The sequence below is a fragment of the Lissotriton helveticus genome, chromosome 6 (assembly GCF_964261635.1).
Source record: "Lissotriton helveticus chromosome 6, aLisHel1.1, whole genome shotgun sequence".
NCBI lineage: Eukaryota > Metazoa > Chordata > Amphibia > Caudata > Salamandridae > Lissotriton > Lissotriton helveticus.
Window position 1 is genome coordinate 2,108,973,826 of NC_136067.1, and position 72,089 is coordinate 2,109,045,914.

The 72,089-nt window shown below is 47.6% G+C and overlaps 1 protein-coding gene across 1 annotated transcript; it reads right to left on the bottom strand.

The window, feature by feature from the left end:
• Positions 1-20,475: 20,475 nt before the first annotated feature.
• Positions 20,476-31,811, bottom strand: LOC144763067 (uncharacterized). Its single transcript, XM_078648369.1, has 2 exons — positions 29,165-31,811; positions 20,476-20,507 (listed from the first exon to the last, which is right to left on the bottom strand). Exons 1-2 carry the CDS (start codon positions 31,809-31,811, stop codon positions 20,476-20,478), a joined length of 2,679 nt encoding a protein of 892 aa, XP_078504495.1.
• Positions 31,812-72,089: the final 40,278 nt, after the last annotated feature.

Below are 72,089 nucleotides of genomic sequence, written 5' to 3' on the forward strand. Positions count from 1 at the left end.
CATTGACACTGGCCACCATATAAGCTCCTAACGAGGGACAAGAGATATTTCTCCACAAAGCAATAAGTGACTTAACATCCACGCCCGATGGACAAATGCTCATTGGTGGGGATTTCAATATCATGTTCGACGGTCAGCTTGACTGCTCCGCACAGCGGCAGGGACTGACGGGGGCTCTCTCCAAAGCTCACCGTTGATGGCTGCATGACATAGGATTAATAGATCTGTGGCGCCACCTCCACTCTCATACACTTGACTACACATTTTACTCTCATGCCCGGGGGGACTTACGCACGGCTCAACCACTTCCTAACGTCCTGCTCTCTCCTCCAAAGAACGCAGTCCTCAGTCATTGAACCTCAAGCGCTCTCAGACCATGCAGCTCTCACTACGACCCTATTGTTTTCCCCATCACCAGACCACCAAACTCCTGAAAACTTAGGGATACACTCCTCCACCGCCCTGAACTAGTCACACGCCTCACAAAAATGCTGAAAGACTTCTTAGCTATCAACGACACGCATGACACTTTTATTGTCTCCCTTTGGGAAGCCCTCACATTAGTAGCCCGGGGCGATCTCATAGCCACTTCTGCTGCAGACAATAAGGCCCGTAAAGAGAAAAGAGACAAACTCTCTGAGCAAGTGCTTGAATTAGAAGGGATCCATAAAAGGACAGGAGCCCCTCGAATTTGGGAGGAAATTGAAAGCGGCTCGTTGCAGCTGCCCAGCCTTGACCTCTATAGGGCGGAATATGCTGCGCTTTGGCTGAAGCATACATTTTATACGGGGAGACAAATGCGGCCGCCTATTGGCCCATAAACTGCACACAGAGACAGGCAGTGACAGTCCCACTCATCCTAACTGATGAAGGCGTCAAACATACACGGGGCAAGGACATAGCAAACACATTCCTAGACTTTTACGCCACTCTGTACTCTGCCTGATCAGAACCCCTGTAGGTATTGTCAAGACGTGACACTCTCCAAGCTGACAGCGAACCAGGAAGCAGCCCTGGTTAGTCCTATCACACTTGAAGAAGTTATCTCAGCTATAGCTTGACTTAAACTTGTTAAATCCCCCGGCCCGACAGGTTCACCGCCCTTTTTTATAAAACATTTTGCTCCCTTGTGGCCCAATATTGACACAACTTTTTAATTCTATAGACAATACTAGGGAATTACCACCTACAATGCTGCTGACGTCAGTGGCAGTGCTGCCCAAACCCGGGAATGATAATAGATATTGTGCCTCGTACAGGTTGATATCTCTCTTGAACATCGACTTCAAGATCTTTACAGGGATCCTCGCGGGTCGACTGGGGGCCCATGATGCCGGGGTTCATAGATTCGGATCAGGCCAGATTTGTTGCGACCAGGCACTGCAGTGACAACACTAAACAGCTACTACACCTCCCAGATAAGTCCCACAGACATTCTGAGGAACACGTCTTCCTATAAATATATGCTGAGAAGGCGTTTGATAGGGTCCACTGGCCCTTCATGGAGACTGTCCTTGAAAAGTTTGGGTTTGGACGCCGCTTTCGCCGGTGGGTCTTTAGTGGCTATAGCTACCTATCTGCTACTGTTAGAGTGAACAGTTTCACCTCTGAACCTTTTAATATCACATGGGGTACACAGCAGGGCTGCCCGCTCTCCCCCTGCTGTCGCTCTTTACATGGAGCCCCTAGCTCAGAGGATACATGAGAACCGGCTGATCCAGGGAATCCTTTTTGGAGGAGAGCGTCACAAGGTTAGCCTTTATGCTGACGATGTTGGTGCCACGCTTGAGTCCCCTCACACCTCAGTCCCGGCATTTCTGGCCGAACTGGAAGAATTTGCAGCGGCTTCAGGCTTTAAAGTCAACGTAGCTAAGTCCCAAGCGTTGAACTTCTCACTGAAGCAGACCACCATCATGGTCCTAGCTCAGGCATGCCCTATCCAATGGGACCAAAAGGTTATGCCCTATCTGGGCATTACGCTGTCCCTATCCATTGCGGAGACGACATCCCTAAATTACTCTTGGCTACTGCAGCAGACGAGACAGGAGCTCCAAAAGTGGCAACCGCTTAATCTCTCTCACGGCTAGGTAGAATAGTGGCCCTCAAAATGAGCGTACTTCCCAAAATCCTATACCTCTTTCAAACCCTCCCTGTAGCCCCCGCCCCCCCCACCCCGGGTGTCTTCAAACAGCTACAATCTGAATCAGCAGGACGCAGGTCTAAGGCATTTTCTTGATTTCGAAGGCCCTCGATCCATTGAGGATTTTAAGTCTGACTTCCATGTGCCAGAACCAGAGCGCTACTATTACTTGCAAATACGACACTGGGTCCTCAACCCCAAATCCGCACTGGGAGCGGAGAGGTCCCTCTGGCTGGCTGCTTTTGAAACACTCCACAAAGCGACTTATCACAGAACTCTATCATATCTTGCGCCCCCGAAAAGTTGGTCAAGTATGCAGGCCAAAGACGGTGGGAGGTGGAGCTAGGTTGGACCCTGACCCCCAAAGAGTGGGCAGATATTTACTACTGAGCCAGAAACTCAGCACGGTAACATGAATAGCATTGAAACGGCCACCAAGATCATGACATACTGGTACTTTACGTGCTCCCGACTTCACAAGAGTGACCCTGACCGCTCGCCCACTTGCCGGAAAGGGATAGGATTCTGATGGCACGGTCTTGCACCTGCTATGAGAATGCCCGGCACTTTCTACCTATTGGACACAGATGCTGGACGAGATTGACAGCCACTTTGACACCACGCTCCTACGCTTCCCTGAGTATGTGGTCCTGGGGGTGTCTGACAGACTTACCTATCCCCTCAAGTCTCGCAAAGGTAGGCAAATGGGCACAGCCCAAGGAGCGGCATTGCAAAATATATTACCACACTGGGGCACAGATAACATACCTAATATACAGATATGGCTACACCGATTCTGCTATGTTATTGCCATGGAACGCATTACCTCTTCGCTTCAAGGGGATGTGGTCTCCTTTGCTGATGTGTGGCGCCCCTTTGTCTCCCAGTGGTGCACCAAATTTCTCAAGCTGTCCTGCCCTAGATATCTACGGTTGCTCCGCCTTACTGAACTGAGTCAAGGCGCAAACTGAACACTACTCGAATGCGCTATGGTGTGCTGGGCCTGTTTTCACCTTATTGATCAGGCATATGGAACGGGGGAGGAGACAGGAGGAGGGGGAAGGGAGATAGGGAGGGAGGCGGGGAAGTTCTTATTTTATGTTATTTTGATACTCTGCGAAGCAAAACGACAATTGCCGACCTATACCTTAGTCTCACTTCATCTTGGGCCATATGTAGGTGGCCAAATACCGATCGGTAACACCGAAAATGGGTTGTTTTCGGTGTTACCGACAAATATTTAGCCATGTGAGATGTACGTAATACCGAATACATTCGATAATAACGAATCGGTAAAAACCATAAGTTACCGACTTGAAATTACCGAAACAATGAATACCGAATCGGTATAAACGATTCGGTAAAAACCCCAAATATGCTATGTAGCAAACCCCGGTAATACCGAATTTGGCCAAAATCGGTAATAACGAATCGGTATTTAACACGTTTCAGGAGCATGTGGTAATCAGGAGGAGTCTATATAAACAGACCCAAAATGCATCAGTGTGAACACAATGGCAGGCCTCTATCTCATTGCAAGGCGGCTACGCCTGAGAGCAGCAGGAATGAGGATCTGGAGAAGTGAGGAGCGGGTGTACAGAGTACGCATCACTTTGTTACAATTGACAGACGCAGAAATACATGAGAGATACAGATTGCACCCAGACACCATCCTGGAGCTAATACGGGACCCAAGACCCTATCTGGAGAATCAGACGCCAAGGGCCCACGCAATCCCCACCCATGTCCAGGTACTCTGCTGCCTGCACCTCCTTGCATCAGGAAGTTTCCAGGGTGTGATAGCAGCAGTGGGTGGAGTGTCACAGAGCTGTCTATCCCGTTTCTTTAACACCTTCCTGGACGCCATGATGGACAGAATGGAACATTACATTTCCTTCCCCAGTACACAGGCGGAGCTGCAGAGAACCAAGCTGGAGTTGTATCAAATTGCCCATTTCCCCCACGTGATCGGCTGCATCGATGGGACCCATATTCCCATCTGCCCACCTGCAGCAAGTGAATACATTTACAGAAACCGCAAATCCACCCACTCAATCAATGTGCAGGTGATCTGCAATGCCAAACACATTATTACAGACATCGTGGCAAAATACCCCGGGAGTAGCCACGATGCTTACATCTTCAGGAACAGTGGCATACATACACGTCTGCTTGCTGGTGAATTTGCCGACGGATACATACTAGGTAAGTAAATGTCACACACCCTGATGTACACCCTGGCACAAGCTGTTGGTCACACCAATCAATGCCACTTACTTCTGTTCATAGGTGACAGCGCATATGCCCTCTGGCCGTATCTACTCACACCATATCTGAACCCAACCACCCAAAGGGAGAGGAGATACAATGTGGCACATAGGAGCACACGCAACGTGGTGGAGCGCACTTTTGGTTTGCTCAAAAGCAGATTCCGTTGCCTCCACAAAACAGGAGGTGCCCGTCTGTACAGCCCCATCAAATGTTGCAAGATAATTGCTACGTGTGCAATGCTACACAATCTGGCCACTAAAAAAGGAACAGCAGTGGAACTAACTGAGTCAGAGGACGAGGACGAGGACAACCCTCAGCCAGAGCCCAGCGCGGCTGGTGCTGCTATTGAACATGACTGGAGACAGAGAGGGGCAGAGATTACATCAAACTATTTCTGAGTGAGTAACGACACTGAGGCATTTCAAATTACATGTAGAGGTGTTTATTTGGCACACCTCCAGCATTGTGAGCATTGTCCAATTGGACATGGGTTACATCACCCATCACATGCATGTGGACAGCCAGTGTCCTTCACTTCTTGCGTCCCCGTGCTGCACGTGCACGTTCGCCATCGACACTGTCTTGTGAGTTGGACCGTTCCTGTGCTGGGACGTTTCGTCCACTACGCCTCCTGCACTCGGTGGGTGAGGGTGTAATGCTACCACGGCTGGTAGCCTCCTCACTGTCCCCCCCCCTTCCATATTTGAGGCCTTGGCATTCTGCATGAGCTCTAGCATTGAGGTCATGGACACCATCCCCCTGGCCACATCCCTGCTGCAATGCGCCATCTCCTCCTGCATGGCGATGGACCGGCGACACATCAGTGATGTCGTAGTGGCCAGCCGGTTCACCGACTTGGTATAGTCCTGGAGTCTCAGTCTCTCCCGGCGCATGCCAACACGGTCCTGCTCCAGCTGGCTGCAGAGGTTGTCCACCGAGGTTGCTACCCTCTCCATCCCTGCAGACAAATTCTCCCCCATGGCACTGATACCCTTCTCCATCTTGTGCATATGTCTGTTAATGTTTGCCACCTCCCTGTGTAATGACTTCATCTCCCTCCATTGCAGGCGCTGGACCTTCAGCATGTTGCCTTCCAGTCCAGCAAACATACTGTCACCCTGCTCAGATGCCACTGGACTGTCCGGCCTTGCCCTGCGGCGTCGTGATGAGATGTTGGCGCCCTCGGATGCAGAACCAGCCCGCTCCCTGTTGGATCTCTCTACGATAGGACTTTGTTCGCGTTGTATGCCCTCCTCCTCCGACTCCTCCATCTGCTGGAGGGTGATCACGGCATGCCTCCTGCCTGACTGTGGTGGTGGTGGTGGTGGTGTTGGTGAACGTCGCAGTGGTGACTGAGTGAGAGGGGATTGCGGCCCTCCCTGGCGCTGTGGTGATGGCTGTGGTGGAGGATTGGCTGGCTGCGATGGCGCAGAGCTGGTGTTCCCTGCAGGCATGCTGTCTTCATCCTGTTCACTCCCCTCTGGCCTGGCTGACCTGCCTCTGCTGCCCTCAGCTGCACTGCGAGATTACTCGCCTGTAATGACACAAATGTAAATATACTCAATGCTCTGTCTGCAATGCCGTTGCATTAAAGTACATGCCAACAGTGCACAGTGGTTGTCCTGACCTATCCAATTCTATTACCATGCTATAGTGTTAGCTGCCCTGACAGTCCTGATCATGATTTCACACTGACTACATCACCCAGAATGCATTGCAGGTAACCAGTAAGACATGGTGTGGAGTGGGAGCACTTTTACCACTATGGGGGTTGGGGTTGGGGAGGGGGTAGGGCAGCATGCTGGGCATGCTTCTTACCTTGTTTTCTAGCTGCTCTGGCCGAGCTGTTTGCGTCTCCTATGCCACTCACACTCTCCCGCTGGATGGTGGACTCCACCATCTGTTCCAGTGGTGTTGGTACTGGGGCTCGATTTTTTCCTCCTCCAGTTTTCCCTGCCAGCCTATGTCTCTCTGCCATCCTCTGTTTTGCTGTTTTTCTGAGGTCGTACCACCTCTTTCTGATGTCCTCTATGGTGCGCAGGGTCACACCTATGGCATTGATCTTGTCCCGAATGCCACTCCATATTTGCCTCTTCTGTGCCTCTGGCACTTGGTGGGACTGGGCTCCTTACAGCTTGTGGTACTCTTGTGTGACATCCTCGATCAGGATCTCAAGCTCCTTGTCGCTGAACTTGAGTTTTCTTTTTCTTTCACCTCCCTCCTTCTCCTTGTCCTGGCTTGCCATTTCAATGCTTGTTCAGTGGTTTTTCTTCCTTTCTTGTGGCTGTGTTGCTGCTGGCTCCTCAGCTCTCCTGCCTGCCTGCCTGCCTCACAGTGAACTCCAGGCCCTGTGCACCTGGCTGGGTGTGGCAACTTCCTGTTTGGGAAGTCATTGGGTATATCAGGATTGGCTGATTCACCAAAACGCTATTTTTTAAATTACCGAATCGGTATTTCCGATTTAGGGTGTGGATTCGGTAACACCGATTCGGTAATAGCCTTTCGGTATGTATTTTTATTACCGATCTGTTCACAATCGGTATTTAATACCGATTTGCAACGAATCGGTAATGTTTAACGAATTTTTACCTACATCGCGTTTACCTCTTTCTTAATACCGATTCGGTATGATTCGTTATTAAGGATTCGGTATTCGCAATTTACCTACATATGGCCCCTTGTTTGTTAATACTTCAATAAAAAAAAGATTTCAAACTAAAATCACTAGGTGGCTTTCTGATCCAAGACTGGGTCTGACAGCTCAGATGGTCGCAGCTGCTACATTCTATATATCCCCAGATAGCTGGCAATGCTCAAAGCCATCAGAACCGGACAATGATCGGACAGAGTCCTAGGTAAATGTGTTATAATTTCAACCCACCCCATCTCATCTCTGGATCCTAACCAGAAATCTATCCTGGAAGATATTCCATGTACTATGGAATGTATACACTCTGGAATTAGGGCATTCAACATGGTACAAGTCTAGCAGTTTGAATATCCCATGGCATAGATCTTCCTGCGCTTCGGTGTGTCACCTACCCACATTGTATGAGTAACCTTAGCAGAGCTATAGAGTCTAAACTCAGGGTGGCTAAATTGGCATCAATCACATTGATGCCCAGACTCAAGGGATGCTCCGTAGTGTTAGATATAATAGCAGTGTTAGAATACTGTCCTTTTGGCATATCGATGAGATATATAACTTGTCTTGACACTGTGAGCTTCACCCCTGAGGCGGAAGCCGGGGGTTTCTTTGCGCTCTTTGCACTTTGGAGATTGATTGATTAGTGCGACTGTTATTGATTAAATAATAACAAAGTTTTTTAATCTTGTAAATATTTTAATTGCCAGATCTTAAATTGAGCCCCTACCTTGGCGCGAGATTCGCGTCGCCCAAGGCTGCTTCCCCACCTGCCTAGCTGACATAGCGCCGCTGCTATCAGGCGCTAGTCACTGACTTCAGACACTTTAGTCGCCATCTTGGGCAGGGGAAGGCTGGCGGTCTAGATGATCGCTTCTCCCGCCCTCCCAGGATACAAAAGGGTGCATCCCTTTCTCTTCGAGGTATTTGTCAAACTTCACCCCTGAGGCGGAAGCCGGGGGTTTCTTTGCGCTCTTTGCACTTTGGAGATTGATTGATTAGTGCGACTGTTATTGATTAAATAATAACGAAGTTTTTTAATCTTGTAAATATTTTAATTGCCAGATCTTAAATTGAGCCCCTACCTTGGCGCGAGATTCGCGTCGCCCAAGGGTGCTTCCCCACCTGCCTAGCTGACATAGCGCCGCTGCTATCAGGCGCTAGTCACTGCCTTCAGATACTTTAGTCGCCATCTTGGGCAGGGGAAGGCTGGCGGTCTAGATGATCGCTTCTCCCGCCCTCCCAGGATACAAAAGGGTGCATCCCTTTCTCTTCGAGGTATTTGTCAAACTTCACCCCTGAGGCGGAAGCCGGGGGTTTCTTTGCGCTCTTTGCACCTTGGAGATTGATTGATTAGTGCGACTGTTATTGATTAAATAATAACGAAGTTTTTTAATCTTGTAAATATTTTAATTGCCAGATCTTAAATTGAGCCCCTACCTTGGCGCGAGATTCGCGTCGCCCAAGGCTGCTTCCCCACCTGCCTAGCTGACATAGCGCCGCAGCTATCAGGCGCTAGTCACTGACTTCAGACACTTTAGTCGCCATCTTGGGCAGGGGAAGGCTGGCGGTCTAGATGATCGCTTCTCCCGCCCTCCCAGGATACAAAAGGGTGCATCCCTTTCTCTTCGAGGTATTTGTCAAACTTCACCCCTGAGGCGGAAGCCGGGGGTTTCTTTGCACTCTTTGCACTTTGGAGATTGATTGATTAGTGCGACTGTTATTCATTAAATAATGACGAAGTTTTTTAATCTTGTAAATATTTTAATTGCCAGATCTTAAATTGAGCCCCTACCTTGGCGCGAGATTCGCGTCGCCCAAGGCTGCTTCCCCACCTGCCTAGCTGACATAGCGCCGCTGCTATCAGGCGCTAGTCACTGACTTCAGACACTTTAGTCGCCATCTTGGGCAGGGGAAGGCTGGCGGTCTAGATGATCGCTTTTCCCACCCTCCTCCCACCCCTCATAGTGGATAAAAACATTAGACCCGCCCGTTCGCGCAGCGGGCGCGCCGGCGGCGCGCCAAAGGCAAGCCCGTCTGCGCCCGTCCGCGACCGGACGGGACCAGGGGCCACCCCCCCTGATCAACGCAGAGCAGAATGCGGTACGCCTATACGGTATGATTCCCTCTCCTTAAAAAATCTAATGCCACCTACGAAAGATCTCTGTCGGCACTCAGTTCATCCTAGTACAACCACCGGTACCTGTTCTCATTGCAAGTTCCTACTTACTAGTTATAGGGGAAAATCGCATACTGCCAAATCTTATAAAATGTTCCTTCTAAACTGCCGCTCACTTACAAAACACGCGGTTCAAATGTCACTTCTTTTAGAAGACACCAGCCCTGACGCTATATTTCTGACAGAGACGTGGCTTAAAGACGCGTCTGACCCGGACATTACTTCCCTTATTCAACTGGGATACATACTTCAGAGGGTGGACAGACCGGAAGGTAGAGGAGGAGGCCTAGGCATTCTTTTTAAAAACCACTATCATTGCAGGACCAGCCCGGCTACAATATCTAATTGTGAGAGCATGCACTTTGCTCTGGACTTCTCACCCACAGCCTCATTCTCAGGTATCCTTATTTATCATCCCCCTAATCAAACGGGAGAGTTTCTTGACTCGCTTCAATCTAAAATTGCAGAGTTAGTGGTCATCAGACCTCACTTCTCCTTATTAGGAGACATTAACATCCATCTGGATGACCCAAACAACCCATCGGCCAAATCGCTGCTTGACAATCTGGCAGATCTCCAGATCACACAGAAGGGCTTTGAACCCACACATGAAAAAGGTCACCTCCTAGACGGGGTATTCAGTAACGACCACAGACTTGAGGTAGGGACTCCTCTGCCCCTCACATGGACAGACCACCACCTGATTCCTATACGGTGGCTGCCAGTTACATCGGCCCTGGCCCTCCCTCGTACCATTCTACAAGGGAGAGAATGGACAAAACTCTCCATGGACCGGTGGATTAAGTCTCTGTCTCCCGCCCCCTCCCAAACCGAGGTAGACCCTACGTCTCTTTATGATAATTATACCAACTGGATGCGTACAGCCCTGGATTCTATCGCACCCCAGAAAGCCCTTAAAGAGAAGACCAAATCAAGGGATTCACCCTGGTACACCCCCCAACTTAAAGAATTAAAAAGAGTTTGTAGGAAGCTTGAAAGAACTTGGAGGGAATCTCGCAGCAATTTAGATAAAACTAACCATCATGAAGCAATCAAAAAATATAAAGCAGAAATTAGATGTACAAAATCTTCTTACTTTGAAGAAACAATTACTACTGCCTTTAATTCACCTAGAGAAATTTTTAAAATAGCCAAATTTCTTACCGACACTCCCCCTATTCCCCTTGACCCAAGCAAAGCTCAGACTCGTTGTGATAATCAGGCTGAATATTTTCATAAGAAAATACAGAATATTGCTTCTGCATTTGACTCACCCAATTTGACCCATGATGAAGGAATCATCTCACCGCACACTATGCTCCACAAATTGGATGAGTTCCCTCTGCTAAAAGATGACTCTCTTGATCTCCTCATGCGGAAAGTTAAATCTGGGTCTCCCATTGATCCCGCCCCCCCTTGCCACCTAGTAAAGATTACAGACACTATTAGACCTGTCATCCTTAATATTTTAAACACCTCCATTACCACAGGATCAGTTCCCTGTGCGTGGAAATGTGCCCAAGTTAGAGCACTATTGAAAAACCCCACCTTGGACCCAGATAACATGGCCAACTATCGACCAATTTCACTACTTCCTTGGGTCAGCAAACTATTAGAAAAACATATCAATGCCTCCATTACACAATTTCTGGAAGATAATCATTTGCTCCACGACTCCCAAGCAGGTTTCCGTCCCAGGTTGGGAACTGAGGCGGCCCTTCTGACGGTGACTGAGTTGGCTAGGAAACAGATGGATCAAGGCGGCACCACAGCAATTATGTTGCTTGACCTCAGTGCCGCCTTCGACACTGTTAACACCAGCATCCTCCTCCACCGCCTACGCCAAATAGGAATTTCAGGGAAGGCCATGCACTGGCTTCAGTCCTTTCTGGAGAATCGTTCCTTTGAGGTAGTAGAGGGCACCACCCACTCAAAAATCTGGCCCCTTGACCAAGGTGTGCCTCAGGGCTCTGCCCTGAGCCCCACCCTTTTTAATATTTATATGCAACCACTTGCTGACATAGTGCATTCGTTCGGTCTAGACATAGTGACCTATGCCGACGATACACAATTGGTTGTATCCATGAACCAGTCCAACACCTCCCCCTCTAATCTCAGCAATTGCCTGGTAGCGGTCACCCAGTGGATGGCCGCCTCGCACCTGAAGCTAAACGGCGAGAAAACTGAGCTCATGATTTTGGGCAATCCAATTATTTCTAGCCCTCTGTCGGACTGGCCCCCATGCATGGGCATCCCGCCCCAACCAAAAACCCATATAAAAAGCTTGGGCATTTGGCTGGACGCAAATTTAAGCTTCACACAGCAAGCAACCATTTTGTCCGCCACCTGCTTTGGCCTTATGCGCATGCTTAGGAAAGTGTTGCCACTCCTTCCTTCTCAAGCCCGTAGAATAATGGTGCAAGCCATTATCTTGTCCCGTCTGGACTACGGGAACTCCTTATACCTCGGGGCTCCTGCCTCTATAACAAGGAAGCTTCAGGTTACTCAAAATGCTGCAGCCCGCCTTTTGCTGGGCCTTAACCGGCGGGAATCAGGCACAGCGGCCCTGAAGAAACTTCACTGGCTTCCCATCAAGGCCAGAGTATTGTTTAAATCTATGTGTATTATGCACAAGGCCATGTGGAAGACCGCACCAGCAATGATCTGTTCTTTAGCGACCCCCTACCTTCCCCACAGATCACTGCGATCTAGCACAGCATTCCTGGCCACCGTTAACAAAATCAAACGTACCAGATGGGGCGGGCGCTCCTTCTCCTGAAAGGCCGCCAAGGCTTGGAACTCCTTGCCTACTACCCTTCGCAGTGAATCCAACCTTCTGAAATTCCGGAAGGAACTGAAAACTCTTCTTTTTATCTAACCTTGTTCTTCCAGCTCACACTAGTCTGACTATACACAGCGCTACGAGGCCTCCGGGTTGATTGCGCTTAACAAAACACAATTAATAATAATAATATTATTAATAATAATAATAATAATAATAATGAGTGGTTATTTGAGGATTAGTAGCTGATGAATTGTGGGCAGGGGAGACCTTTTCTAACTCTCGCACTGGTTGAGTGCCTTCCTCTTTAAAAAATGTAAAGCACGATCGCAAGCCTCAAACATCCCTCTGCCGACCCCAGAGAACTCACAAATGACTGGCCACTCTCCCTGATACCATTCCCAGTGAAGGTACTGGGAAAGATCATCAACAATCAACTCATGGTTCACCTGGAGTAGAACCAGCTACTCAACGCCTCCCAATCCAGCTTTCACAGCTACGAAACCATCCTGATAGCAGCCACTGACGACATCCAAACCCTCCTCAACCAAGGAGAAACAGCAGCCTGGATCCTCCTTGACCACTCAGCAGCCTTTGACACCATATCCCACAGCACACTGATCGAAAGATTCCACCACATCAGCATCCAAGGAGACGCGCTCAGTTGGATCACCTCCTTCCTCACCGGAGGAATCCAGAGGACCCACCTCCCACCTTTCACCTGCAGTGTCCCACTGGGCTCATCCTTCAGCCCCACGCTCTTCAACGCATATATGACCCCGCTGGTCAACATCGTCAGATCCCAAGGTCGCAACATAATTTACTATGCAGATGACACCCAACTCATCCTCACACTCACCGATGTACCTACCACCACCAGAACCAACTTCCACAGATGTATGACCAACATTGCTGACTGGATGAAGAAAAACTGCCTGCAGCTAAACACAGACGAGATGGAAGTACTGATCTTTGGAAACAGCAGCAACACCTGAATAACTCCTGGTGGCCATCAGACATAGGACCCGCATCCACTGCTTCCGACCACGCCAGAAACTTTGGAATCATCATCAACAATCTCACCATGAAATCACAGATCAACGCCACCTCCTCTGCCTGCTTCCACACTCTACGCATATACAGAAGATGTTCAAGTGGCTACCCCTCCACGCAAGATGCACCATCATACCGGCCCTCATCTGCAGCCAAGTGGACTATGGCAACACCCACTACGTAGGAATTGTTGCACACCTCCTACAGAGACTTCAAACCAAACCGAATGCCATAGCCAGACTCATCCTCTGCCTTTCCCGACAAACCCACATCACAAACCACCTCAGGAAACTCCACTGGTTCCCTCTACGGAAGAGATGACAATTCAAGCTGCTGACTCACGCACACAAGGCTCTACAAAACCAAGGACCCATATGCATTAACTACGGCCTGAACTTCCGCCTTCAGTCGAGAAGACTATGCTCAGCCTCCCTTTCACTTACCCATACTCCCTGCATCCACCCAAGCAGAAGTGAAGGATCCTCCTCCCACATTGCAGAAAAGACCTGAACCAGCCACCCACACTCCTCCGGACCATCACCTCACTTCCCTTGTCCCTTTGCGAACATTGTTGGGCAGCATTTTGAATGGGCGCAGTATAGTTGTTGAACAGCTGACCTGACCCAACCCCCTATATAATGGGAGCCGCGATGCAGCCGCGCCAAAGGCAAGCCTGTCTGCGTCCGTCCATGGCAAGTGCCAGCCATGCTGCCCAAATTTCAACCTTGACCCGTATTTCCTGGTCTGGAGATCAGCTTCTAAGCATGGCTAAAGCGGCCTGTCAGGGTAAGGTCAAGATAGACCTGGGGACCGGCACCTCTGAGTATTGCTGCAGCACATGCATCTTTAAGCCGGTGGTTAGCGGAGGTAGGGCAACTGGCAGTATGACCATGTTGAAGCCCCCTCTGGTGCCCCCCTTGGCCAATAGCATTAATATCAAGGCCTGTTTGATCACCTGTAGATCTTCACCCAAACACCAGAGGACATTTGGCTCTCCCTGGAGTCAAACTCCTGGGATCTTATGTTTCTATCAGAAACCTGGCTGAGGGAGGGCACTGACCCTGACCTGATGCTGGCGATACCAGGCGGCTTTCGGATTACTTGGGCCAAACGTGGTGGCAACAAGATAGGAGGGGGTATGGCTGTTATCCTGAGGGGTGTTTGGGAGATCTCCAGTAGGAGAATGGAGCACATGAGGCTCTGACCTGTGTCAGAATGTCACCCTCCTCCTCCTCGCTGGCTGGAATGTTGGTATATAGACCTCCTGACAGCCCATCCTGACACCTGTTACAGCTCCGCGACATTGTCGCTTAGCTCTCTCTGAAGTATACTAATCTAACTGTGTTGGCTACTTCAACATCCATGTGGTTGCTGAAAATTTTTCCTAGACATTATGGCAAAAACTCCAGAGGGTTTAAAATCGCATGCAATGGGTCACCGCCCCTACGGGCGGGCCACATGCTTGACCTTATTTTTTGCAACGATCCTAGCCTTTAAGTGGAGGCACCAGTACGCCTGACCTGGACGGATCATTTTCTGGTATCAATCCGTTTCTGGCTTGAATCCAGTCGGACTAACTCCTGGTCGATTCCTGGCAGGAGGAGAAACTGGAGGTGGGTCACTCCAGAACTATGGAATCGACACTCCAAGATGCTCTCCCCCAGCGAACGGGTGATCCGACAGTAACGTATCCAGCCTCAATCACTGGGTCACCTCCGCCTTAGACAGTGTCGCCCCACTTAAGTCGGTGACGTCTTCAAGAAGGAAACCCTCAGCCACCTAGTTCTCCACGGAATTCCAAAGAAAAGTTTCTGCAAAAAATTAGAACGTTCCTGCAGAAAATCCTATGATCCAGTGGCTAAATGCATCTACACAAAGGCATTGAAAAAATTCCATAGGCTTAAGCGCAGTACTATGAGAGGATATTTCTCTAACCAAATCAAACAATCTGACAACTCGGTCAAAGAATTGTTTAAAATTAGCCAAAGCTTTATTACTCCCACTGCTCTGGACAGTACAGTACAGTACAGCCATCTTCTACTCTCTGTGCTGACCTGTCAGACTACTTTGAAGAAAAGATTCTTGCCTTTCCTCTGTCAACATCCTCCCATGTGCCAAGTCTAACCCAAGACCCTCCGGGCACCTAGTTTGAATTCCGCCCGAGGTGTCACTCAGGGAGTTGTACAAGTGTAAGTCTGGCTCTCCAGGAGATCCTTGCCCGGCTCAGTTCTTCAAACTACTGGCCCCTTGGCTCAGTCTGCTTCGGAACCAGATCTGGAATGCCTCCATGACAACTGGCATTTACCCAGCAATCTGGAAAAAAAGCATCCTCGCTGCCTCTACTTAAGAAACCAGATGTGGATCCTGCAGAACACAAGAACACGCAAATTTTAGGACCATCTCCCTAATGCCAGCTCCAGCGAAAATTCTGGAGAAGGAAGTCCAGAAGCAACTGGATGAATTACTTGAATTAGACACCTGCTTTCCTTTCATGATTTGCAATCGGGGTTTTAGAACGGGGTACAAACCGGAGTCCGCACTTCTTGAAGTCCCTGAAACTTTGCGTGAATCAAGGCACCTCAGCTATGCTGCTGTTGCTGGACCTGTCCACAGCTTACGACACTGTGGCCCAGCCTATACTATTGGAGAGACTGAGACAGGTGGGAGTGAGGGATACTGCTCTGTCCTGGCTCCAGTCGTTCATGGAGTATCTCTAACAACAAGTATTCCAACGCCCTTATGTCTCCTCTCAGAAACCCCAATAATTGCGGGATACCCCAGTGTTCAGCACTGAGTTCGATACTTTTCAATGTATACTAGGCCCCTTAGCGACCCTGGTTGAGCCATGGGGTGTGAGAGTAGTCTCCTATGCTGATGACACTCAGCTGGTGTTATCTTTCAAAAAACACTTGGAGACTGCCTTTCTCAACTTTAAGCAATGCCTGAAAACATCTTGGCCTGGATGATTTAGAATTGCTTAAAGCTTAATGCTGAGAAAACAGAGGTATTTTTCTTCAGTCAGGCAGCACCACCACCTTTTAATTTGTAGTGGCCCTTGGAGCTGAACCCACCACCTAACCCGGTGGATTTGGCCAGAAATCTGGGGTTTAAATTTGACAACGACCTCTCTTTCAAGACCCAGGTGTGCCATGTCTCCTCTATATGCTTCTGGAAGTTAAGTGCTTTGAGAACATTCTTACACTTCCTGCGGATGACTGCAGGAAGACTACAGTCCATGCACTGGTGACCTCCCAGCTGGATTATCGAAGTCTTTAAATGTAAATGTAGTATACTTGTAAAGCGCACAGCTGCCCCAGCAACGGGGCGTCCCGGCGCTGTATAACGCTGTGGAACCCTTCCTAGCTCTCCCTGTGAGATGCCCCTCCTGGGCACCCCCAAGGTGAAGCCAGGCATCCCAGTGTTGTTGGGGCAGTTGTGGAGATTAAGCAAGCTATTGCCCAGAGTTGAAGCGTGGGACCCATGATTAGAATAGGTACTGAGGCGAGAATTATCGAGTCCGCGGACATTGAGCCCAAGACCCTGCCGCGTCGGGACTTGAACCCTGGTCCCGGGCCTGATCTCTGCTTCAGAGTATGCCGCTCTAACCAGTGAGCCACACCTCTCCCTTTATCTTGGGCTGCCAGCTTATCTGGTCCTCAGGCTGCAGATAATTCAAAACACCGTGGCCAGACTAATTAGCAACGTGCCGCTTTGCCATCACATTTCCCCACATTAGTGGCACCTCCTTTGTCTTCCTCTTATAAGGAGGATAGAGTTCAAGGCGCTCACTTTGGCCTACAGAGCCACCAGATATAAGGGCCCTGGTTATCTGAGGCAGAGATTGCAATTATACCAGCAAGACCAGGCCCTGAGATCAAACCACCTGCGACTGCTCAGGGTTCCTCTCTTCCTTAAGGCCAGGATAGTTGGCAGAGCATTCACAGTGAAAACTGAGAAACTCTGGAAAGCTATGCCCCTTCACCTCCGCAAGATGGAGTCAGAACAGGCTTTTAGGAAGGCACTAAAAACTTGGCTCTTTAACCTGACTTAGATTGCCCCACTTGTTACCATCACCGCAAATCTGAAATCTAGCGCCAGGGCACCTCTGTTGAAGTAGCCGTGCGCTCTACAAACAAAATGTATTATCACTACTCTGGAATTCAGAATCGTCCTTGTTAGAAATGGGGGTCTCTAGTTGGCAGAGGTAGGTACCTTTGTCCAAATAGGGACCCTTACTTCTAGTCAGGGTAAGGGGATATACACTTCAGATAACCCTTGCTCACCCCCATGGTAGCTTGGCACGAGCAGACAGGCTTATCCCAAAGGCAATGTGTAAAGTATTTGTACCAACACTCACAGTAACACAGTGAGAACACCACAAATGGACATCACACCGGTTTAGTTTAGAAAAATAAAGCATCCTTATCTAAACTTTACAAGACCAAAATGACAAAAATCCAACATACAAGTATTAAGAAAAATGACTTTCAAAAGGTTTTAGCAACTGAGTCCATAGAAAACTATGGATTTGTGATTTCTTGCAAAGTACCTGTTGTTGCGACAAAATTCAACAAGCCAAACAGCCTCAGCGATGAGAAGCGTCATAAAGCAAAGAGATGCGTAGTTCCTGAGACCTTTGTGGATGGGAAACAACCTTTACAACGCAACTTTTACAACGCACTGTCATTACAACAAAACTTTTACAACGCAACATCCATTACAACGCATGCCATTACAACGCAACCATTACAACGCATGACACTACAACGCATACCACTACAACGCATGTCATTACAAATCAGTCATTACAATGCATACCATTACAACGCATAGCATTACAACACATAGTACCCTTACACTATCCAACACTTACCCTACTGTTGCACCCCCTGGAGTTAGAATAGTAATTTTTACCCCTACACTATCCAACACTAACCCTACTGTTGCACCCCCTAGAGTTAGAATAGTAATTTTTACCCCTACACTATCCAACACTTACCCTACTGTTGCACCCCCCTGGAGTTAGAATAGTAATTTTCACCCCTACACTATCCAATACTTACCTTACATGCAATGTAATGTTATGCGTTGTAATGGTATGCATTGTAAAGGTAGTATGCGATGTAATGGAATGCGTTGTAAAGGTAGTTTTTAAAAATTTGTTGTAATGGCATGCGTTGTAATGGAATGCGTTGTAATGGATGTTGCATTGTTAAAAAAATGCACTGTAAAGGTATGCGTTGTAAAATTATGCGTTGTAACGTCATACATCCTTCGTGGATGCGATGCGACAGTTCCGCTGTACACAGGGGAGCAATGCGTCGGGTCCGGTCTGTAGGGGGAAGCGATGCAGCGATTCTGAGGTGACTCCGATCTGCGGGTGATGCGTGGGGGAAGCTTGCCACACAGGGGCGATGCGTGGAAATTCGGGATGCGTTGGCGAACAATGCAGCGGCAGTGAGGCGCTGCATTGACCTTTTCAGCTGCGATCCCTCGATGCGTCGGTTTTTGCCGCGTGACAAGTGCTGCCTTGGTTTTGGCAGTGGCATGGCCATGTGGGGAGATTCTTCGCGCACCACGGCGTTGCGTTAGAAAAACTATCACAAAAAGAGCAATGCATCGATTTCCTTGTCGTAGCGCTGCTTTTCCAGCTCCCAACAGCAGAAACAACCTCCAGAAGCCCAAGACCCTCAGGCACCTCTTGGCTGGTCAGAACTCCCAGCAAGGAAGTTCAGGGGAGCTGGGGGTGAAGTCTTTGTGTTCCTGAGACTACAAAACAGGAGGCAAGCTCTACTCAAGCCCTTGGAGAATTTCCTCAAGCAGGGGATACAGCACACAGCAAATTATTTTTCCTTTCCTTGGCAGAAAACAGTAGCTGCAGGCCAGCCCACAGTAAGGGCAGTACTTCGCCCTCAGTTTCTCCAGCTCTTCTCCTTGGCAAAGGTTCCTCTTTATTCTAGAAGTAGTCTAAAGTTCAGGGGTTTTAGGTCTAATACTTATACTCCGAAATGTCTTTGTCCTCTTTGCGCAAGGGTAGTTGGCAGAGCATTCACAGTGAAAACTGAGAAACTCTGGAAAGCTATGCCCCTTCACCTCCGCAAGATGGAGTCAGAACAGGCTTTTAGGAAGGCACTAAAAACTTGGCTCTTTAACCTGACTTAGATTGCCCCACTTGTTACCATCACCGCAAATCTGAAATCTAGCGCCAGGGCACCTCTGTTGAAGTAGCCGTGCGCTCTACAAACAAAATGTATTATCACTACTCTGGAATTCAGAATCGTCCTTGTTAGAAATGGGGGTCTCTAGTTGGCAGAGGAAGTCTGAGCCCAGCCCAAACCAGTTCTGTCCTCTCTGGTGCAGCTACCCGGCAGGAGGTGGAGACAGCATTGTGTAAGGCAGACAGGTCCTTTTCAGGTGTAAGGGGAATCTTCTCCCACCACTCTAAATGTAGACCGGGCCTACTCGGGTGCTAGTGAGAACTACTCCCCCCTACTCTGAATGCAGCCCAGGTCTATTCAGCCCACCCCTGACTCATTCAGGAAAGGCAGGACACACATCAGGCCCCTCCCCCCGGTGGCCGTCTGAGAGAATGCACTTCCCCAGTCCCTGCCACGCCAAAACCAGACAGTCAATACACAATTTAAAAACCATCTTTAGTAAAAAGATGTGTTATTAAATTCTAAGTTCAGAGAGCCTAAACGTTATTTTTCCATCTTATCCTATGGGAAGACATGCTTGTAAAATGTTACAGAGCATTCCCCATTCTGTCCTAAGGAGCAAGATTGCCTTTCAATAGAGAAAAACTAAATTGGCAGTATTTCACTATCAGGATATGTTGCACACATCAGAACATGTCCTACCTTTCGCATACACTGCACCCTGCCCAGGGGGGTACTTTGGGCATACCATAAGAGTGTCCTATATGTAAGAAAAAGGAAGGTTAGGACCTGGAAAGTGGGTGCACTTGCCAAATCGACATGGCAGTTAGCAAACTGCACACAGGCTACGCAGTGGCAGGCCGAGACATCTTTTTAGGGCCACTCATGTGGGTGGCACAATCAGTGCTGCATGCCCTCTAGTAGTATTTGATTTACCAGCCCCGGCACACCCAGTGCACTTTACTAGGGACTGACGAGTAAATAAAAATATGCCAATAAGGGAGAACCAATCATAATAACAATTTACACAGCGAGCATAAGAACTTTTGCACTGATTAGCAGTGGTAAAGTGCCCACAGTCCTAAAACCAACAACAACAGGTCAGGAAAAAATAGGAGGAAGAAGCAAAAAGTTTGAGGATAACCCTGCGAAAAGGGCCAAGTCAAACAGCACTCAAGACCTGGCTGTTCGAATAAGCCTACAGGACCTGCAATCACCAGGATAACCTATTGGGCGATTAGCCGTGCTTTATAAATCCTGCTTGATTGAAGCCTTGATCGCTGTGGAATTAACAGTTAGCCTTTCATAAACAAGTAAAGCGAAGCGACCAGTTTTTTTATAGCCTCTATCCAAGTATCGATGTCTTCAGAATGGTGAAACACTGACCTATCAATTGCCCCTTCTGTCCATTCAAGGACTGAGGATTTATTTTTGTATACTTCCCAATGTGGCTCTTCGGTTACCACATGGGCCCATACAGTTCAGTAGTATTATGGTTTTTATCATTGTTACTTGGTGGTAGCCCAGTCGGAGAGGAGCGTGGTATAGAGCGATTGCCTTTGTCATGACAATATTATAGTAAACTCCGGATCAGGAAACGGGCTTTGCCAAGCTGCTTAGTGACCATGAGTCAGCTTTGTAAACAGGACACAACACTGGATGTGTTATCCCGTCACCACAACCAGCAGTGACATCGCAGACCACCTCAATCTAAGTATGCGGGCATAGAGTTGTTAACATTGATACAATGTCTCTTGCATTTTGTTGCTGGTTTAAAATTTGTATTGTGCTTATATATGTAACCAAAAGAAGCACAAATGATAGACGGAATTCGGAATAAATCAAACATTCACTCCCAGTCAAGAGATCTTGTTTAAATCCACTGTTCTTTTGCTCCCCATGCCACACCAGTTTAGACCTTGCCATATGCAAACCATTGGCCCTGCTCCTCATGGGAACAGTCCAGCTCGAACTGCAAAGCCAGGTACTCCCTGGACCTGAAACAAGCATCCTGGGACCGGTTTTGGGGTATCACCCCTCATCAGTCAGCTTGAATCCAGTGCACAGTGAGCTCGGTACCCACGTCTGGGCATACCCTTGGCCCTTTATATGGTTTCTCCCCCGGTTGGGCTTTCCTACACCACCTTCAGGACATCGATCAACCTCTACCACCTTCTCCTTAAAGAAGCGAAGAAGAGTGCTGTCACATGCTGCATAGAGCTCAGCTCAAACCACAGCAATGAGCTCTTCACCATCGTTAGGGAATTCAGCAACCATGCGTCCACTGAGAATACCATAACTCCCTTCTGGGATCTGTGCGACATGCTTGCTGATTACTTCCATTAGAAGATCGCCGTCATCTACAGGGACTTTGAACCTCAGCTCTCCGCAAGTGACAGCCTCAACCTCCTCACACCCACTGACACTAACTCCGACCTCCGGCCACTTCCTGGGACCTCCTCATCGCACAAGACACCACCTCCACAATGAAGTCAATACACTCTGGTGTACCCACTGATTCATGCCCCCACGTTATCTTTAACCTCCGGAGCAAGGCGATAAGCTTAGAGCTCACAAATCCACTGAACAGATCCATCACAATGGCCTCCTTCCCGGGAGATTGGTAACACGCAGAAGTGAAACCCCTCCTGAAAAAACCTTCAGCAGACCCAGAGCAGCTGAAGATTTCCTGACTGATACCCCTGCTCTCATTCCCAGCCAAAGTCTTCGAGGGGTTGATCAAAAGGCAGCTGACCAGACACCTGGAGCACAACAACCTCCTGAACTCCTCCCAGTTTGGCTTCCGAGCCAATCAAAGCACAGAGACCGCCCTGATAGCAGCCATAGATGACATCAGTGCCCTCCTGGACCTCAGTGAGACTGCAGCCCTCATCTTCCTTGGCCTCTCAGCGGCCTTAAACATGGTCTCGCACCAAATCCTGATCGACAAGCTCCACCACATCGGAATCCAAGGAAATGCCCTCAAATGGATCACCTCCTACCTCACTAGAAAAACTCAGACTCCCGCCCAACTCCTGAACCCAAGGACATCATTTGCAGTACCTCACTAGGATCCTTCGTTAGCCTAGCCCCCCTTCTCCTACACTTACATGACACCCCTAGCCAACATTGTCAGTTCGCATGGGCTGAAGGTGATCTATACTGACTAGATCCACCTCACTACCTCCAGAGACAACTTACATAGGTGCACGGCCAACATCACCGACTGGATAATAATAATAATAATAATAATAAAAACATTTATTAAGCGCCTGAATACACTAAAGACAGTGCGTCTCTGCGCTAGGATGCATTCCAACACGACTCCAAACAAAAATCAGACCATGAAAAGGAGAAGGGAAGAGGAGGAGAAACCCTGAATTAATACTAAACTTCAGGAAACAGGTAGGTCTTCAGTTTCTGCCGGAACCTGGTTTCCGACGGTTCCATCCGCAACTCAATAGGGAGTTCGTTCCAATGTTTGCTGGCCAAAAACCTGAAGGAACGCACACCCATCCGTGCTTTATAAATGCGGGGTATCGAAAACTGCATACTGCCCATAGATCTCAAAAGGCTGGTCACCCCCACGCTCCTGTGCCTGCTGACGCTCCCGCAGCCCCAGCCTCCCGAGGGCCGCCGAGCCCACACCAGCTTTTCCCGCCGCCCCAGCCTCCTGAGGGCCGCCGAGCCCACACCAGCTTTTCCTGCCGCCCCAGCCTCCCGAGGGCCGCCGAGCCCACACCAGCTTTTCCCGCCGCCCCAGCCCATGGCCCCGCCCCCCCGACAGCCGATTGGCTCGCGCTCCCGCGTCCCCGCAGACCCTCCCGACCGGCTCCCTTCTTATGACGTCCCCAGAGCGACCGCGCAGCGGACGCGCGCAGCGGGAGCACCGATTGAGCGCCGAAGGTGCGCCAAAGGTAAGCCCGTCTACGCCCGTCCGCACCAGGACCGCGCCCAGGGCCAGGACCCCTGGCCGTCGAGGACCCCACCCGCCGGACGTACACCGCCGCCACCCTCAACGCGCTCAACGCCGGCCGAATCCCGGGATGCTACCGAGCCACCCCGAGGCGCACCCACGGACCCTTCAGCTGCCACGCCTGCAAGTTCACCTGCATCCGGACCTGCCTCGCACCAGCACCCGCCAAGCCGAACACCAGCAGCAACCACCTCAAGTGCATCCTGCTCAACACCTGCTCCGTCCACAGACACGCCATCGAACTCTGGAACCTCCTCGACACCACAGCCCCTGACGTTGCCTTCCTCACGGAAACCTGGATAAACGACTCTTCAGCACCCGACATCGCCATCGCCATCCCAGAGGGCTACAAGATCACCCGGAGGGACCGCACCGCCAACCAGATGGGAGGAGGCATCGCCATCATCCACAGGGACACCATCCGCATCACGACCAACACCGACGACACCCTGACCACCGCCGAACACCTGCACTTCCAGATCCACACCGACCCGAAGACCACCCTCAGAGGCACCCTGATCTACCGACCCCCGGGACCACGCACACAATTCAGCGAGGACTTCGCCGACTTCGTCAGCCCGCATGCCCTCCCCTCCGCCGACTACATCCTCCTGGGGGACCTCAACTTCCACCTGGAGAACAACAGCGACCGCAACACCATCACCCTGCTCGACAACCTCGCCAACCTCGGACTCAAGCAGCTGGTGTCCACCCCCACCCACCTCGCCGGACACACACTTGACGCCGTCTTCTCATCCAGCAAAGACATCGCCTTCAGCCACGCCACAGGACTCCACTGGACGGACCACAGCTGCGTCCACTTCACCTTCAGAAGAACGACGATCCACCACCACCAGCAACAGGTTGCCCGAAGAAGCTGGAACAAGATCACAGCCGACCAGCTCGCCGCTTCCCTGAGCCAGCACCCTCCCGCCAGCTCAGCGAACCCCAGCCAGGCCGCCGACAACCTCACGAAGTGGATCAGCAACTGCGCGGACGAACTCGCCCCTCTGAGGACCCCGCCCAGCAGACCCGGCAGCAAGAAAGCCCCATGGTTCACCGACGAACTCAAGAGCTCCAAGAAGAACTGCCGAGCCCTCGAGAAAGTCTGGAGAAGGGAACCAACACCGGACAACATGACCACCCTCAAGCTTGCCACCCGGAAGCACCACCAACTGATCCGCGCCACCAAGAAAACTGCATTCAAGGACCGGCTGGACAACAACGCACACAACTGCAAGGAACTCTTCAACATCGTGAAAGAGCTCTCCAACCCCAACGCCGGAAACAACGACATCACCCCATCGCAAGACCTCTGCAACTCCCTCGCCTCCTACTTCCACAACAAGATCGCGGACATACACAACAGCTTCAGCATTCAACCAACGCACGCCACGACCGCAGCAACGCCGCCCACCACCACCCTCCGCGCCTGGACTCCGATCAGCACTGATGACACCGTCCGCATGATGAACTCCGTCCACTCCGGATCTCCGACCGACCCCTGCCCTCACCACGTCTTCAACAAGGCCGACGCTGTCATCGCACCCCACCTGCGGGACATCATCAACACCTCCTTCGACACCGCCACCTTCCCGGAGAGCTGGAAGCACGCCGAACTCAGCGCTCTACTAAAGAAACCAACAGCGGACCCCACCGAACTCAAGAATTACCGCCCCATCTCGCTCCTCCCGTTTTCAGCCAAAGTCATCGAGAAGACCGTCAACAAACAGCTGGCCACCTTCCTCAAGACGAATGGATCCCTCGACCCCTCACAGTCTGGCTTCCGAGCCAACCACAGCACCGAGACCGCCCTCATCGCTGCCACCGATGACATCCGAGCCCTGATGGACAACGGAGAAACAGCGGCCCTCATCCTCCTAGACCTCTCCGCGGCATTCGACACTGTCTGCCACCGCACCCTAGTGCAGCGCCTCAGCAACGTCGGATCCAGGAGAAGGCACTGGAATGGATCGTCTCCTTCCTCGACGGAAGAACACAGAGAGTGTGTCTACCACCGTACAAGTCAGAGGCCACCGAAGTCATCTGCGGCGTCCCTCAAGGATCCTCGCTGAGCCCCACCCTCTTCAACGTCTACATGAGCCCCCTCGCGGCCATCGCACGCCAACACAACCTGAACATCATCTCCTACGCCGATGACACCCAGCTGATCCTCTCCCTGACCAACGACCCCGCCGCCGCCAGAGCCAACCTTCACGAAGGGATGAAAGATGTAGCCGAGTGGATGACGACCAGCCGCCTGAAACTGAACTCAGACAAGACGGAAGTCCTCATCCTGGGCTCCTCGCCCTCCGCCTGGGACGATTCCTGGTGGCCCCCCGCCCTGGGCACCGCACCCAAACCGACAGACCACGCACGCAACCTGGGCTTCATCCTGGACTCCTCCCTCTCCATGACCAGACAAGTCAACGCCGTCTCCTCGTCATGCTTCAACATCCTGCGCATGCTACGGAAGATCTTCCGGTGGATCCCCACCGAGACCAGGAAGACGGTCACCCAGGCCCTCGTCACCAGCCGACTGGACTACGGCAACGCCCTCTACGCCGGAACCACCGCCAAGCTCCAGAAGAGACTCCAGCGGATCCAGAACGCCTCAGCCAGACTCATCCTCGACATCCCACAAAACAGCCACATCTCCGGACATCTGAGAGACCTGCATTGGCTCCCCGTCAACAAAAGAATCACCTTCCGTCTCCTCACCCACTCACACAAAGCCCTACACGATCAAGGCCCGAGCTACCTCAACAACCGCATCAACTTCTACGCTCCCAAACGCCACCTCCGATCAGCCAGTCACGCCCTCGCCGCCGTCCCCCGCATCCGAAGAACGACAACAGGAGGAAGGTCCTTCTCCTACCTGGCCGCCAAGACCTGGAACTCCCTCCCGACCGACCTGCGCCTGACCCAAGACCACCTCTCCTTCAGGAAGAAGCTCAAGACCTGGCTGTTCGAGCAGTAGCAGCACCCCCCCCCCCCCCCCAAGCGCCTTGAGACCCTCCGGGTAAGTAGTGCGCTCTATAAATGTCTTGATTGAAAGGCGCTTTGGACAATAAATAGTTAACATCCTATGGAGGTAGGCCGGGCACTTGCCGTGTGCAATACGATGACTAATGCACATGGCCTTGAACCGGATGCGTTCCCACATGGGGAGCCAGTGCAAGATCTGTAACGCGCGTTTTCCCGAGGACTTCCTCGTCAACTTTAGGACAAGCCTGGCCGCCGCATTTTGGACACATTGCAGCTGGTTCAGTCCCTTTTTACTGAGGCCACAAAACAGGGCATTCCCATAATCAAGATGGGACGTGACCAGGGCATGGACTAAGGTTTTCCTTTCTGTAATAGGTAAGAGATCCAAGATTTTGCGCAGGACCTTCAGTATGCCATAGCATTTCCCCGCCATCTTGCCTATGTGTTGGGAGTATGAGAGATTGGGATCCAAGAGAACACCCAAGTTCGTCACACTATCAGAAGGGGTGGGTGTAGGACCCAAGTCAATGGGCCACCAGGCTGATGTCCAGATTGAAGGGGAGGAACCAATCACAAGAAGTTCGGTCTTATTCCCGTTCAGGCGGAGGCAATTGCACTTCATCCAAGCTGCCAGTGCCACAAGACAGGCAGAAAAATTATCTGCCGTCTCAACTGGGTTGTGAGATAGAGTAACCACCAGTTGCGTATCATCCGCATATGATACGATGTCCACCCTATAAGATTCCACCATCCTGGCCAAGGGTTCCTTATACAGATTAAACAGCAATGGGCTGAGAATGGAACCCTGCGGGACCCCTTGTTTTAAAGTTCGAGGCGTGGATCTGAAGGGGGGACAGTGTATTTGGAATTTTCTATCCGCCAGGAAGGAGACCAACCATTCGTGCGCCAGCCCGGTAACTCCCATCTCGCTCAGACGGGCAAGAAGTCTAGAGTGCGATAAAGTATCAAATGCCGCACTCAAGTCCAGCAATATCAGGGCGGCGGTCTGTCCTTCATCCACTTTCTGGCGGAGCAATTCTGTGGAGAAAAGGAGGGCAGTTTCTGTAGAATGCTCCGCCCTAAAACCAGATTGGGAGGGGTGTAGAACATAGTTATCCTCCACAAATTTAACCAACTGGTTATTGACCAATTTTTCCACCACTTTGGCACAGAACGGTAGAAGGGAAATGGGCCTAAGGTTATCCAGGTGGGAGATACTCAGGTTAGCCTTCTTTTTAATCAGGACTACCTGGGCGAGTTTCCATTCCTCAGGCACCTGTCTTTCTTGGAAGGAAAGGGAAGCCAGATTGCCTATGTAGTTCCATAGGAGGTGAACATGGTTCCTAAGAATTTTAGGAGGAGCCAAGTCCGTAGGGGATCCTGACTGGATTCTCATGATGAAGCACAACTGTCTAAAACTGAACACGGACAAGACAGAAGTCCTCATCTTCAGTAACCATGCATCTCCTTGAAGCAACGCATGGTAGTGAGCAGAACCTGGCTTCTTCCCCTCCCCTACTGACCATGCCTGTGAATCCAGCACTGTCCTGGACAACAAGCTCTCTATGGAGAAGCAAATCAACATGATCTCCGCCATCTGTTTCCTCCCAATGCGCATGCTCTGCAAGATCTTTTGATGGCTCCCCGCAAGACACATGCATTCCGCCTCCCTCTTCCTAGCTTAAACTCCCAGAGTCTAAGGCACAAGGAACAGAGGTCGCTCTTACTCCCACCTGGCTGCAAAGACCTGGAATGAACCCACCCTGCGCCTGAGATTTGCCTCACCACTGAATCTGGAAAGGTCAAGACCTGGCTGTTCAATTGATCGGCCACTCAGGACAACAACTCCTCACCCAGCACCTTGAGAACTTCACTGATGATTTGCCACGCTCAATACCCATTGATTGATTGAGTCTGTAGATTCATATAGATTTTTCTCAGTGGGGACTTTCTGATGCGGTTTTAACTCTCCCTTGTCAATAAATGCCTGGCGAAATACAGTGCGGTCTTCAGGGTTGACTTTTGATGCCGAGTTAGCTCTCCATTTATGAATGCATGGTCACATTCAATACATTTATTGAGTTTCTCTCCTGTGTGAACATTCTGCTATATTACATTTTGTTTTGTAATCGATCCTGTGTCACATTCTATTCATTAATAGGGTTTCTCTCTAGTGTGGATTTGTATATGCTACATTAGCTTATTCTTCCTGTGGAAGACTTTATTAAACTCTGTACATACATTGGCTTTCTTGCCATGTAGATTTTCGGATGTCGCTTAAGTTTTCCATTTATAATGAATGCATTGTGGTATTCAGTACATACATATGTTTTCTCCCCTGTGTTAACTTCCTGATCTTGTATTACATTTTGCTTTGTAATAAATCCCTTGTTACATTCTATAAATTCATGTGGTTTTTGCCCAGTGTGGATGCTGATATTGCTTTGACTCTCCCTTTATAATAAAATACCATGTCACATGCGGTGCAGTTGAATGGTCACGCTCCATTTGAAATAAATGCTGTCACATTTTGTACAATTATATGGGTTCTTTCATGTGTGAACATACTGATGTATTTTTAAACTACGCTTTGTAATAATTGCTAAGTAACATTCAGTACAACCATATCGTTTCTCACCAGAGTGGAATTTCTGATGAAGTATTTATCTTTGCCTAGTAATACATGTCTTGTTGCAATATGCACGTTCATAGGGTTTCTCTCTTACGTGGACTATCTGATGTTGGGGATTTTCTAATGTTACTTCACCTCTCCATTGATTATAAATGCCTTGTCACATTCTGTACATTGATATGGTTTCTCCCCAGTGTGGATTTTATGATGTCGCTTTAGCTGTACAATTGTTCTAAATGCTTTTTCACATTCTGTACATCAATATGCTTTCTCCCCAGTGTGGACTTTCTGATGTTCCATTAGATGTGACTTTCTAATGAATGCTTTGTCACATTCTGTACATTTATATGGTTTCTCTCCAGTGTGGATTTTCTGATGTAACTTTAGCTCTCCATTTCTTTTAAATGATTTGTCACACTGTGTACATTGATATGGTTTCTCCCCAGTGTGGTTTTTCTGATGTACCTTTAGCTCTCCATTTGTTATAAATGATTTGTCACATTCTGTACATTGATATGATCTCTCTCCAGTGTGGATTTTCTGATGTCGTTTTAGGTGTCCATTTGTTACAAATGCTTTGTCACATTCTGTACATCTATATGGTTTCTCCCCAGTGGGGATTTTATGATGTCGCTTTAGCAATACAAGTGTTATAAATGCTTTTTCACATTCTGTACATTGATATGATCTCTCTCCAGTGTGGATTTTCTGATGTCGTTTTAGGTCTCCATTTGTTACATATGCTTTGTCACATTCTGTACATTTATATGGTTTCTCTCCAGTGTGGATTTTCTGATGTTCCATTAGATGTGACTTTCTAATGAATGCTTTGTCACATTCTGTACATTGATATGATCTCTCCCCAGTGTGGATTTTCTGATGTCGGTTTAGCTCTCCATTTGTTACATATGCTTTGTCACATTCTGTACATTTATATGGTTTCTCCCCAGTATGGACTGTCTGATGTTCCATTAGATGTGACTTTCTAATGAATGCTTTGTCACATTCTGTACATTGATATGATCTCTCCCCAGTGTGGATTTTCTGATGTCTGTTTAGCTCTCCATTTGTTACATATGCTTTGTCACATTCTGTACATTTATATGGTTTCTCTCCAGTGTGGATTTTCTGATGTAGCTTTAGCTCTCCATTTCTTTTAAATGATTTGTCACACTCTGTACATTGATATGGTTTCTCCCCAGTATGGTTTTTCTGATGTACCTTTAGCTCTCCATTTGTTATAAATGATTTGTCACATTCTGTACATTGACATGATCTCTCTCCAGTGTGGATTTTCTGATGTCGGTTTAGCTCTCCATTTGTTATAAATGCTTTGTCACATGCTGTACATTGATATGGTTTCTCCCCAGTGTGGATTTTATGATGTCGCTTTAGCTCTACAATTGTTATAAATGCTTTTTCACACTCTGTACATTGATATGATCTCTCTCCAGTGTGGATTTTCTGATGTCGTTTTAGGTCTCCATTTGTTACAAATGCTTTGTCACATTCTGTACATCTATATGGTTTCTCCCCAGTGTGGATTTTCTGATGTTGCCTTAGCTCTCCATTTGTTATAAATGCTTTTTCACATTCTGTACATTGATATGGTCTCTCTCCAGTGTGGACTTTTTGATGCCGCTTCAGCCCTCCAATTGATATAAATGCTTTGTCACATTCTGTACATTGATATGGTCTCTCTCCAGTGTGAATATTTTGATGTTGCTTCAGCTCTCCATTTGTTACATATGCTTTGTCACATTCTGTACATTTATATGGTTTCTCTCCAGTGTGGATTTTCTGATGTAGCTTTAGCTCTCCATTTCTTTTAAATGATTTGTCACACTCTGTACATTGATATGGTTTCTCCCCAGTATGGTTTTTCTGATGTAACTTTAGCTCTCCATTTGTTATAAATGATTTGTCACATTCTGTACATTGACATGATCTCTCTCCAGTGTGGATTTTCTGATGTCGGTTTAGCTCTCCATTTGTTATAAATGCTTTGTCACATGCTGTACATTGATATGGTTTCTCCCCAGTGTGGATTTTATGATGTCGCTTTAGCTCTACAATTGTTATAAATGCTTTTTCACACTCTGTACATTGATATGATCTCTCTCCAGTGTGGATTTTCTGATGTCGTTTTAGGTCTCCATTTGTTACAAATGCTTTGTCACATTCTGTACATCTATATGGTTTCTCCCCAGTGTGGATTTTATGATGTCGCTTTAGCAATACAATTGTTATAAATGCTTTTTCACATTCTGTACATTGATATGCTTTCTCCCCAGTATGGATTTTCTGATGTTCCATTAGAAGTGACTTTCTAATGAATGCTTTGTCACATTCTGTACATTTATATGGTTTCTCCCCAGTGTGGATTTTCTGATGGCACTTTAGCTCTCCATTTCCTTTAAATGATTTGTCACACTCTGTACATTTATATGGTTTCTCCCCAGTGTGGATTTTCTGGTGTAGCTTTAGCTCTCCATTTGTTTTAAATGATTTGACACATTCTGTACATTTATATGATCTCTCTCCAGTGTGGATTTTCTGATGTCGGTTTAGCTTTCCATTTGTTACAAATGCTTTGTCACATTCTGTACATCTATATGGTTTCTCCCCAGTGTGGATTTTATGATGTCGCTTTAGCTCTACAATTGTTATAAATGCTTTTTCACATTCTGTACATTGATATGCTTTCTCCCTAGTGTGGATTTTCTGATGAAGCTTTAGCTCTCCATTTCTTTTAAATGATTTGTCACACTCTGTACATTGATATGATCTCTCCCCAGTGTGGATTTTCTGATGGAGCTTTAGGTCTTCATTTCTTTTAAATGATTTGTCACACTCTGTACATTTATATGGTTTCTCCCCAGTGTGGATTATCTGATGGCGCTTTAGCTCTCCATTTCTTTTAAATGATTTGTCACACTCTGTACATTTATATGGTTTCTCCTCTACATGGACACTCTGATGCTGCATTGGGTCTTTCATTGCAAAGAAAACTTTTCCACAGTCAGTCCATCAATATGTTTCTTCTCCAGTATTATTTTCTGATGTTGCACTTGCTCTTTCTCTCCCTAATAAATGCGTTGTCACTTTCTAGATATTCATACGGTTTCTCTTCTGTGTGTTCTTTCTGATCCAGGTTAGCTCTTCTTTCGTAGTGAGAACCTTATCAGACTTGCTTCAGTATGTCAGTGTGTTATTTCGTCAATGTATATCAGGTGATCCCTAGGAGCCAAGTACAGACCACATTGGGCAGTTTGGGTTTTCTGCTGTAGAAAAAGACTTTGGCGAGGCATTAGCCTTCAAGGGAAGAAATTTCGAGGTATACAGTTTTTACATCACTTCCTACACAAGTGATGTTTAATGCTTTCACCTTTTTTGTTCATTACTTTATTTCACCTGTTGGAAAAATATATTTAAAAAAACACTGGAGAAGCTTAAATGGTAGGTCCATCACGAAAATCTATTGGCATTTAATGAGACATTTAATGGACCACATAGACAAGTGCACTGAAGAAATTCTAGATTACACTTTCAATGTAAAGATGCAATAGAGTGGTTTTGACGTGCACCAGTATCTCTTTCACTCCCAGCACTCACTCCAGACTACCAAAGTGAGTTATCATTCGTTTGTATGCGGTCAGTCTACAACACTCTGAAGGGTAAGAGTGGGCCCCTTCCTCCCCTCTGCCCAGAAAGACCCATTGGGATGCAGATATGTGCTAAATCACACCCAACCCTTGCAGTGTCTGTGGCTCTCTAGAAGGAATACACAAAAGGGTTGGTCTCCTAGCCCAGACGTGTACTAGAGTCAGGCTGTAAGGCACAAAGAGCAGTACAAGCAGAGAAAAGTAGCTTTTCTAAAATAGTAATGTTAAATCCGACTTTACCAGTAAAGAGGATTTCTCATTACCATTGCAAAGATATAAAACATGAAAAGGCTACTCCTTTCCAATCAGGAATTACAGCTTAAAGGTATTCTGAGGAATTCCCAGTTCTAGCCAATGAGAGGAGTAGGACTTACAGCAGTGAAAAAGTAATTTAGCTTTTTGTCACAACCAGAACATGTAAAACATAGTATAGCGTCCTGCCCTTTGGGTTACCAAGGCCTTCCTTAGGGGAGACATATGTAAAAAGGGGAGTTTTTGGCTTGGCAAGTAGCTTTAAATGTCAAGTTGGTGTGGCAGTAAACTTCACACACAGGCACTGCAGTGGAAGGCCTCAGACATGATTTCAGGCTGCATATGTGGGTTGCACGGTCAGTGCTGCAGCCCACTAGTAGCAATAATTAGCAGGCCCTGGGCACATGTAATGCACTTTATTAGGGACATAAGCAAATTAAATATGCCAACTGAGTATGAGCCCATGCTACCATGTTTAGGGGAGAGAGCACAAACATGTTAGCACTGATTAGCAGTGGTAACAGGTGCAGCATCCTAAGGCCAGCAAAAACTAGCACAGAAAATGGAGGGAGGCAGGAAAAAAGTTGGAGAAAGACCACCCTAAGGCTGTCAGGTTTAACAGAGCCTTTTCCAGTGAATGGACCACACAACAAAGAGCATCACAATAACAGCGGGAAATATAATCAATTGCTGCAAGGGAGTCCTTTATACTATAAGAGCCCGTGATCGGACCCAGACAATATTCTGAGCATCTTTCACATAGTGTAACTCCAGAGATCAGAGGCTCTGACCAGAGCTACACAAGAAAAAGGAGGTTTACAACCACAATAAACACACATTAGCAAAGTCAAGAAGTCTCACCTTTTAGACATAGAGGCTTTCCCAATGCTGCACAACATCAAGAAAGAACAAGCATTTGCAATGCAATGGGTATAGCATTTGTTGGAGCGATAAGTGTAAATATAAATATGTTTTACTTATGCGTTTAGTAGTGGATGGATGTGATGGCAATTGTGTGATTTACAATTAATTTACAAGCAAGCGTATTGATTGTGTTTCTGGCGTATGAGGCTTACTGGGATACATTTTAAAGCAATCCTGGATTTGTTTTAGCAAATGAATACTATGCAGTTATTAAGGACACAACAAGAATACATTATTACATAAAGGGAAATGCTGGGTATGGACATATTGAACCCAAGAGAATAAGAGTCACCTGATTATTTTATTTGTGGATATTTAATAACGTTAAGCAGTATGATGGTGCTAATTTTACCTGATTTTTAACACCCTGTTGGGTGGCTGCTATGAATCTGGTGCAATTATCCCTAGGGGTCCACAACAAGCAGAATAAAGAGAAAATTCCAGGTTGTAACTAGTAGGTTTGTGCACAGACTAATGGAACATAGCCGGAGGTTGTAATGATAGGATGAACATGGAGACAGACTGGGGACGCACAGGATGCATAGGCATGGGGAGCCGAGACACGATGAGCAGGGCTACAGTGAGACAATGTGAGCTGAAGCAGACACAGGAATTACAGGTTATGAAGGTAGAGATGCATAAACCAAAAGGGGTGCATTTGGGGGGTGGACAAACATTGGAGCATGGGGTATCACAAGGTATAATAAGAGGATGAGGTAAACCTGTCAAGGCACAGAGACTTGGGGTGCAAGCAATGGATACACAGTGGGAGCGACGAGGACTGGTGAGAGCTAGCATATTGCAGGGAGGCAGGGATACAGTGAGCACATTCAACTGTGGAAAAACCGAAGTGATGTATCTCTGTGTGAACCCATTAGGAGGTAGCAAAGAAGTGCCCCAAATTTTTACTCATCGTCCTAAATTTACACCAATGCCAGTTGGTCACCCTAGGTGATAGAGATGCATAGAGTACCGTGGTGAGCCTAGGAGAGGGGGCAAAGGCTAGTGCCTGAGAGGAGGTAAAGGCAAGGCAAGCAGAGTGCTTTAGGTGAAGGAGACAAAGAAAGTGCTCCGGGGAGAAGGGGCAGTGAGGATTGCTTCAAAGGTAGGACATTGTAAAAGAAAAACCCAGCTCTGGTGAATCGCCTTCTCAATGACATGGAGTCATCATGTAAACCTAACTGGTCAGTAAAGCCTTTGAGGGTGGAGCCATGTCAGGATTTCACAATATCCACCTGAATCTTATTTACATGCGATAATGAAAATGGGAACCAGAATGGGTGTGTAATCTGGCCCTCATCAATCTGCGTTGGGTGACCCTAATTTATAAACAATTAGAAAGCATTATCACTATGCTTCCACAAGAAGAGCAGGCATCTTTTTGATAATAATAATCATATCCAAACTTAAACTCACTCTTGTAAAAAAAATGCTCTAGCTAGGAAGGCATGTGTTATTGATATGTATTGAATGACTAGATTATTGCCTTATTAAAAATACAAGCATTTTGAGAAGGCAAGCTGCCGGCCAAGAGTGCTGGTTATTCCTTCTTCCTCAAGTGTCACACATGGCTTGCCACTAATAGAAAAGTACCCGACTCCAGGAACTGGAAGGGATTTAGCATATGACAACTCTACAGAGGGTTCATTTTACAAAGTTGAGTTTTTAACAAACCAGTGAGGCATGAGAGCCCACTTCGGAGAATGGCAAAAGACACACAATTGATGGACGGAATGCAGAACAAATCAAAACATTGCCCCCAGTCAAGAGAATTCCTCAGTCTCGGAGCACGGGCAACTTGTCAATTCAAAGTCTGAAATAGGAATTCAACTGTTTGAGAAAAACACTTAATTTACAAAGATAATTACATTCTATGCACATTATATAAAATAGATATGCGAGTAAACTCGGCATCTGTTATCTTTTAGCTAACCATAATTTACATTAGCCAAATCCACAGAAGTCCTTGCCGTAAAATAAAGATTTCATGATAATTTTTATGCTTGTGGGAGAATGTACGTTCATCATATGACTGAGAATTAAAGACGTCATGTTTGTTTTTTATTCTCAGATGGACAAATTAAGGAATGAGTAAGGGCGTAATCACACAATGAGAGCTAATGGAACATTTTTTAAAGCGTAAGAACATGCGGAAAATGGTCTGTAAATTCAAACATTTGTTGTGCTGAGGTTTTTTTCTGCAATAGAAAAAGCCACATCTGCGCGTGCATTCAAAAGGGGACAATTTTTAGAAAGTCCCCAAGGTTTTTCAAATTAAGTACAAAAAAAACACATGGATTGTGTTCCGATGCCACCCTGCATTTATTTGCGGTTCAATCTCGCCATTTCTCCCGTGCTTTTTATGCCAAGGGAAATGAAATTTTTTTGGAACAGCGCTTGGTATTTTCACACTTGACTGCCCCAGCCAGTCAGGCTTTTAACAGCTGTTCACGGCCTCCAGATAACTGCACGACTCAGGGGAGGGGATGCGAGCACATCCCAGCCTTTGATGGGCTGGGACTGGAGAGGGGACCATGCGCCTGAAGCCCTGGCCCCCTAACTGCAGCCAGACGAGCCCAGTGGTAAGTCAGTGCAGGCAGACAGAGCCCACACAGTATACTCATCTGCTGTCCATCGGTCCTGCAGGAGCAGCTGATGTCTAGACGTCTCTTCGACCTGCTGCTGCCTCACTGGGGAGTTGGAGCATGGTTCATCCCTGCCGTAGCTCTATGGCCGAGGCTCATTCAATGTTTACTCACAAGGTTCCTTCCCTGTTGTAGCTCTCTCGCCGAGACTCATTCAATGTTTACTCACAAGGTTCCTTCCCTGCCGTAGCTCTCTAGCCGAGACTCATTCAATGTTTACTCACGCTCCTCCTTGAACCTGCATGCGTAGCACTCACTGGGTTTGCACAACTCTGCTGTTATCTCAGCTGAAGCAGCGGTGCGGCTCAAATTAAATAAGCATTTGCAATGCAATGGGAAGCCGCTTTTACAACGAGGTAAATAAATTGCATGCATTTTCCCCCGAATTTTTTTTAGCATGCATTTTTTACAGCGATTATACATTTACATCGAATTCCAATACCACAAATTTAAGGTAAGTTGGGGGAGTGGGCGGTCTAAATATAAAAACAATGCGTGGTATTGGAATGAGATGAAAATGCATAATCGCGGTAAAAAAATGCATGCAATATATATACCAGCGTTGTACCATTGTACAACCCAATGCAATAGGTAACACATTTGCAAGAGTTTAAGCTATTAGCATTGTAAATGACAGTGCCTTTTATTTATCTGTTTTGATATTTAACACATAAATAAAAGGCATTGTCATTTAAAATGCCAATAGCTCAAACTCTTGTAAATGCGAGACCTATTTCATTTCAAAGCAGCGGCAGCCATTATCCCGGGCTGCTTGGAAAGTGAAAGAGCGCATGGTGCACTGAATGTTGCAGGAAAGCATGTCGTGGCTGTAGTATGAGAAACTCATTAAAGTAGTGTTTACAGACTAAATAAGCCATACCGTGTAACAACGGAAGTAAAAGTGTAAGTCCTCATGGGAGGTTACAAACGAAGACAAGGCGGTACTAAAGAGGCCCAAACAAGCCTGTTAACGAATCAGAAGTCAGCATGTACGAAGAACATTGACACAAGCCAATGACAAATATGGGCAGACAGTGGGCAGGGCTTCACGTCTATTCTCGAATACAGCATGTCTCACAGAGCAGCACATGCACTCCCCAAGTTCGACCTAAAAAGGCAGTTCTCCTTTTCTTTGTTTAAACTGTACCTGCTATGGTGCTCTTTGACCTGCCTTTTCACCTGGCTGTTGGCTCTGGCAGCAGACACCATGTCACAACTCAACTGTAATAAGTTATTAATGTCTAATTGTGGCCAACCGCAATAAGAAAACAACAGATCTACTCTACTGTAATAATGTATTAGATTCCAGCTGAGACGTCACAGTGCCCCCAGCAACATACAGTAGAGAAGGGGGCGTGGCCAAGCCAGGCAGCAAGATGGCCTCTTAATTGAGGGCTCTGCCGGCCAAGTGCAATACCCTCTCAATATCCTTTGCCTACTGCCTCAAAACGGGGTAAATTACGCAGGCACAGAAACTGCTAAGGAAGAGGAGTACAGCGATGTAAGAAGCAGCAAGATCAGGCGCATGAGAGCGGAGCAGCGCACTGCGGGCTGATTGGGGCCTTCCACGCCGCGGCAAGTCTGAGCCGGGAGATAAAGTTTGGTGCCTCCGGACATGAAGCAGGGGCTGCGCTGACTCGGAGACTCGCGGAAATCCGCCGGAAAGTGAAATCCTCGGCGGTGGACGACTGTGGTAGGAGGTGACATACCTGAGCCCTTCATTCCGTCCTGAAGTGTGGACATGTGTGTGCTGTGGTCCGGGGAATGTGATGGCGGACCCCTGGCCTTGCGAGTGAAACTGAGCGACCCTGAAATGGCGGCGGATGGCAGAAAGTGGTGAGAGGCATACAGCGAGACAAGAGTCGGCCTCTGGGCGCACCGGGCTTAAAACAGGCATAATACACCAGCTCATCGGAGACTATCTCGGGACTGGGGTGCCCCGAGACCGGACGGGACATAGCGCTGGCAGTGTTCCTGAGCCATAGCATTGTCAGACACTACATCGCGCCACCACTGCCCCGACCGAATCGGACACTGTGAAAAGTGAAGCACACTGAGATGCATGGTTGCCTGAGAACAAGCGGGAGAGCGGAACAGTGAACTTCACATTGTACAGGGCCTGCTGCAATGAGAATTGGCTGAGCCGGGAGGTTGAGTTTGGCGCTGCCATACAAGCGGCGTGACTGCGCCGGATCTGTGGACTAGAATACTCCGCTGATATGGGGAATTTGCGCTTGTAGGGGACAGTGGTGGGCGGCGTAAAGCGAGAACGATCCCCCCTGCCTGAAGTATAACCGCATGAGTGATGTGACCCTGGGATTATGAATTTTTTTTATAGAAACAAGGGGGACCCAAAAGGTAGCTAAGGACCAAGGGTATAAGTCAATTGAAGGAAACAAAGGTCCTAAGCAATTTCAAAGATATAAACAAATTAAATGTAGAACACAATAAGTTACTATATATTTTTCCATGTCCAGCCGGACCAGGAATTTATTTTTAAATTGAATCAAACGATAAGAGAATACAAAGACAGCAATTCTTAAAGTAGGGCACAGTCCTGTGCCGTACTAGTGAAGGAAACACAGTGGAAGGAAAGGAAGTAATACAGAGGGAGAATTTTCACAGTCAAAGAAAGTGAGCAAACTGGACACTTTTTAAATCAGTGTTGGGAGTGTTCTCCAGAGTAGAACATACGCAATGATACACAGTGGTTAAATGTATGTCTACTTAAAAGAGTCGACGTTTCGATCCATTGCTCTGATTAGAAAGGATCATCATCAGGACTAAACAAAGTTATATTGCCTGGTGTAAATAATACTCCTGTTTAGGGAGAGAACAGGGAAGGAAAAAGGACAATAAGGTTTTTAAAAAACAGGATTTGAGAAGTCAGTATTTCAAATGGTTTGTACACATTTACATTAATCGGAACCGCAGTGAACCAATTGGTGTTTTACCTCGTAGAATACGTGCACGGGTGAGTCAGATCGTGCATCCTACATGGATCAAAATCGCAAGGAGTAGCACATTGTGAGATGAATAGCAATCGGTGTTTAACCCCGTGAACGGCGTAAAAACGAGTCACGGCACTTAACATTGGCAGATGGGCAGCTAGTCCTGCGTGAGGGTGCGGTTCTTATTACTCCGTCAAAAGTGGTCCGAGATGAGCCGGTGGGTTGTGTGGCTAGCGGAGGAGGCTGTACGCATGCAGTGACGAGAGCTATGAAAAGATATTGTGCCCGCAGAACTATGAGAAAACCAAGGGATCATGGGCGTGAATTTATGTGCGGACGGTGATGATGGTATCAGGCGATGTGAGTTCCTTGGGGACTGTGTAGCTTACCTCGAATCAGAGGGTTCGCAGTGCTAGGGATAGCATGCGGAGCTACAATCAAATAGGAGAGCTCGGGTAACAAGGCTCAGTACACTATGCGGAGGCTTGCGCTGTTGGGGCAAAAAAGGGGTTTGTTAGCCCAGTGAGGACAATTCCTGCGGTGGTCGCCGACAATAGTGGTAAGGGAAGACCTACCAGGACGATAGGCGGTCATCAGCGTGTTGAGGTCGTGTGGCAGCTCGGTGTGAGAGTACTCGATGCTGCATGCGGTCTTGAGTTATGGGAGATACGCTGTAAAAAGAGAGAATTCCGGGGTTATGGTTACCAGAAAGGATGGCCGTGAGTGGATAAATAGCGGGAAGCCACGGTCGTGACGGAGAAGGCACTTACCGGGGATCTGAATGATGTCAGGATTTACGGGCACAGAGGGAGCGTAGATACGCTGTTCTTCTCTTGCTGCCAGGTTAGCCTAGTGATCCAAGCGCAGCCATACTGTTTAAGCCTTGGTTCTGGAATCAGGTGATCGCGGGCCCGGATCACGGGCCTAGGAGGGGTGTGTGAGGCATTACTAAGTGAGCGCACGAGTATGGCGGCCATCTTAGAATGGTGAGAGCGGACCGGGAATTTGAAAGTGAGTAAACACCAGTGTGGATTAAAAAACGGCGCAGGTGACCAACATGCCCTAGTGACATTTCATTAAAAACTTTTGAAGTATACACAAATTAGGACCAATTTTGCACATTACATTTTAAACAGTGCGGCAGTTGATGATTGTACAATTTAAATTGTCCAAATGGAGATAAGATCCTGGTCACTTATCATAGTGTCACCTCAGAGGTGTAGAGTTAAGTCTATGTTGTAAAGTTCTCTGTGGGTTGCAGACTAAAGCAAGGTAGTCCAGTCCTCGCTTCTGTTTAGCCCGGTCCGTATGGTGTCAAATTGGATTATGCTCTTAAGTTCCTCGCGGTTCAGGAGTTGAGCTATGTTGCCACCCCTTTGTGGCAATTTGACAACCTTTAGGATTGTCCAGCGAATGTCGTCCTCTGTATGATTCTTTTCAGAGAAGTGCTCGACCAGTGGTGCATTGAGAGTCCTGCACCTATGTTGACAAATACGGGTCTTGGCTTTCTGAGTTGTCTGTCCCACATACATTTTAGGGCAAGGGCAGAGTATCGTGTAAATAACATTATTAGTATTACTGTTGGAAAGAGATTTCATTTCAACAGTGACACCATTGTGACTGAAATTGCGTGCCTCAATTGTGTAACCACAAACATTACAGCCACCACACTTTACATGTCCCAGCAGTGGTGGAAGGCCCCAGTTCGATTCAATGGTTGATCTAGGTGTAGGGGCAGGTAGGGCCGCTCTGACTAGATGGTCTTTAAGGTTCTTACTCTTTCGAAAGGCAAAGAGGGGTCTCTCTAGACTAATGGGGCCTGCATTAATTGTGGGCCAGTTTTTGAGGATAGATTTTCTGATTTTGTGCGACACAGGCGAGAAAGTAGTGACACAGGATATCCTTTCTGATTTGTCACGTGCTTTAGGTGTCAATAAGGCCTCTCTCGGGCAATACCATGCCCTTTTGGATGCAGTCTTAACTAGCCTTCTCGGGTAGCCACGGTCTCTCAGCTTGTTGGTTAGGATATTGGCCTCCCTGAAGTAGTCTGTTTTGCAAGAACAGTTGCGTCTTATCCTTAAAAATTGGGAATAAGGAAGAGAATCTTTTAGTGCCCTAGGGTGGTTACTGTCATAGCTGAGGAGCGTGTTCCGCTCCGTCGGCTTTCTAAAAAGGCATGTAAGTAGTTCACCTTCATTGTGGTAAATTGTTAGGTCCAGGAAAGCAATTTGTGCTTTATCATGTGCTAGTGTGAATTTTAGATCGGAGCAATTATTATTAAGCCAATGCAGGAACTGGTGTAGCGCACTGATGTCAAGATTCCATATAAGGAAAATACCATCGATGTAACGGCGCCACAGCCCAATCCCTGATCGGAAGGGGTTACTGTCTGTCAAAATTGATCCAGTTTCAAGTTCGTCCATAAAGAGAATTGCCAGGTTGGGGGCAAAAATAGCCCCCATGGAAGTGCCCTTGATCTGTTGATAATAGATATTATCAAAGATGAAGAAGTTCCTAGTTAGGTATAACTCAAGGAGTTGAAGAATGAAGAGAGTTGGTACTTTGTGTGGGCGTGGGCGGGAGTCAAGTCTTTTCTGGATGACTAGTAGAGCCACTGTCTCAGGGATGTTTGTATATAACGACTCTACATCCATTGTACACAGTGTATTCTCTGTTGGGTCAAAGGGACAGTGTTCAACTAGGTTTATCATCGACATACTGTCCCTTACATAGCAGATGGTCCCCGGCACGAATTCTTTGATAAAGAAGTCGACAAAGGCACCCAATGGTTCAAGTACTGACCCACAGGCGGAGACGATTGGTCTGACTGGGGGATGGTCCATGTTCTTATGCACTTTAGGGAGAGTGTATATGAACGGTAGACGGGGAGTTTTTACATTAAGGAAAGTAAACTCCTTCTTTCTCAAGTAACCTTCGGCACAGGCATCGGAAGTGAGTCTGAATACAGTCTCCTGGAGGTCTTTAGTGGGGTTCCCTGGTAGTCTTTGATAATGGTCTGTATTCGCTAGTTGGCGCAAAATTTCATCTTTGTAGGAGTCAATGTCCTGAAAGACAATTCCTCCTCCCTTGTCCGCACTTTTTATTATTAGAGATGGATTGTTCTTAAGTGTGCTTATGGCATCTTTCTCTTGGTGAGAAATATTGGGTGAGGACGCGCCGTTCTAGAGGCGCCGGACCGAGCGCTCTAGCCTTGCGGCCCTCCTCCGCCCGCCCTTCTTAAGGCTGGTCATCGCCTGGCTCACCAGAACTCTTCGCTGGACATACAGTGTGGTTGAGACCCTCACGCTGCAACGCCTCGCTGCATAGCGCTTCGCGCTTTTTAAAACTTACCGCTTCTGATATTTTGGTTTCTTTCATTTGAGTTTTGTCCCCTGATTTTAATAGGGACTCCTGGCCCCCACTTGCACCATAATTGGCTCCTGCACCGCTACTTTGCGGGTCCGGGTTCTGTGGTCTCTTAGCTTGCCGGTAGCTTATTAGGCGCCATCTTGGGTGAGGACGCGCCGTTCTAGAGGCGCCGGACCGAGCGCTCTAGCCTTGCGGCCCTCCTCCGCCCGCCCTTCTTAAGGCTGGTCATCGCCTGGCTCGCCAGAACTCTTCGCTGGACATACAGTGTGGTTGAGACCCTCACGCTGCAACGCCTCGCTGCATAGCGCTTCGCGCTTTTTAAAACTTACCGCTTCTGATATTTTGGTTTCTTTCATTTGAGTTTTGTCCCCTGATTTTAATAGGGACTCCTGGCCCCCACTTGCACCATAATTGGCTCCTGCACCGCTACTTTGCGGGTCCGGGTTCTGTGGGCTCTTAGCTTGCCGGTAGCTTATTAGGCGCCATCTTGGGTGAGGATGCGCCGTTCTAGAGGCGCCGGACCGAGCGCTCTAGCCTTGCGGCCCTCCTCCGCCCGCCCTTCTTAAACTCTGCCCTAGCGCGCAGCGGTGACGCGCAGCGGTTCGCGCCTTCACTGCGCCTGAGTCGTGCCAGAGTCCTGCCCGTCTGCGCCCGTCAGCGCTGAGGTAGCGCTAGGGCAGGGCTCTGCACCTTGGCTGGTACGTCTTCTTGCCTTTAGCTTCCGTCTGGCATGTATTCTAAAATTGACCTACTCTGCCTCCGCCCGACCCTCCCCCCTTGCTCTGAGACTTCTCTCCATCCTCTATGTGGCCCTTTTAGGTGCCCCGGCTGTGCCTTCACGCTTCCCATGCCTGCCCCGATCTCTACTCGCTGCTCTGTCTCCCGTAAGCCACCAGATCCTACATTATTTAAGATCTACCATCTCAATGTTAGATCTCTGGTGAAGCACCATCTTGATGTTTGTGACTTACTCGATGAGGCTCCGGATATCCTGTTCATGTCTGAAACCTGGCTCCATAACGACGCTTCGGTTGCCATCAATTTAGCACTCCCCCCGGAGTATACAATCTACACCCTTAATCGTGACTCTAGAGGGGGTGGCATCACAGCCGCTATTAAAACCAGCTATCCATGTACCTGGAAGGCCATGGATATTGTGGGATGCGAAAGTGCCTATTTCTCAGTTTCTGTTAATCCACACTTTTCCTTCTCGGGCCTACTCATTTATCGGCCACCGGGCCCCGACGCTGCTTTTAGGGCTGCCCTCCCCGATGTAGTAAGCTCCCTGGCCCTCAAAACTGCCAATTTTAGCATAGTCGGGGATCTCAATCTCCATTTTGACTCCCCTTGTCCCTCGGCGGCCAGTAGTACATGTGCCGACCTGGAGGCCCTCCAACTTTCTCAATTAGTTAAACATAACACACATATTGGTGGTCACATTCTGGACCCTTTCTTTTCCTCCCTTTCATCGGTCCAAGTCCTGCCCCCTAGGCCTATGGCCTGGACAGACCACTACCTAATTGAATGTCATCTTTTGCTTGAAGGTCCTCCTGTAGCTGCCCCTACTTCTGCCATTCTCAGGCGCCCTTGGAAAAAATTGAAACTTAGCGATTTCCATCAGCTTTTGGGCGATGCCCCCTTGGCCTCATTCACCGACGTTGAATCTGGCTACGATCTATATTGCAACTGGCTGACTAATGTGTTGGACAAGCTTATTCCTGCTACTCAGACCAAACAACGGCGCTCTCATTCCAGTCCTTGGTATGACGACTCTCTTCGGCTGTTAAAAAAATCCTGCAAACAAGCCGAAAGAGCCTGGCGCAAGTCATACAACTCGATCAGCAAAACTCTGTACCTTGCAACCATCAAGCAGTACCACAGAGCTATTTGTAGGGCCCGGGCCTCCTACTTTTCTCGTGAGTTCAGTGCCAGTACCAATCCCGTTAAACTTATCTTTAAGGCACTTAAAGAGCTCACTACTTGTAGAACCTCGGCCGCGGAGATTTGTTCTTCCTCTCACTGTGAGGACTTAGCTGCCTTTTTCATTAGTAAAGTGGAAGGTATCTATCGAGCTTTCCCCAGCTCTACAGGATCTCGGCAGATTACCACCGCCACCGCTAAAACTACCATCATGCTATCCCATCTTCCGGAGCTTTCTATGGAGGAGTTTAACAAACTTGTTATTAGAGTGAAGTCGGGTTCCCCTAAAGATCCTTTGCGGCCCGCACAATTTAGAGAATCTGCCTCTCTCTGTCTTCCCCCGCTTTGTAAGCTTATTAATCTGTCCCTGTCCTCGGGTTCTGTTCCCTGTGCATGGAAACAGGCTCAGGTAATCCCTATTTTAAAAAAACCTGCTCTTGACCCTCTAAAATCTGAAAATTATCGCCCCATTTCCCTCCTCCCGTGGGCTGCCAAACTGACTGAGGCCCATGTCAATACCATCTTAGTTAACCATCTCCATTCTGCGAATATTTTAGATCCCTCGCAGAATGGCTTCAGGCCCGGTCACAGCACCGAGACTGCGCTCCTGTATATGGCTGAACATCTTCGCATGTTGGTGGATTCTGGTCATACGGCGGCACTGGTGCTCCTTGATCTAAGTGCCGCCTTCGACACTGTCTCCCACGTCATCTTACTCCAACGTCTGGTTGAGGCCGGGGTGGACAATCTGGCTCTTGAATGGTTCAGATCTTTTTTATCTGATCGCTCCTTCAGGGTCACCACCCCCCCGTTCGAATCTAAACCACATGCGATCGCCCAGGGAGTTCCGCAGGGATCGGCTCTCAGCCCCACTTTATTCAACCTTTATGTTCAGCCGCTGGCTGATGTCGCCAAGCGTGGGAACCTATCCATCGTGTCCTACGCTGACGACACTCAGCTGGCGGTTGCCATTAGTGGGGCTTCCGATCTTGAGGCTACTAAGTTCCGTGAGGGACTCATATCCGTGGCCCACTGGATGAATGACAATTTCCTGCAATTGAACGCCAAAAAAAACGAGGTGCTCATTGTGGGAAAACAAACTCATTTATGGGGCCATAACTGGTGGCCGCATGAGCTTGGTCCTACCCCTACCCCCGTCACTGAAGTCAAAAATCTTGGGGTTTGGTTTGACTCCCAACTGAGCTTTTCCGTCCACACTAAAAAGACTGCTGCATCGTGTTTTGGGATTTTGCGTCAACTTCGATCCACCTTTAAATTCTTTGACGCTCCCACCCGACAACTCATTGTGCAAGCCATGATTTTGTCTAAACTAGACTATGCCAGTTCCCTTTTTCTTGGAGTCAATCAGGCTGAACTTTCCCGGCTCCAACGCGTCCAAAACGCTGCCGCCAGGGCTCTGGTTGGCTTACCCAAATTCTGTTCAGCCAGAAAAACCATTCATAATCTCCATTGGCTTCCGGTGGCTCAGAGAATAATGTTTAAATCTCTCACTCTGACGTTTAAAATCCTCAAACACTCATCCCCTCAGATTTTGGAGCATCTCATCTCCCCTTATGTCCCAGCACGCTCTTTGAGGTCCTCTGGTCTCCATCTAGCCATAGTGCCTCGTTTCAAGAGATCCAGGATTGGCGGACGCTCTTTCAGAGTTCTTGCCGCCAAGCTATGGAATTCCTTGCCTGCCCACATACGTGCTATCGATGGGCTCCTCGCTTTTAGGAAGGCTGTCAAAACCTTTCTTTTCCCCTTAGTCCCTTAGTTCTGTTGTGTTGTGTTCATCTCACTCCTGTCCGGATCTCTGTTCTGTACCAGCGCCAGGACGCCCCTTTGCTGGGGCATCTGTGCGCTCAATAAATCCTGGTAACATAACATAACATTGTAGGGGATAAAAAGCTTTTTCTTCTCTAGATCTTGAAGATCCTTTTGCACTAGTTTTTCAAAAGTCACGATTTCTGAAGGAATCATGCTTGCAGAAGGCAGAAATGTGGAGGGTGGGCGAAAGGGTGTATTCGAGTTGATAGTAGGTGAGGGGTGTAAGTGGAAAAAGGCTTTAAGACGGATTAGCCTAAAGAATCTCAAAAGTTCCATCTGTAATTCCATGAAGTTGGGGCGGATTGTGGGTACAAAGGATTCTTTTCATAGCTCTCGTCACTGCATGCGTACAGCCTCCTCCGCTAGCCACACAACCAACCGGCTCATCACGGACCACTTTTGACGGAGTAATAAGAACCGCACCCTCACGCAGGACTAGCTGCCCATCTGCCAATGTTAAGTGCCGTGACTCGTTTTTACACCGTTCACGGGGTTAAACACCGATCGCTATTCATCTCACAATGTGCTGCTTCTTGCGATTTTGATCCATGTAGGATGCACGATCTGACTCACCCGTGCACACGTCTTCTACGAGGAAAAACACCAATTGGTTCACTGCGGTTCCGATTAATGTAAATGTGTACAAACCATTTGAAATGCTGACTGCTCAAATCCTGGTTTTTAAAAACCTTATTGTCCTTTTTCCTTCCCTGTTCTCTCCCTAAACAGGCGTATTATTAATACCAGGCAATATAACTTTGTTTAGTCCTGATGATGATCCTTTCTAATCAGAGCAATGGATCGAAACGTCGACTCTTTTAAGTAGACATACATTCAACCACTGTGTATCATTGTGTATGTTCTACTCTGGAGAACACTCCCAACACTGATTTAAAAAGTGTCCAGTTTGCTCACTTTCTTTGCCTGTGAAAATTCTCCCTCTGTATTACTTCCTTTCCTTCCACTGTGTTTCCTTCACTAGCACGGCACAGGACTGTGCCCTACTTTAAGAATTGCTGTCTTTGTATTCAATCTTATCGTTTGATTCAATTTAAAAATAAATTCCTGGTCCGGCTGGACATGGAAAAATATATAGTAACTTATTGTGTTCTGTATTTCATTTGTTTATATCTTTGAAATTGCTTAGGACCTTTGTTTCCTGGAATTATGAAGGCAGACCCCGGCACTATACGCAAAACTGAGCGTTCCTGACAATGTCAGCGGCTGGCAGCAAGCGCAGAGAGGCATGTTGAGGAGTTAGAATCGGCATTTGGGCGTTCTGTGGTCATCAGGCACATCCCAACCGCTCATCTGAGATAGCCTTGGGCTAGGGGCGCCTAGAGACTGGGCGGGCCAGGGCACAGATAGTGCTCATGAGGCATAACACTAATAGTATACGCATCGCGCAACCACTGCACCGGCCACATTCGGATCCGGTGAGGAAGTTGGTGGTGGTTGGTGCCTGGAGAAAGGCAGATGTTGGCTGCCGGGTCCCCAACTTGAACTAGACACACATACAGGGGAGATGCCGGAATAGATGCGGGGAGAGAGAGTGTAAGCCCGAGTTGACCTCCCCCCACACACACACAGAAATCCCCATATGGGACCGGGAACGTGGGTTCCCTGATCGTCGCAAGCTGCACTTATAATTCTGACGACTACTGGGTCGTGTCCTGTCCCGGGGTCTCCCTAGTGAATGCGCACTACTGCTACGGGACTCCCACATGGTTCTGCCTACGCGAACGAAGAGGATGGGATAGTCGGATACATCGCAGGCCACCCTCACTTTCACAAAACGCTCCAGCAGGCAAAAAGAGATGGAACCCGCAACGCAAACATTGGTGCCTGAAACTCAGATGGATGCAGAGCCAGAAGATGATATCAAAACAATCCTGAAGGAGGTTAAAACATGTCTCAGGGACATTGACACAAAAATAGACTCCCTGGCGAACAGACTAGACAGAGTATCGCGGAAGGTTGACAAGCACGAGGCACGCATCAAGGAGGCGGAGGCCAGGGTCTCTGATGTAGAGGACCGGCAAATAGTCTATCAAGAAACGCAGTTGCAAATGCAGAGCCTGTTGGAGTCCATGAAAGCCAAACAGGAGTACCTAGAAGGACGCTCACGCCGAAACAATGTGCGCGTGACGGGCGTGCCTGAAACAACAGTGATCCTGAATATGGAGCTCTACATGGAAGGCCTATTTAAGGATCTATTCAGCTAAGGGCTTTCGGGGATGTTCCTGGTGGAAAGGGCACAGTGTTCTCTAGCCCCGAAGCCGAGGGCCCCACCGTGCACCATATTAGCACGCATGCTCAATTATCGCGACAGGGACACCATATTGCGACTGGCTCGAGATCGTGGGGAACTCCGCTACCAAAATAATGTCATACAACTCTATCCTGACATTACACAAGCGGTACAAGCTGCAAGGCGTGAGTTCCTCTCCGCCAAAAAGATCCTCCAACAAACATGAACTAAATACGCTATGTTATATCCAGCGAAACTTCGTGTTCATGCAATGGGAAAGCAACTTTTTTTCACTGAGGCGGGCGCAGCCATGAAGTTTGCTAAATCTCATGCTCGGCAGCTGAGAGACAAGGAAGACACCGCCAGTAGCCAGCTAAGTTACGCTGACTGAACATTTACTGAATGTGTTATGTGTAACTTTAGTAATCACACCCTGCCAGCTATGTAAGGTTCCAGGGGGCTACATTATCCACTTGGCCACCCTGCACTTGTACGTTGCAGGGGTGTTAGCCGAATCCCCGCGCCCCCTATCGGGATGAGTCCCATAAGTTTTATTTGGTCTGTTTTTGTGGGGTGCATTTGGGGGTGGGCGGGGCATTTACTCAACCTAATTGGGGGGTTGGTGTAGGTGGTGGGGTGGATTTGATTGATGTTTGGAGGTTACGGGTTCAGACTCTGCAATCTCTTGGGACGATGTGGAAAATGTATGCAATGCAATGGTCATAATCTAGACTTAGTATTTATTACAGAAACCTGGGCTAATCATTCCTCCGATCCGGATCGGCTTCTGGCTCTTCCTGCTGGCTTTCAGATCAATAGGGCAGATAGAATTGATAAAAGAGGGGGCGGGCTGGCCATCATCTCTAAGGAGGAAATTCCCTAACTACGAGGTTGGGCACCTCACTGGACTGTGAACCTTTATCGTTTCAGTTACAACTCAGCCCCATTCAAGCTTGGAACGGTCTTCTGATCTATCGTCCACCTAACGCCCAAGCCCCGCTGGTAGACAAACTTAATCCTTTTCTGGAAACCAGCCTTAACTATGCTAATTACACCATCTTGGGCGACTTCGACCACAATCTAGAACTCACTGTGGATCCTAAAAACATTGATCTCATAGATACCCTGTCCTGCTTAGGGCTGGTATAACTAGTGAAAGAAAGCACACATAAGGCAGGTCATACTCTGGATGGTATATTCACATCCAACCATATGATAAATGTACAGGAGATTCTGCCGGTGCAATGGTCTGATCATAAGGCCGTCATATTTACAATCAGAGCCCTATCTCCTAACAACCAAACAAGGGCTTTGACTCACCTTCAGTAAAGCAGAGTCTAATTTAAGTAATAAACAACAAAGATGCCAATACTGAGTTCTATTCCAAACAATACTATGTTCACCAGGCTAACAACCAATAAATTATTAACCATGTGTTGGATTTAATCCGTCAATATTTATTTCTTTTTAGAAAAATTCGAAAAAACACACACAGTACAAAATGTATTTACAAATATGTGAAAACACCTAAAAGTTATTTAGGAGACAGATGTACACCACAAAAATAGACAAAAAATTATAACGCATTCGCACAAACTCTTAGATCACCTGACTCAACTCGTCTTCATATCAGACTATCACACCTTCAAACTGAAAAAACAAAACGAACATGGAACAACAAATAACATGAGAGAAATGTCATCGTCTAAATCCAGGAATTTTTCAATGTGGAAAAAGAAATTTTTCGCTTACATACTTAATATACATCGCTACTCAAAAACATAAATGCGTGCAGATATTTTCGACATAAAACCCAACAAACAAGGTCGACGCGTTTCGAACCGGACCCTTTGTCCGATTCTCATCAGGACCAAACAGAGAATCTGAAAGAGGAAAAACAAGTTCCCTTATACTCAACATAATTCAGTGTGTTATGAAGACAATGATTACACGACCACCAACAAGAGGGACTCCCTACCTGAGTGTTCAAAGCTATCGATTCAACTGGTTTGAAAAGGAGGAGGGGTGAGCGTCTGTGAACAAAGTGAACCAAAGATTAGTGTACATGATTAGTACCTATTTGTCCTTCTAGGGTCGGTTGCCAAGGGCGGAAAAATACCTGCAAAGGGGGCTAAGTGCGGGCGTGTCTCCTGGTCTAGGTGGTAGGAATATGTTCAGTTACTTGTCAACAGCGGGGTTCATAGGGCTGGAAATCAGAAACAGACCGCTTAGTGTGATGACCTAATTTACTCTGAGCATTCACGGTGTGAATTCTTGCAGGGATTTACCTTTTGAATTAAATATCCTGGCGAGGATTGTAGATGCATGTGGGGCTGCTCAGACGGAGGAATCAGTTCCGTGTTTGTTCGCCATTTTCTACAAAAGGTGGAAAACGATCATGAGTCGTGTGCAAAACATGCGTGCGAGCTACGGCATTCTAGCGAGTAACACCGTGACCTAAGGTCGTTCTAAAATGCACAACACGTACCTTTGGCGGAAGCCTTAAGGAGCTCAAAACCGAACCGCAGCTCAATGTGGCCGTGCGTTCCGAGTTACCCGAGATACTGTGAGGGACGGTTTGCAGCAGGTGGTAATATCGAGCGGTTCTATTGGTCCGTCGGAGTCCTATGATTCCCGCGGGAATTCTGGTAATTGTAGTATGTAGTTCAGCGTTCACAGCCTCCACACGGGGCAGGGAGAGTGTTCCATCAAGAACCCATTGCAGAAAGGGTGGCGGAGTGACTTAAACGGCCCGCGATATCTCCGAGAATTCATTCAGTCCATTTGTGACTGTGTCAAATCTCAGGATAAGTTGTGCTTCACGTTGGCTGAGTTTAGCTTCCATATCGCCTCCTCTTATGTCCATTTCCAGTCTAGACAACATAGTCCATTTTATATCGTTTTCTGTGTGTCCTTCCGAGGTCCAATGGCTTACCAAAGGAGCATTCGCCACTAATCTTCTTACTCTTGACTTGTGTTGGGTGATCCGCTGACGAATTTCTTGTGACGTTTTCCCGACATATAATTTCTGGCATGGGCACAGAATACCATAGACAACATTTTTAATTTTACAATTTGAGAAAGCTGAATGTTTCCAAAAGATGCCATTATGTGAAAAAACATCTCCCTCCATTGTGTTATCACAACACACGCAAGTGCGGCATTTATGATGTCCATGAATGGGCTGTAGGCCAAACATGCTCCGTAATGTGGGTGTTTCCTTTTTGGGTAGAGCTGCCCGTACCACAAAATTGGCGATACTCCTCTCTTTTTTAAAAGCAAAAAGAGGTGGTTGTTGTAGGCTGACTTCAAGGTTCTTCACCAAGTGCCAGTTTTGGTTGACAACTTTTTTGAGTTTATTGGCGTTAGGGCAAAAGGTGGTCACACAGACAATTCTTTGTAGTGATGGCTTAGCCTTTTTCTCCAGGAGGACTTCTCGTGGTGTCCACCATGCTTTCTGCATGGCATGTTTGGGAAGTTTTTTGGGGTAACCGCGTTCCATAAGGCGTTCAAGTAGATTTTGGGCATGTTCAAAGTATTCATCTTTGAACGTACAATTACGCCTAATACGTAAAAATTGGCCAAATGGAAGATTTTGACGAAGGTTCCGAGGATGATTGCTTGTGTAATGCAATGTGCGGTTACGGTCTGTTTCTTTTCTGAAGAGTGTGGTGGCTAATGTCCCTTCTGATGAATAGACTTTCACGTCCAAAAAAGTGATTTGATATTTGGCATGATTGATGGTAAACTGAATGTCTTTTGTGCGTCTATTGAGCCAGATCAAAAACTCATTAAGTTGTTCCTCACAACCACTCCAAATGAAAAAGGCGTCATCAATGTATCGCATGTAATGACTGATGCATGTTGAGAATGGGTTGTTGTTAAGGATAAATTTTGCCTCGAAAAGTCCCATGAACAGAACTGCCAGTTCCGGCGCAAAGGGGCAGCCCATGATAGTCTGATATGAAGACGAGTTGAGTCAGGTGATCTAAGAGTTTGTGCGAATGCGTTATAATTTTTTGTCTATTTTTGTGGTGTACGTCTGTCTCCTAAATAACTTTTAGGTGTTTTCACATATTTATAAATACATTTTGTACTGTGTGTGTGTTTTCGAAATTTTCTAAAAAGAAATAAATATTGACGGATTAAATCCAACACATGGTTAATAATTTATTGGTTGTTAGCCTGGTGAACATAGTATGGTTTGGAGTAGAACTTAGTAGTGGCATCTTTGTTGTTTATTACCTATCTCCTAACAAGTCAGGGAGCAAGCCTTTGAACTCATCTACTTATTGGGATTGGTCCAAGACGGACCCGGATCTCTTGCAAAATGCGTTAAACATGAATTTACCAAAAGGAAAGGCAGAAATTAATTTGGCAGCACAAAATATTACGTTGTGGATCACAGAAGCTGCCAATATAATAGCCCCTTTAAAAACCTCTACCACAAGAAGGAATAAGCCCTCTGAACCTTGGTTCTCTGATAAACTGAGGATACAGAAACAACTGTGTAGAAGGACTGAAAAGCAGTGGAGACGTAATTATGACAAGGATGCAAAAACAAAGTATGCCCAGACCATAGCTGTTTACAGAAGATTCATCGTGGAAGAAAAAAGCAACTACTTCACTAAGAAATTATTGTCTGCCACAAATTCAAGTAAAACACTTTTTGATACCTTAAAAACACTCACTAAACTCCCCATTAAAGAGAGAGCAGATAATAATATAGAACCCTGTAACGCCCTGGGCCAGGCCTTTGTTAACAAGGTGGATTCAGTATATAAAACATTTACCCAGTTTACCGCTGAACCCATTCCTCAGAGGAATATTCCTACGACGCAAGCTCCAGCCTTCCCCCCCCCCCTCCCCCATTGCTGGAACAAATCACCAAAACCAAAATGGGAACTACAGCAGGGGCCCCTTCTGATCCCTGCCCACCTAGGGTCTTCTATCTCTTCTCAGAGACCCTGGGCAAACAACTGGGGGACCTCTTCGCAGGGATAATACAGCAGGGAAAATTCCCTGACCTCTGGAAGTTGGCATCGGTTCTGCCCTTACTGAAAAAAAAACACCTGGACCCTGCTGAGCCCAATAACTATCGCCCATTTCTAGAATCCCATTCTGTGCTAAGGTTTTGGGGAAGCTACTAAACATCCAGCTTACCAGCTTTGTCTCTGCCCACGATTTGTTGGACCATTCCCAATTTGGGTTCAGAGAGGGTCATGGAACAGAAACGGCCCTCATAGCTTCTAGTGAAGAGTTAAGGAAGACCTTGGACATGGACGGAAAGGCCGCCTTGATATTATTAGATCTATTGGCGGCCTTTGACACCGTTAATCATCAAATCCTTGTCAACAGATTAGCGGCACTGGGCATCCAGGCGCCCGCCCTGACCCTACTTACATCCTATCTCACAGAGAGGTCCTTTCGAGTGGAACTGGGTGAAGCAAGCTCACAAACCTTTAATCTTCAGTGCGGCATGCCACAGGGCTCGTCGCTGAGCCCCACCTTGTTTAATTTGTACGTCGCTCCGCTGGCCACTCTGATCAGGCAGTTTGGATTGTCGGTTTTCTCTTACGCGGACGACACGCAGATTGCAGTGTCTATTCACAATAACGAAGAGGAGGTAGCTGATCGGTTTAACAGCAGCATGACCCAGGTCCATACATGGATGCAATCAAACTGCCTTAAACTTAACGGAAGCAAGACCGAGGTGCTCCTTTTGGGCACCAATCCGTTGTCCTGGTCTCGGAGATGGTGGCCTTCTGCTCTAGGGGAATGCCCTACACCGGTCACTAAGACTAAAAATCTTGGGATCATGTTCGATGGTAGACTTACCTTCGAGAGCAAAACCAACTATCTTACATCTAGCTTCTGGTCGACTCTCAAACTGATATGGAAGGTGCGACCGTTTGTGCCGCCAGAGGCAGTAAAAACGTTGGTGACTACACTCGCATTCTCAAGACTGGATTACGGAAATGGACTATATGTTGGCATTCAAATCCAATTTCTGAAAAAGATGCAACATCAGCAGAATACTGCGGCCAGTATGCTTTTGAATATTCCTAAGCTTGAGCCAGTGGCACAACATCTAGGAGCATTGCATTGGCTTCCACTTAAAAAGAGGATCGCATTCAAGACTCTTTGCATTACATTTAAGGCATAGCAGGGAAAGGGTCCTGCCTACCTTACCTCACGTCTAAAACTCTACATCCCCTCTAGGAGTCTTAGATCCGCACAATGCAGACTTCTGCAGGTGCCTAGGTTTAGACAGAAGCGATGGGGAGGAAGGAGCTTTCTGTTCTGAGCTGCCAGGTTATGGAACCTCCTCCCCCAAACTATCAAAGAATGCCCAGACCTTCTAGTATTCAGAAAAAGAGTAAAAACCTGGCTCTTTTAAGTTGACATATAGTTTTACCGTTTAGTAGTGCTGCACTCCCTGAGTCCACAGCTCCAAGACGCCTCCGGGCATTCGTTGCGCTCTACAAAATTATAAATCAAATCATGGCTGCTGCAGAGGTGGCATGTGAGCAGTGGTGCTATAATCGGAGACATATGTGTTGCCCTAGTTTGTAGATATGGTGCATATGGGAGGGCCTTTCTGAAATGACTAAGCTTGTGTGTATGACGTGGAATATTAGGGGGCTAAATGATTTTCGTAAATCCCGACTGGTGTACGCTTATCTCACCCGCAAGGCAATAGACAGATCAGACATATGCTTCCCATTACTCTAACTACTACCGGGGGGTAGCCATGCTCATCAGAAAGGGGATTCCCTGGGCTCTCCATAAACTGATACAAGATACAGAGGGGAGATATGTCATCACGCTAGGAACCATATATCATACACAATACGCCATTGTAAACATTTACGGGCATAAAACTGATGACCTTTCCTTCTTGCGGGATGTGTGGCACCAAATCCGTTCCCTGGGGGAGGTGGAGCTCATTTGGGGGGGGGGGGTTAACACTGTACTCTCGCTTGAGCTGATAAAATGGGCACATCATGCACGCATCACCCACAGGTGGCAGAGGTGCTACGAAGCACAATAGAGGATTGAGGCCTGATAGATACATGGTGAATACTGAACCCAGATAAGAAAGAAGGAACCTGTATCACACAGCACCATAATGCATGGGCCAGACTGGACTTCTGGCTCCAGTCCCCCATCGCTCACTCTTGGGCGCAATCGATCTCCCATCAGGCGAGAACCCTCTCAGACCACTCCCCAGTGACACTGGCGCTGCAGGTGTCCCTCCCCTACTGACAACCGTTTTCATGGCGACTACCTCAAAATGCTCTCCTCGGCCCTGTATTTCGAGAAGAAATCCACGGTCACATTGAGGAATATTTCACCACGAATACAGGGACACTGGCATCAATTGTGACCCTATGGGATGCGTTTAAAGCTGTCATCCGGGGACACTGCATAGCGGGCCAGACACGTGTACTACGGGACATCAAAAATAGATTAGAAAAACTGGAAAAGGAATTACAGGTGCTAGACCAGTCGTACTATGAAACTGCCTCCCCGGACACACTGGGTGAGGGGAGGCACAAACTCACTGAATATCAGGACGAAGCACACAGGGAAGTGAAATTTCTCCATAAGCACACAATAGCGTGCCGGTATGGCGAAGGTGACAGGCCAAGTAAGACTTTGGCATATCTATTGCGCCCACCCAGAGGCTCTGCATATATCACAGCGCTTCGGGCCTCAGATGGTTCCACTGTCCACTCGCCACCAGCTATCCTAGATCATATGCGAGATTATTACTCTCAGCTCTATACATCGCAGGTAGCCTCTTCAGCCTCTGACCTGGAGACTTATTTCGATTAGATAGCCTTTGTGTGGTTGTAACGAGGACACAGAGAATACCTGGATGAGCCGTACACGATTGCAGACATCAAACGGGTGATAGGAAGCCATAAGGCAGATAAAGCACCAGGACCGGACGGTCTAGGCGCTCAATTTTATAAGGAATTTGCGGATGAACTTGCTCCTATGCTGTTAACAGTCTATCAGGAGGCTTTGGAGACTGGGTTCTGCCAAGCTCAATGAGAAAGGCTGTCATAATACCATTACTTAAGCCGGACAAGGATCCTGCACTTTGCGAGTCTTATCGTCCGCTATCTCTAATTAATACAGATGTTAAAATTTACGCCAAATTGCTGGCCACTAGAATACAGCCTCTGCTTCCCAAAGCGGTACTCCCGGATCAATCGGTTTTTGTCCCAGATTGATCTACCACCCATAATCTCAGGACCACATTAGGACTACTCAATTATCTTGATCCAGATCTTCCGGCACTGGTGGCTCTACTTGATGCCTCCAAGGCATTTGATTCCTTGGAGTGGAGCTTCCTCTTTCGATTACTTGGACGCATGGGATTTAGCATGCACTTTATTAAGCAGGTTCAGCTGCTTTACTCTGGTCCATCAGCTCGGATCCGAGTAAATGGACAGGTCTCTGAGCCAATACATATCACTAGAGGCACCAGGCAGGGGTGTCCTTTATCTCCCCTGCTTTTCGTGATTGCGACTGAACCTCTTGCGGCGCGATTGCGCCCGCATCACACACACAGGGCAATTGTCTTTACTTCCCGGGCGCTTACAGTGTCTCTATAAGCTGATGATGTGGCCTTGTACATGGTATGCCCCGAAGAGAATTTGGCACCCATGCGGAGGGAGATGGCGCGTTATGGTGCACTCTCTGGGCTGCACACAAATTGGGGCAAATCGGTGCTGTTCCCACTCAACATCTACCTGGCAATCTCCCACTGAATATCCGCTTATATGGGCCTCCGGCCCAGTACGGTATCTGGGTATCTGGCTCAGCCCCGACCTCCACTCACTATGGAGCGAAAACTATGGTAGGGCAATATCTTGGATAGAGGACAAAATCAAAAGCTGGAGACACCTTCCGCTATCTCTGGTGGGGCGCCTTGCAGTTATAAAAATGTTGATCCTGCCAAAGCTCCTTTATCTCTTTGTTAACCTACCCATTCCACTGCCTCAATTTTTTTTTAGGCGATTAAGCTCACTAATGATTGAACTGACATGGGCGGGTAAACAGGCGCGCATTCCCTGGGAGGTACTCACGCTGCCCCAGGAGCAGGGAAGCATAGCGGCCCCTGACTTTCGGCTATATGCGTATAGCACGCAGGATCAGTTTCTACAGTTCTGATTACACCCAACGCCATTTCAGCCGCTTGTGGCGATCGAATTGGACAGAGTGGCCCCTACCCCTTTATCGACTGTGCTGTTTCACCCCTACAAGAGACCCAGGGCTGAGGTAGACACGGTACAGACACTAAGATGGGTGTGGGATGGGCTGCGCACCCGTGCGGGATTGAAAACATTGTATGCGTCATCCATGCCTTTACAGCAGAATCCATCGCTTCCTCCTTTATCTGACCGGGGAGCATGTGCCAGACTGGCGGTTCATGGGCTGAAAACTGGGGGGGATCTATACCCAGATGACACTTTCCTGTCCCTACAACACATGTGTGAGCAAGACCCACCGACCGCTGCAGACACATTGCTGTATTACCAGATACGGGCTGCCACTGGGGAAGGTTTTCCAGATTTCCCGGCTGAGCCTCAGGTGTTGCTGACGTTGGAGCACCTGTGCAAGGTGGACTTGGGACGTAAGTTGATCACCAGATTATATCGGATAACACAACGCAACTATCCTATAGTCGTACCTGCAGCAAGGGCAGCTTGGGATCTAGACTTCGACATTACAATTACAGATGACCAATGGTTCTTGGGATGTCAACAAATGTAAAAATGCACAACTAACTATAGGCTCCGTTTGATCCACTTTAGGTACTTACATAGAATGTACCGTACACCGATACAGCTGCACAGAATGGGATTACGCGAGTCCCCTGTTGGAAATGTGGTGACACAGGGTCCTCTTTTTCTCATATAGCATGGTTCTGGCCACCCATAGCACACTTTTGGACTAGCATACTGAAGTTTGTAAAAGACATAACTGGGCTGACTATTCCTCACACGCCGTTGGCCACACTGTTGGGGATCCTGGAGCGTATTCCTCCCAAGAAACGGAAACTGGCGAGTATTCTACTACTAATGGCTAAACGCCCAATCGCCATACAATGGGGTTCACCGCGCGCACCCACCATCCGGGAATGGGTGACCAGCGTAACGTACTGTCAGACACAGCTGGCACTATACTGGGAATTGCAGCCAGTCAGACTTCGGCCTAAGGATATATGGGAACCCTTTGTGCACTGGTTGTCAACTGCTAATATTGATGTCTAGAGATGAAGGCCTGAAGACGAGGGGTGGGGTCCATTGTGTAAATCCTGAGATGTGATGGGATATAGTAATGGGGATGTATAGATTGCCCGGGGGTGGAGGTGGACGAAGAGATGGGAGATTGTGAGGGCGCCCGTTGTAATTAGCGAGAGCTATGAGACAAACTGTGTAACATGTTCACCTTTCGCACTGGAATACTCATGCAGCACTGTTCACTAATCATATATACCTGCAATCTGTACGGAAATGTAACCAGAGACGCACTGTCACATGTGGTTTATGTTGAAAATGTTCTCAATAAAAATGAGTAGAGAATATGAAAGGGAGGTCGCTGGACAGAAATGTTGCTGCTGCCTAAATAAAGTGAGACTTGACATATCCCTCTCTCTTTCTTCAGATCTTTGTCCCCTGGAAATTCTTCAGTAGCTGATAAGGATGCACTTATTGAAACACCTTTCCTTATTGCACCGCTTGAGTTGCTATTCGACAACTTGAATATATCAAGGTGTTACCAGACATCATATACACGGTTTTGATACTTAAGCTACATAACATTTTGGCTACAAGTGAAAAACAACTGATTGTTAATACTAAAGATCTCACATTTTACATTAAAGAGGTGCCACAAAAGTTTAAAAAAAGCACTGAGGGAAAGAAGATGGAGTGCATGACCAAGAACTGCAACATAAATAAAATATCCCTACCATATGTAAAGAGTATATTGCAAGTCACTGGGAGGTCCATGACTTTATCTCGCAATATCCTTTTTAACGTAAACCAGGGGGTAGTTCACAAAGTATTGACACATTTCGAAATATATCAGCAAATGTGTTCTATTATAATCTGTTGCAAATTCCTTTACCACAATAAGTAGTTCTGCCTTCTACATGGTACAGTCGTGTACAGCACCCAAATAGATGAATGCCTCATATTAACAAAACCATACCACCGAATGCTTGAATCACATGTTCAAAAAAAACACTGATAGGAATTCCTTATGATGACAGCTGATTGACTCCGAGAGGAAGCTTCAGATCTTGAGGTAAAGCAAATGGAAGTTAACCTGGTCAGTTATTAATGTAAGCAGGGGTGAATGCAAATGTGCCAGGTGGTCTGTACACCCAAGTAAATAAATAAATAAATCTGCAGGTCTTGAAGAATAAGGCTTGTTTTCATAGTTGCTCCTATTTATTTGCAGGACTGTTGTATTCCTGCTAGTGAGAGGCTGATTGCACAAACGTGTTAAGAAGGTGCTGTAATTAGTACACACACACACATGCAAATGCCATGTGGAAATCGGTCCTCATAGCACGCTAGTCCTCACAGTGGTGTGTGTCTTGTTTTGTCAGTGTTTACCAACACTGGGAGGAGCTACCAGTGTATGTGAAAAAATGAAACACACACACACTAAAAATACTTCGATTTTGAAATGAACTGGTTTATGCAAAGAAGAGGAATCCAAAAATGACCCAGTGGGGGCAGGTTTGTGTTTCTGCGCATGTTTGGAATGTGTCACGTGGAAGGTGAGTGAAGGCCCTCGAGGGAGTGAAACGCTGGAGAAGGACGTCAACAAGCAGCATGTCAGTCTGGCAGAATGAGTGACGTGCCTTGGAATGTGTCACGTGGAAGGTGAGTGAAGGCCCTCGAGGGAGTGACACGCTGGAGAAGGACGTCAACAAGCGGCATCGCAGTCTGGCAGAATGAGTGACGTGCCTTGGAATGTGTCACGTGGAAGGTGAGTGAAGGCCCTCGAGGGAGTGAAACGCTGGAGAATGACGTCAACAAGCAGCATCGCAGTCTGGCAGAATGAGTGACGTGCCTTGGAATGCGTCACGTGGAAGGTGAGTGAAGGCCCTCGAGGGAGTGAAACGCTGGAGAATGACGTCAACAAGCAGCATCGCAGTCTGGCAGAATGAGTGACGTGCCTTGGAATGTGTCACGTGGAAGGTGAGTGAAGGCCCTCGAGGGAGTGAAACGCTGGAGAATGACGTCAACAAGCAGCGTCTCAGTCTGGCAGAATGAGTGACGTGCCTTGGAATTCCTGCCACGGACGCCCGAGTCTCATGACAACGAACATATGCCCCTCTGACCCACATATGAATGTGAGGGGAGGCTACCAGCAGGGCAACATGAGACAGACAGGGAACCCATTACCAGCAGAGCAACATGAGACAGACAGGGAACCCATTACCAGCAGCGCAACATGAGACAGACAGGGAACCCATTACCAGCAGAGCAACATGAGACAGACAGGGAACCCATTACCAGCAGCGCAACATGAGACAGACAGGGAACACATTACCAGCAGAGCAACATGAGACAGACAGTGAACCCATCACCAGCAGCACAACATGAGACAGACAGGGAACCCATTACCAGCAGAGCAACATGAGAAAGACATGGAACCCATCACCAGCAGCGCAACATGAGACAGACAGGGAACACATTACCAGCAGAGCAACATGAGATAGACAGTGAACCCATCACCAGCAGCGCAACATGAGACAGACAGTGAACCCATCACCAGCAGCGCAACATGAGACAGACAGGGAACCCATTACCAGCAGAGCAACATGAGAAAGACATGGAACCCATCACCAGCAGCGCAACATGAGACAGACAGGGAACACATTACCAGCAGAGCAACATGAGACAGACAGGGAACCCATTACCAGCAGAGCAACATGAGAAAGACATGGAACCCATCACCAGCAGAGCAACATGAGACAGACAGTGAACCCATTACTGGAAGCTCTGTGTAAACATAGATCTGAGTGACGCTCAATCTCCAACAAGATATCCCCACCCCAGTTCTTTTAATACTTGATTTTTAATAAAATATTGCCCAAGGCATCAGATGCGTGCCATGTTTCCCACAATGTACACCAAGCCAAGCATAACAGCATTTAGACAAGAAGCAGAGAGTAGCCTGTCCACATGTTGACAGAGTGCACACTATACGTCTCCCTGCTACAATTAGGTTAATAAAAAACGAGACAATTGTTGCCTCTGGCCAAGAAATAGCGCAGAGAATAAAAGCAGAAAAATAACTGCAGAGATAAACCCTGGCGATTCCAGAGATACGTAGTTACTTAGACTCCATTATAGCTATGAACCAAAAAGGAAGCCCCACGGAGATGAGTCCATCTTTACACTCCAGGCCCAGGCAGCAGTGACAGCAGGCGGCCCCCTCTGACTTCACGCAACTGACAGGCAAGAGAAACTACACCCACCCTCCCTTCAAGCAAACGCACAAAAGAAAAAGAAAATTAAGCTGTAGCAGACAACATCTATTTTATGTGAAAGTGGGACAGTCAATCTTCTTAAGATAAAATTTAAATAAAACACAATCACTGTATTTGTATTCTAATTTATATAGTGCTGGGTCTTGGTGATAGGCGCTCCTCAACAGATTTGCGATAGTAAATGTAACAAAAAATAGAATACGGATAAGTGCCACCAATAACCCTGATGGGTTATTACCAATAGTCTTCTCTAGGTTCCTTTGCCCCCTCCCCCATCAAGCCCCACATGTTGAAACAAGCACCCCAGACCCTTTGAAGATCTTTAAACTATGGCTCCAGTTTGATATTTAACACATTTTAACACATTTTAACAGACATCTGATCTCTGTCGTTGATTGTGCTGCTGACATCAGCATCTGATAAAAACAGAGCCTGGCAAGGGATCAGAGCATTTCCTCTAAGCAGCGAGCACCAGTGCCATTACCCAATGACATTCATATTTTTTGTAGACATGAGGAGATTAATCAGCAGCTCTGTTAAAGACAAGGAATGTCCTGAGCTGCCAAGTAATCTCCTGTGTGTACCAAAAATATGAAACTGAAATGTGCAATGTAGCTGGTGCTTTTGCAAAGCACTACGCAATGAAACAACAAGCCCAAGAGCGAGCTGCTGCGAATGCGTGGCTTGAGGCGAACAAAGAGCGACTCCAGCAGGAATCCCCAGAGCGAGAGGACGTGGCTCAGCAGTCAGAGCTGCAGACTTCGGAGCTGGGGATTCGTGTTTGAGCCTCCGCAGTCGGTTCAACATCCTGTGAATGATCCTGGAAATGTTCTTAGCCTTAAAGTGCACTAAAAACCATCTAATAAGCATTGATCGATATCGGAGGGGGTGGTGGGGCCCACACAAGCACTATCGTGGGAGGGGTTGGGGTGGAGAGCACAGGAATATTAGGTGCACAGACAAATGAGAAGTGAGTAGAGGAAGGCAGGAAAAAAAGATTAAAAAAACAAGCCAAATTACACCTTAGAAGGAAGCCCAAACCAAGCTAGCCTACCAAAACAAAGCCCAACTGACGGCAAACTTCTAAAAGAGCCACAAGTTAAATAAACTTAAATAAAATTCAAGCAACAGAGCGGGAAGCACGGCCGGGGAGGCAGCAGTATGTAACTGTGGCATTGAGAGGGGATAGGACTAACACATATCTAAATATAAGCAGGTAGGGCGCTGAAGTTGAACACAGGCAAACAATAACAGAGCAGGAATCCAAGCTAAAAAATAGTCCCTCAAGAACAGAAAAAGACCTATAGTGGAATGAGACAGTAGTAAGTCCCTGCTCTGTGGGAGGAGCAGAAGAGAGAAAGGAGGGACAAAGAGGCAGGACTGACCACTAGCAAGCAGGGATTTTTGAAGGACGCTGACATAGGCAAATGAAAAGCAATGTCAAGAAAGGGGATGGACTTTATGTCCACAGACCGATTACAGCAGGTCTCGTAGAGACAGATGCGCTTTCTAGCTCGACCTAAAAAGACATTGAGAGAGAAAGCGTGTCCTGCCTGCAACATCAGGCAGAAGAAAACCAAATAAGAAAATAGTGCTCCCAGGCTCTAATTAAAGCATATGTGTAACAACCGAAGTAAAAGGGCCAGTCGCCATGGAAGGTTGCAAATGAAGACGAGACCTGACATAGGAGGGACTAACAAGCCTATTAACCAATCAGAAGCCATATTTAAGACGGACAATGACACAAGCCAATGACAAATATGGGCGGGGCTTCAATTACATACTCCAATATAGTATGCCTCGTAGAGCAGCACATGCTCAACCTAAAAACATTCAACATTTCAATGGGACTCATGAAATACGGCTTTCATCGCCATGACCATTCTTCATATTTCTGGTGAGATGTACTGTTCAATCAACATTCCGTTAATCAAAACCTTAAAACTCTAGTCTCAATCCAACAACTTGCGGGAAACAGATTGAAGAATTTCGCCCTTCTAAATAAGGGGTGGGTATTTAACAAAGGAAATTTGGTCTAAATTTTTCGTTCTAGCAATAACATTTAGTATTTATTCTTCATTATAGATAAACAGGACAGTCTATGATTTCACTTACAATTTTCAGTGAACAAGTTTTCACTGGGGTGGGGGGGGGTACTTAACTCCTTGGACCCGGGTTGATTTTCCGCACTGGGCGCGAGAAATAGACGGCGGGCAGGATTCGGACGGCTCCTGGCCGTCGTGGCAATACGCCAACCGTGACGCATGATGGCCGGGAGTCTTCATGAGCATGCAAGGGGTTAAAGTAAAGAAACTCAAAATAAACTTGCCTTAACTAAAAAGGTCACAAAGTGATACCTCCATTATTAAAACAGGTGCCTCATCACTATGCCATGGACAGTTGACACAATCAGTCAAGTGATGGACAACCGTCCAATGACACAAACAGCAGAGAATGCATGCAAGCACCTACAAGAACACGCCCCTGGTCCTCACAGACAACCTACTGCCATGATCAATGTACACTACTCAAGCAATAAATAGCTTCGGTGGAGGGAACTCCATTAAAAAAGGCTGACATAAAAATATGTCGTCCGAGTGAGAGTAGGGTACACCCAATATGTACTCCAAGTGGCAGAAGGGTACACCCAAATGTACTCCAAGTGGCAGTAGGGTACACCCAATATGTAGTCCAAGTGGCAGTAGGGTACACCCAATATGTTTTCCGAGTGGGAGTGGGTTGCACTAATATGTGCTAGGAGTAGGAGGAGGTTGCACCCAATATGTGCTCCGAGTAGGAGTAGGGTACACCCAATATGGGTGAGGATGTAGCCTTACGACTACAGCGGTCGACCTCGAAGCTGAGGAACGGTGTTCGAGTCTCAGCAACGACGCTCAACATCCTGTGATCCTGGGCAAATCACTTAATCTCCCTGTGCCTACCAAAAAATGAATGTGTCCTTCTGTAACAAAACTGATGCTGATGTAAAGTCCTCTGATACCCGATGTCTCGGGTCTAGTTCGCACTATATAAAACTCACAAAAAAAATGTTTTACTCCAAGCGAGAGTAGGGTATATCCAATATGGACTCCGAGTGGGAGTAGCATACACCAATATGTACTCCGCATGGGAGTAGGGTACACCGATGTGTGCTCCAAGTGGGAGTAGGGTACACTGATGTGTGATCCGAGTGGGAGTAGGGTACATCGATGTGTGCTCCGAGTGGGAGTAGGGTACACCGATGTGTACTCCGAGTGGGAGTAGGGTACACCGATGTGTACTCCGAGTGGGAGTAGGGTACATCCAATATGTGGGAGTAGGGTACACCGATATGTGCTCCGAGTGGGAGTAGGGTACATCCAATATGTGCTCCGAGTGGGCGTAGGGTACACTGATATGTGCTCCGAGTGGGAGTAGGGTACATCCAATATCTGCTCCGAGTGGGAGTAGGGTACACCAATATGTGCTCCGAGTGGGAGTAGGGTACACCCGATATGTGCTCCGAGTGGGAGTAGGGTACACCCAATGTGTTCTTCGAATGGGAGTAGGGTACATCCAATATGTGCTCCGAGTGTGAGTAGGGTACATCCAATATGTGCTCCGAGTGGGAGTAGGGTACATCCAATATGTGCTCCGAGCGGGAACAGGGTCGCCCATCACCTTCAGGTCTCTCACAACCTACAGTGTTAAGCACTCTGACAGTCACGCAAGTTGCTTGATTATCAAATGAACGCTGCTCTGATGCTTAATGACAAAACCAACCCCAACATTACAGCCATGTTGTGAAACATTTAACATCGAACAATCCAATGTACCTTTATTTTTACTGTACTTTCACTGCACTGTATTTCTATAGGTGCTGTGCATTTCTAAGCTAAGGACTATGTAAACACACCATTGTGTTATAATCAAGCGACACTGCCCCTAACTTCATCACACGGTATACCAGGGACCACAATTTTTGGGGGCTCTGGCGGACACTTTTACATTTCAGCCCAAATACCCAACAGGAGTGGCAGTCTGAGTGGTGATATATTTCAATTAAATTGTTCCTAGACATCTATGTAAGATTGGTAATGTTATGTTTATTAATACCCTTGGACTGTACTCAGAGCTAGGCATGCTACTAGCACCGGATTAGAAACAATGTCCTGGATAGCAGGGTTAAAAACAAGCATTTGCAATGCAATCGGTCTCGCCTTTGGGACCTTACATGTATTTAACTATGTAGCACATTAGCCTGGGTGCTGAAACATTTACTGTTCTTTAACATGAAGGGAAAGTAAGCACCAAACTGCGTGACTCAACAGGTATGGGAACACATGGAGAGAAATATTGCCTTTCAGCGGGAAATGGCATAGTCCAAAAGCTCTGTTTTTATATAAAATCAGGGCCTTCGGTGGTCATATCACTGATAATACAAGATTTGAAAAAAAATTATTATTGTCTACGGGTGCTCGTTGAAGACAAGTTCTATGGACTAGAATCTAGAGAATGCTAAAGTGATTCTGGTATTTTACTGACCTCTGCTGGTCGTTTTCTATCAAGAAAGGTAAATAGAGGCAGGCTGGACGCAGACACCAGATGGTGCCTATATATCCAAGGCTTGGAGTCCCAATGTCCTGCCAGCTGAGTCTGAAGTACATTGATCGGCCACACTTCTTCCACCGCATTCCTGTAGGCTGCTATTTACTGAACTACCGTTCAGACTGGGCGGTTGTTTGTTAGATAAGATTTACAAGCCCTGATTCTATTTGTAGCTTGCATCTAAGCTTCATGCATTTTCTTCTTTAGGTTGCTCAAACTCCTGCCTCTAGAATTGCTTCCTTGCAGCTCATAGAGCTCGTAGAGCCTTCCTTCATTGGGTCTTTTGTCGCGTTAGATGTCTCGAACTTCACATGACCCTAGTGATTCCTAATTATGAGAAGCATTATCTAAGATGTTGATTTACTTTTGGTCCTGATGAAGATTGGCGGATAATTGGAGGATGTCCACAGTGGCTTGGCAGAAGGAATGCTAAAGACACTTTCTCAGGTATGTAGTAGACCCTCATGCTGCTACTAGGCCTGGTTTTTAATGAATGGACTATTTGGGTGTTATTGGTTGTGGGGTTCTTTTTGATGATTTAATTAATCTGTTCATTGTAATGATGTGTTTTGATCATCAATTAAAGATAATCTATTTTTCAATGTATCTTCTGGATTTTAATACAATAGTCTAAGCAACATTTTTTTACAGCTTGAAAATGATTTGCATGGCTCCCACTTGGGCCAAATACAGTGTTCACTGTTTTACGGTATACATTTTGACCAGGCATTCCAAAAACGTTTGAATTAATTTAGTTGTTCTTTTTTGTAATACCTGATAATCCCAATGAGGATAAATACACAAGTAAAACCATGCTGGGATCTTGTAGTAATTTAATATTTAATTTGTTTACACAGTATTCAAAAACTGTATTCCAGAGGAGTTTTAATCTAGGATAGTGGAATATAATATGGGCCCAATGCCCGCGCCACCAGCATCACAGCTGGAACAATCTGGTGGATATTCAGGAATTATCTTCAGGTAATTTGAATTGTCCATCAATACCTTGCTAACATTAAAACAAACCAAATAAGCAGAAGTTATCATTTGAATTAACATGGCAAATTGATGTTTTGTGGCTCTGACAGGTGAAGTGGGTGATAGTTTTTTTTGTTTTGTGCAGAATCAAACTGCACTATTAACAAATTTAAAAAGAATTAAATAAATAAAAAATACTTTTCATATGGAAACTTACTCTGACCCAACTATAAAATGGCGAGCGAATGTGTGTGTGTGTGTGAGAGAGTGTGCAAGAGAGAGAGAGTGTGTGTGAGAGAGAGAGTGTGTGTGAGAGAGAAAGTGTGTGAGAGCGAGAGAGTGTGTGAGAGCGAGAGAGTGTGTGAGAAAGAGAGAGTGTGTGTGAGAGAGAGTGTGTGTGAGAAAGAGAGAGTGTGTGTGAGAGAGAGTGTGTGTGAGAGAGAGAGAGTGTGTGTGTGTGAGAGAGAGAGTTTGAGAAGTAGGCCTGGCATATGCTGTTCACTAGTGTAGTGAACAACTTGCACCAGTCCAATTTGACTCTTATGGTGATAGGTTAAAAGACAACCTTTAAAGAAAGCTATCCTAGTGGTAGCTGTGGAGAGAAGCCTTCAGGCTAAGTCTTGAAGGAGTGTTAAGCTTATTGTTTTACCATAGATAACCTCTTGAATAACAGTAGCCCACACAGGTATATATATAAAATATATGTATTTATTCTAAGAATAATCCCACTAGTCTCTTTATGAGGCTAGAGGTTAAGATACAGTTCAATAAAGCATTAATAGACACAATAAATAGCAGTGGAATCACAAGGCCCCAGAGGGGGACCAAACCATATACTAAGAAAGTGGTATAAGAACCACGAGAGTTCTACAGACAGTGCCTAGGGCACTTAGGATTGCTGGCCCCTTACGAAACCACCCAAGGTAGTGAGGAAGGGGACCCACGGGAGACGGGTGTAGTATCTTAACTAGGACCGGAATCCCCGTTAAACCCTATGAGAATGTCGTGGTTGGAATTTGCAGGAATCTAGACACTTCTAGCAAGAGGTCGAGTTCAGGAGTTTTAAGTTAAGCTCTTGGAGGACCCACACCCACGATAGTACCGAGGTACCACTGTTACCTGCCCCAGGGAAGCCGGGTGCATAGTTCGTTTTCGGTGTCGGGTCGAGATCTCGTTTTCAATGGGAAAACGAGAAGAACTGCTGCTGTAGAGAAGAGTTGTCGATGTCGTCCACATTACAGATGGAGATCATGAAGAAGAGGACCTGAATGCAGAGGGGACAGAGTCTGGGTCACTAGCCAGTGAACAGGGGCCTCAGGAGAGAGAGCCCTTCAATGTTGGTGCTTCTTGGTCAATGAAGAGCAGCTTGGATTAGCAGCCACGGAGTCCAGGAGGCATCAAGGAAGGCCAGCTGCTGGAGGGCGACTGTCCCACAAAGGATGAAGGCCGCTGCAGTGTTAGTGTCCAGATTGGATCCACTAAGCCTTGGCAACCGCAACCCCCGCAAGGATCAAGAAACAGCTACTGTGCAGACCCTCAAGGTCTGAGCGAGGTCTCCAGTGAGGAGACTGAAGAACAGGCATGGAGCAACCAGGGAAGCTCATTGAAATGAAGATTGACCTCCGCCAGGGCCCACCAGTCGAGGGACCAGGGACCGCAGGAGGCAGCAAAATGGCGTGCGTAAAGATGCGCCCATGGGTCGCCGGAGTGGGCTGGAGCGTCGATCTCTGGCACAGATGATGCTGATAGGTTGGCCCAACAATAGGCCAAAGCACAACTTCCCCACTCGTTGGATTTGTGTGCTGTGCAAGAGATGGCCGGTGTCCTGGGGTACGGGGGCTCTCGGCACCCACGGGGTCCACGGTGCTCAGCCTTGCTGTGCACACTCACTGGCCTCTGGGATGCTTGGAAACCCACCTCAGGTTAAACAGCAGTCTTCGATGTCAGTAGTAGCAGCGGAGTGCCAACCGGGTCAGTTGCAGTGTTTCAGGTGCCTGCCAAGCAGGGAGGTAACTCCTTTACCCCAAGGGAGGTTTCTTCCTTCAGCTGGGCAGCAGCAAGTCGAAGTTTCAAGTTTCCGAATCAAAATTCTTGTCCAAGAGTAATCTGAAGCTCTGGGGACCCTGCACCCACCTTTATCCAAGAATTAGGGGAGTGCCTAAACCAGGGGCCACCAATGGGAGTTCAGGTGGGAAAGGGTGGCTACACCCTCTCCCCTTTGTGTGAGCTTCGCGCCAGAATAGGGGACAGGATGCCCCTGAACCGGTTTGAAGCAGTGTATGCAGAAGTAGGCACCAAATGTGCCTACGTGACTTTCTGGAGTGCACCCACCCAGCCCCAATACACAAAGCCCTGTCTGGGGAGGTGGTTACACCTCCCTGTGACAGGATACCTATTGTCCAGCTGCCTTGGCTGGAGTTTCGTCCAGCACCAGGAAGCCAGACTTTTCTCTGTGGCTAGTGGACTCCATTGTGTACTGTGTGTGGTCTTTTAAAATGGTTTCCCAAATCAACCGCTTTTGCCATGTCGACCCTCTAGAAGGGTGGAATGCTACCCCCGCTTCCAGGACTGGCGGGAGGGTAGTATTCCAAGTTGTTTGACACGTAACACGACATGGTTATGTGCAGCCATTCCCAAGTTATCATTATACTGCGATTGACTTAAATGCAATTAAGAGTATATGGTATGGCTGCACTACAAACAACCCTATACTTAGTGTAACGAAGGCTGCAGGGAAGCTCTGCTCGTGCAGAGGGTCCCCCTCACATATGACTCAGCACCTTGCCTTGTACGATTAGCAAGGCCTGCCTTAGGGGTGACTTATGAGAGTATATGTGTTGTATTAGGGGGGATACAGGCCACCTATATCCCTGTAAGGGGTGGAAGCACCACCTTACCCAGACTACAGTAGTGGTCTGGTGGTGTCAGTTTGTATGGCTGTCCCAGGGGTGGCACAATAAGTGCTGCATCCCTTGGTAGGCCTCTGAGGGACCCATGCCCTGGGTACCTAGGGTACCATCTACAAGGGGCTCACAGGGTGACCTCAGTATCCAATTCGCATGTACCTAAGGTACTCACATCAGGTTAGAGAGGAAGCAGATAGGCTGGGGTTGTGGATAGCAGGGCCACAACCTGGCTGGAGTAAAAAAAACAGTCAGAACATCAGCAAAAAGTTGGGGGCTACTATGCAGTCGATGCCAATCTCCTACAGAGAGTGTGAGAGAGAGTGAGAGAGAGTGAGAGAGAGAGTGTGTGTGTATGTGTGTGTGTGTGAGAGAGAGAGAGTGAGAGAGAGAGAGAGAGAGAGAGAGTGTGTGTGAGAGAGAGAGAAAGACAGAGAGAATGACAGAGTATGACAGAGAGAGTATGAGAGAGAGAGTGTGAGAGAGAGAGTGTGAGAGAGAGAGTGTGAGAGAGAGAGTGTGAGAGAGCGAGGGAGTGTGAGAGAGAGAGAGAGTGTGTGTGTGTGAAAGAATGTGTGTGAGAGAGTGTGTGGGAAAATACCCTTTTGAAATACACTGACATCGACCAAGTTGTAAAAAAGTTGAGAGGAGGGAGTTGCTGCAAACTGTTGGGGGCATTTTGGACTTTACCTGTTGGTTCCTCACTTCAGACACTGGTCGTCCTGCCTGCCCTTCTGTCCTCCCGCCGCCGCGCTCCAAACACCCACGGCCACTGAGAGGAGGACTACGCTCCCCAGGCTCCCTAGCGGCGGAAGCCGCCCACGTCATTCCCGCGCCCGGAAGCGCTTTAAATCGCGCTCACCCCCCGGTGGAGTGGGTGTTGCTGCAAACTGTTGGGGGCATTTTGGACTTTACCTGTTGGTTCCTCACTTCAGACGCTGGTCGTCCTGCCTGCCCTTGTGTCCTCCAGCCGCCGCGCTCCAAACTCCTGCGGCCGCTGAGAGGAGGACTACGTTCCTCAGGCTCCCTAGCGGCGGAAGCCGCCCACGTCATTCCCGCGCCCAGAGGCGCTTTAAATCGCTCTCACCCCCGGTGGAGTGGGTGTTGGTGCAAACTGTTGGGGGCATTTTGGTCTTTACCTGTTGGCTCCTCACTTCAGACGCTGGTCGTCCTGCCTGTCCTTCTGTCCTCCCGCCGCCGCGCTCCAAACTCCCACGGCCGCTGAGAGGAGGACTACGCTCCCAAGGCTCCCTAGCGGTGGAAGCCGCCCACGTCATTCCCGTGCCCGGAGGCGCTTTAAATCGCGCTCACCCCCGGTGGAGTGGGTGTTGCTGAAAACTGTTGGGGGCATTTTGAACTTTACCTGTTGGTTCCTCACTTCAGACGCTGGTTGTACTGCCTGCCCTTCTGTCCTCCCGCCACCGCGCTCCAAACTCCCGCAGCCGCTGAGAGGAAGA

Excerpts from the sequence above, each read along its gene's own strand:
- LOC144763067 (XM_078648369.1), bottom strand. The coding sequence starts at position 31,811 with ATGCAGCATCAGAGTGTCCATGTAGAGGAGAAACCATATAAATGTACA. Across the intron at positions 20,508-29,164 it reads TGGAGAGAAACCATATAAAT|CGATCAAGGCTTCAATCAAG; the intron begins GTACAGAATGTG and ends TTAATTCCACAG.